The sequence below is a fragment of the Pinus tabuliformis genome, chromosome 1_1 (genome assembly GCF_031772625.1).
Source record: "Pinus tabuliformis cultivar Carrire ecotype Pingquan chromosome 1_1, CPIR1, whole genome shotgun sequence".
Taxonomy (NCBI): domain Eukaryota; kingdom Viridiplantae; phylum Streptophyta; class Pinopsida; order Pinales; family Pinaceae; genus Pinus; species Pinus tabuliformis.
In genome coordinates this window covers 460,773,498-460,845,586 of record NC_142297.1, presented here as the reverse complement: position 1 = coordinate 460,845,586, position 72,089 = coordinate 460,773,498, and positions in this window count along the sequence as shown.

The following is a 72,089-nucleotide window of genomic DNA, read 5'->3' as shown; positions in this document are numbered from 1 at the left end:
TGTTAGACCAAATATTGATTGGTATCAATAGTGGTAGCATGGCCCCTTGAGTCAACACCATCTTATCCTTATTCTCTAATAAGCATCACATGAATTAAAAAAAAACTTAGATGTTTGTTTTCATGCCTTCCTAAAAGAAGAAGCACTTAACTCATTCATAAGTTTTTTGAAAGCTAGAGTAACCTGCAATAGGACATGGATGCAACTCTTTTAAGACCCATTATTTTAAAGAAAAAATGTGCACTACAAAAATATGATCATCATCTCATCCAATCCATTCCAATTTTGGGGAATTATTTATTTCCTAGGTTGTGAGTGATTAAATTAGTTGGGATGTATTCCTTGAAGTAAAACATGTCCTCTCATATTTGAAGGGCTATTTTATGTCCATTAATGGATCATTTTGTTATTCAATGTTTTGTAGGCTTTCTTTTTTAGTGTTAGGCATTGAAACTTTATTCCTCTAAATATTTATATGCCTAGTTATCAAAGTATAGGGGAAAGATCAAAGAATAAAAATGTCATGTAAGAGGGCTTCCTTCTCCCATTTTGTGGAGGATGTATGACATCCTTTTCTGACTGGATATTTTGGTTAACATTGTATTGTTGTTGTGTGGAACTACATGTTCTTTGATTCAACATTTCAATATACATTTTCATCATTCCCAAATAAACACATCTAAAAATATAAAAAAACATATACATTGATTTCAATGTACATTTCTCATCATTTCTAAATCAACACAAGTTTATAAAAATATAAATTGACATATTCATTTATTTATGTGAAAAAAAAATAATTTCAATGTAAATTTTTCCATTCAACATTGTTACTTTATGCATATTCAACTAATTTCTTATGTAGTTCCTAAAAAAGTATATTTCTAAGACATATAGATAAACATAAGTTTTATCATGTACAAATTATGCCATTGTTCCAAAAACTTAATAACATAGATTAATATTAGATTGACATTAATCATGTTCACCAAATTCATTAGTAAGCATTTATAATTTATTATTATTTAGATTCAGAATCATGTAAATTTCAAAGGATCAAGTTAATGTCAAACATATACATATACATAATGATTACCTAGCAATTCGAACGAGATCAATCTTAACTTTAAATATTCAAATCAAGAAAGGTGAAACTTTTTCCAAACAAATTTTGTACTATAGAAGATGGTTTGTACTTCATGGATTTAATCCTTTTTAGATTATGATAAATAAATATACAATTAATATATATTCATTTCTAAAGTTAGTCACCCATATTAATTAATATACCTTCAACCATCTCAATAGAGTTCAAAAACCAATTGATATACATTCAACCCTTTCAATAGAGTTCAAAAACCAGAAATATTACCACCACATTCTGATTCAAAATACCACTCAAACTCACTCAATATTGGAAGTAATGTTGCTACAAGGTTCCACGGGTTCCTTGTATCCGGGGGTTGTTCAACTTAAAAAACGCGAGCAGATGGTTTTTATGTATGCAGTTGCTGTAGGGTTTGTCATGTTGTCTCTGTTTCATCTTTGGAAGAAAAATTACGGTGTAATTTTAGACAACAATATTTTCTATGGGATGGTTTTTATATTTGTTCCAGAAATCCTCCTCATAAATTTTGTTGTAATTTTAGACAACACTACCAAGAATAGGAAATCAACTCTGAATATTTTCTACCAGATGGTTTCTATATCTGCTCCAGAAATTCTGCTGGAAATTCCTCAAAGAAATTTTGTTTCCGAAGGTGAAATTTGCATATGACTTTGTCGATAGCGAAAGCCCGAGGAGATTTATTCTCTTTCCTCAGAGACATATTCCTGGTGCATCAAAAGAAGTGTTTTGGATGGCTTGGGAATGGAATTTCTGTAATACAGTGTTGATATTCTATTATCCAGCAATGATAAAAAAAAAAAGACGATGTGCTAGCCATCTGAGGCCCCATTACCACGGCCATAGGAAGAGCTCGTCGATCTCGTTGGCGTGGCTGCTTGGATTCAAGCCCAGGTCTCCACGGAGTCCACCATTGGGGATTATAGAACATGCATCCATCCCTACTGACGGTTTGATCTCTGTCAAGTTACTTCCCCATCTTCTACACAACATGCCTTTGCGTCCACCATTTTCTGGATTTCAACGTTGACTTGTTTCGGCAAGACCGGCTGCATTCCTTTTTTGGTCACGATGATGCTGGTTTGTTTTCTAACAAAGTCATTGTAATTTTGCCTGCCTCTGCTCCGTTCCACTCTCCAAAATAGTGAAGATCGATCCAGCTATCACCCTGTCCCTTCCAAAGCAGACCCGTGGGTTACAAATGTGAAGCCTACACTTTGCCCTGACGATATGAACTAGGTGCAATAAATCCAAAAATTTGGCCACAAAGCTATGAAAGGCCCTATGATGGCATTGCAGACACAGGCCAACACGACGCAAACTTGAAACTCAGTGGATGAAAGAGAGCATGTCGTCCGATAACAAGGTGCAACAAGAAATTTGAAAACAAAGCGGGAAATCAAATTTAAAATTCAAATGGCCTTCCCATGTGAGGAAGATAAATGGGAATCTGCGATAATAAATTAGACGTACTGTCATTGCGTGAAAACAATATCAAGGCACATCTCTTCGGTATTTCCCAGTGGAGAGTCGAGACCTTTCCTGGTAGGAGGGCTGTCATGTTAGGCTATGTATGTATGTATGGTGAAGCCGCTATCGGGTGCACTAAAGGTTCGATAGCTGGTTGGTTAGCTCTTGCCAAAATTTCTCCCCCTTCATAAGAAATTTCATCATTAAGGCTAAAGGTGTGGAACTTGTTGTAAAATCATTGTTTATTCAAAGGTGGCATATTTTGGTTACATATATTTTTATTGGATTAATAATTCTTAGACTATTCACTAGTATAGTCCATACTCTTTGGTGGCTAATACTAGTCCTAGTAATGGTTAAATGGATCTTTCTTCGTCAAGTTATTAGAAACTAGTTTATACCCTGCGATTCAATCAAACTATCTTCTTCAAACAAGACATGTGAAAGATTGGATTTATCTCTGTGTCACGGGATGGAACAACTAATTTGTAGTCAACTTGTCTGATGCACTAGAGGATCTAATAGGGGTCATAGAACTCCAATGCAAGCTTCTAATGGCGTTCTTGTTTAGATATGTATATTGAAAGGGTTGAATGCAAAGAAACACCTAATTCCTTTTTTCAAAACAATGTTTGCACAACGTTGGTTCACTTATTGCTTCATTTTATTTTGACCTAGAACCAATTGTTCCTCAAGTGCACGTAGAATGATTCTTTGGTATGAAGGGTTTTATATGCTTCATAAATCTTATATGTGCTAAGTAAATATGAAGCCACTAACTAGAATTTTTGGCCATAGAAAACTTTGTATGAGGTTCTTAGCCATAAACAAATTTATGTGGTGTCATTATGGTAGTTTCATGATAAGTGGTATTATACCACAACTCTATAAGAGTATCCATTATGTCCATTGGTGTTTCCTTTCTTAATTAAACCATCTCAAATAGGTTTCCAAGCACTTGCTAACCACCTTTTTTACCATCAGTTTGAGGATAGAAAATGGTAATCATTTCAATTCCGAACCTTGAATTTTATATAGCTCTTGCTAGAATTTTTTAGTGAATGTGGGACCTTGATTTGACACAACAGAAGTGAAAATTACATGTAACTTAAATATTTGATCCATTAAAACTTGGGTAAATGTAGAGGGTGTAAATGAGTGAGAGGGCACAAAAGTGAGCTACCATATAGGAAAAGGTGGATGACCACCACCATGATGATCGATTTTTTGCATGCTTTTGAGAAGCCTATAATAAAATTCATAGAAATGTTAGACCAAATATTGGTTGGTATCAATAGTGGTAGCATGGCCCCTTGAGTCACCGCCATCTTATCCTTATTCTCTAGTAAGCATCACATGAATAAATAAAAAAGACTTAGATGTTTGTTTTGCCTTCCTAAAAGAAGGAGCACTTAACTCATTCATAAGTTTTTTGAAAGCTAGAGTGACCTGCAATAGGAGATGAGTGCAGCTCTTTTAAGACCCATTATTTTAAAGCAAAAATATGGACTACAAAAATATGATCATCATACTTTAAGGTATCTTTCCATCATGTATAGCCCCTAGGGAGATTGGGATCCTCATAAATCCTTTGAATGAGTTGAACCATATCATCATTTCCCATTCATTCTTGATGGACCTCAGTGAACCAATTAGGTGTGGTAAGTATAATGAAAAGAGAGATGCTCCCTCCTCAGTTTTGTGATAAATAATAAAACACATCATTTTGTTTGTATTTCACATATATGTTATTACAATCATGCCTAATAATCTTAGTAACCTAGTTGTGCTTCTTCATAGATGATAACCTATGTCCAAGAATATTTTAAATTATGATAATTGGTCTTGATTTTAGAAGAAAATCCTAATGAGATATGTGCACCAAGTAATAATTGCATGAATGATGGTCATCGTCTCTTTGTCATAGGTGGATTTAACTGTAACCACCCCTCCCACATTTACCCACTTTCACTGGCCTGTCAGGTTAAACATGAGTTGAGGGCTACTATGACATGAATCAACCTCCTAAGTACAATTAAGGAAGTGGAATTGAAAAACTGAGACTTTACTGACCATCCACCACATCCTACAGATGTTATAGGACCCAAAGAGGTCTAGAAACCATCCCAGGAGGCCAAACCCTAAGCTTGACCCCTCCTTCTCTATGCTAGGCCCTAAACCACACCCACAACAATCCCTCCATGTGTTTGGGAGCTTCCAATAGTATGCACAAGATTGCATCCATGGTATTGCAACCCAAACTTTCTAGTTAGGAGCCAACGACCTAAGATTCTGAGCCTAAATTCTAGGTCACCCTCCAAACCATTACCCAAAACTTCATGTAAGTTCTCAGTTGCATACATGAAATAACAACAAAGCTAAACATTCAAACCTGACTCAGAGACTTGACCTAACCTAGCCTAACCATGACATTCATTTCGTCAAATACATCAAGAACATGTAATCTACTAGTCATGAATGCATATGTGAACATAAGGGTCTTGCACTTATCTGAGAATCATCAAGAAGGTATAATTCCCTCTCATAGTAGCTACAATAACATTTGTTAGGTCATGCATTCATTAACCATTCATAACCAAATCAAATACATCAAGACTTATAGCTAGAACTTGTTATGGAACAATGCTTATAAAGAGCATATAACCAAAATTATAACCATAATAGAATAACCATCAAAGCCACATAATAACAAGTAAAAATACTCATGAAATACAATAGGAAAATAACTCTTATTAACATATGCAAAAGCCAACCAAGTCAGGGACTTCCACGTACCACCTAACCATAGATTGGGTTGAACTAAATCTTTATTTCAACCAATCAACCCCATGCCATATTCCAAGCATGAACGTGGGACTAAAAAAAAAAACAACCAAGGATTCTCGGAGATTACACCATCTTCGCCCTCAGGCTTTGCCGCAATCCTGCCAAAACTGATCAAGGGATCATTAGTCCCAAAACAACAACATAAACCACTAGGCTTTACCACAATCCTCACAAAATCTATTAAGGGATTCCTAGGCCTAAAACAAGATTGGATGCCTCATAATTTCTTCACCAATACCTTGAGGAATTTTCGTGTCTCCACCCTTAGGCTTTACTTAAATCCCTCCAAAACTGATCAAGGGATCCCTATGCCCTCGGGAATTTTCCTAAGACCACCTCACCCGATTCCAAAACCATTTGGAAATCCAAATCTCAACCGAATGAAAGAACCCCATCACACCATAGTTATCCAGAAATGGAAAGGCAGGGCTAAAACCACTATCACACCTGGGAAAACCCATTCCCATGACAACAAAAGAAGAAAATTCATACATGCATGTACCATGCATTCACCAACCAACTAGGAAATCACACATGCAACATGTTACTTGTAAGTATTCATGCTGAAGCCACTTGATCCAACTTTTCCTTGCTTATTCCTTTGATTTCTTTATCCTTCCTCCCCCCAATGCTAGACTGCTCCAAGAATTCTCTAAGTGTGGAAGAGTATGAGATAATAGAGAGAATAGAGGGAAAGCTCCAAAACTAAACTAAAAAAAAGTTAAACTGACAAAAGTTGTGAACTGATCCTCAGAAGCCTTTTTATCATTGAGGCCTATATTTTCTTTAATTTCCTCTATTTTTCCTTAAATTTTTCTCTCATCCAATTATGCGACCTTTCACCTCCATTTTCTCCCAATTTCCTTTATTTTCATAAATAAAATACCAATAAATGCATCTTTGCCTTGCTAATGCCTTTTCCAGTTTGCTTAGCCATAATAAACCAATTGAACACCCATTAGGATGTTTTTCGCAACATTCAACTTGGAATGCATGTCCCATGACCTTGGTCTTATTTTTTCCTTTATTAACTTTATTACATGAAATTTTAACCCAAGGCTATTGCATACCCATCCCCCTTAGGGGAACACCATCCCAAATTTTCTATGACACCTATGACCAGCAAGACCGCTGAAAACAAAAACATACTACCCATGGAAATTTATAACTTAGCTCGATGTAGTATTTACAACGAACAACCTCTTGGAAAGAAAACCCAACATAACAAACATGACAACATAACAAACATACCGCTTATTAGAGATTTATAATACAACTCATTGTCATATTTACAACAACAACCATACATAAATATGTACATATTACAAAACTCCTTTGCCTCAACCAGTAAACAATGAAGGATAGATAGCTCGTATCTGATCAACCATTTTCCATGTAGTTTCTTTGGGCTAAAGTTCTTCCACTGAAATTTAACTTTCTCAATTTCTCAGTTCCGAGGCATGAGTTGTTTCCATTGCAATATGCATTAAGTTTCCAACTGGAATTCTCCTTCTGGATCCATCTGTAATACAAACTAGTCAATCACATGATCAACATCATTTACATATATTTTAAGCAATAAAACATGGAAAACATCATGGAATTTCACAATCGGTGACGATGCAAGTCTTTAGGCCCCTGGTCCAATCCTCCCAAGAATCTCAAAAGGCTTGCAATACCGAGGTTCCAACTTAGCACATGACCCAATCTGCAATGAGCTCCTCTTGCACTTGATGCGCAAGTACGCATGCTCCCCAACCTGAAACTCCTTAAATTCCCTATGATGATATGCATAACTATTTTGTCTATCCTTTGTTGCCTTTAGATTCTTATTGATAACCTGCATTTCATGTTCCATCTCTGTCAATATGTATGGTCCTATTATAACGATATTCACTGGATCACTCCAATTGATGGGAGAATAACAACTCTACCCATAAAGTGCCTCAAACAGACTCATCCTCAATGACTCCTGATACCCATTATTGTAAGAAAACAAAGCCAATGGAAGATACTCCTCCCACCTCCTCTGTTAGTGCATAACACATGTCCTCAACATGTCCTCCATAATCCTATTTACCCTCTCTGTCTGTCCATCTGTATGTAGATGATAACTTGTACTGAAGGCCAACTTTGTACCCAAACCTGCAAATAACTCCTTCCAAAACCTAGAAGTGAACTTTGTTGGAACCAGGATCACTACTGAGAAGGGGGGGTGAATCAATAGTGATAACAATCACATGATTTTACCATTCTTTCTTCAATATATTAATCCATTCATTTCTTAACAAGTATGCATTATATCTGAAACATGAAACTTCAACTAGATCAACACATGAGAGCCATAATCATAAGAAATAAACATGCAAAATGAGACACAAACATAACATCACATAAGGACACAAGATCTTTGGTGGAAAACCCCTCGTCGGGGCAAATAACACACTTTTTGTTGTTGCGCTGCTCAATATATATTATTATTTGTCAATGAAATCATTACATAGAGAGTACAATATGGAAAACATCTGAAACGAACTATTATCTCCATCTCACGACTCTACAGACTCCTATCTAATCAACAAGCGTTGCTAAACCACCATTGGACTCATGACTCTACAAACACCATCTGATTTACAAGCCTTGCCCAACCCCCATTAGACTCATGACTCTACAGAAACCTATTTGATTTACAAGCCTTTCCCAACATCCATTGGACTTATGAATAATTTCATTCTCAATCCTTGTATTATCAAAGCTCTAACCCCAATTCTCTATGTGGTTCACCTTTCTTACATTTTCAAACTGGAACACTATAGTTGCTCAACATGAACATCACAATAGAAATATCATCAAAGCACAAAGCCGAAATTATCAACACAAGACATCAATGACTAATACAGTTCAAATCACAACTCTCTCTCTCTCTCTCATCCTCAACTCACATGGACTTAATACATTTTCTGTAAACAAAATAGTTGCAGCAACTCAACAATGCAATACTTAACAGCCATATGAACTCAAACAATAATTTTTCTCATGAAATCACAAATTCATGAGCAAAACCATTGTATCATTGAAACATAAGCATACTCTTCAACCCCACATACTTCTATCTATGCTACAACTATGACTCCATGCACATTTTGCTTCAAACATAAAACACTCCTCACCAATGGCTCTCCAAAACTCTATGACACATTTCTCACTCAAGAAAACGAACCAAATGAACAACCTTTCTCCACATATTTGTAGTTTCTAAAAATGATTAAATCAATTAGTTTCACTCATGTAGTGGAGATTTGTTCATATACTGAAATCTCTTTGATTCAAAGCCACTTGACTCAATCAAGCCACTAACTTCATTTACTAATGAATATTCTCTTTTAACCATCATCTAGAAGCATAATTACCTTTTTCCGACATTTACATGAAGAGTCTCAAACAAGACATGTTGGAAAAACAATTAAACACCTAATGAGCACGAGAAATGCAAAGAAAAACTCGAGAAAATTCCATAGTGACTCCCACAACACATCATACTTGTGAATTTATCCTCCTTGAGCTACAGTCTCTCCCATAAGTATGTCTCCATGTGACTATAGACCTAAAACTGATCCCATGACTCAACAAGCATGTGACTGGGGTATAGGACACTAAAAAACATGCTTCCTCAACATAGAGCTGGACCAAACTTCTTCCAGAGCTTGATCAACAAGCAAAAACAACCATAATAATCCACATAGTGTGGGTAGCAGGAGACCATCATATACATCAGAAGATTATATCTGAATGCACCAATAGACAACACTCCTCATGAAATCATGACACCAAACAACAACAATAGTCTTTCTCTCTCTCTCTCTCACTCCCCCCTAAAGTAGCATCATCAATATCAAGGCCCAAACAGCAGCATTATATTGTGACTCTCATTGGCAACAACATATCATAAGCAACAAAAAAATAATAATAAATAACTCGATAATCACTACTCTCAACCAGCAACAAAAACATAGCATAAACATCAGCAACATCAATCTAATATGAGCATTAACACATCATAAGCATCAATGGCAGCAACATCACTCAATTCAACAACACCAGCTACATCATTCTCACTCTCTACCAAGGAAATTACAACATGAGCATCATCTCTCCATCAACATCACCAGTAGCAACAATTAAATCATTGAGCACCACCATATAGCAAGACTACACTACATCCATAACATATTGTAGATAATGGAAACAACATCCTCCCATGAAGCAACATATCATTATCGACAATAATAGTAGCAAAGCATATGATGGCCATCATCAACAATACAATTTGAGAAGAAACACATAATGTCCTCCATTTGGAAAGTAGGAGACTACTCCAAAATAACTAAGGACTATGACTGATAAATATTGCAATGAAAGTACTTGGCTTCATAATCGTACTACATGGCTACAAAAATGAGAGATTGTGACAATGCTTCATCAAAACTAAAATATGACTCCTCAAATGTACATGAACATCACTCATATGTCTCTACCAATGACCCAAGAGTGATACATGATGTTACATGGCTAAAAAATAATTATGAAATCCCACACATCACTGCAAAACATAACATATATCAGCTGATATAAGGATGAAATATATCTCATGATTCTCTCTCTCAAGGCAATCTTGACTCATGACGATACATACAGTCCATTTCATGGATCACTCAATCAACACTATGAAGATAAGAAGTGACAATACAAGGTTTTGATGCATGATAAAAAATGAATAACTGCATGTCAAAAAGAATGTGCACAACTCTCTCCTAAGATTTGCCTGAACATGTCATGAATTAGCAATCTAGACCACCAAAAGTTAGCAGCCCCAACAACACTAGCCCTCATAAATGAACTATTGAAGCAATGATCCATCAATATGTAGAAATAAGTAGCAAAGGACTATTGGCCATCCATATGAATCAATCAACACTATAAACTCCAATTGAATATCAAGCAGCAACATGCCTCTAATCATCAAGCAACTACCATATGACACAACAAGTTATGCCATCAACAAAACTAGATATATATAGATATATATAGATATATATATATATATATATATATATATATATATATATATATATAGATATATATATATATATATATATATATATATATATATGCAATACAAACTTCATCCATGCTCTCTTGATTTCATATGTGCACAAACAAGCACAATTCTTGTCATCATAAGGAAACATATGTGATAGTCTGCAACGTGATATCCTCACGACAATATGGTATGAAAATAGGATGCATGGCCTGATGATAATGCAATGTAAGATATATGACTCATGTGAATACACGTGCAATGGAATTGTTAGGACCTCATATTGTCTCTTGTTAACCATACATTTTTCCATGATGTCATCCTTTTTCAACTTATATTTAAAGTCCTTGTCATTGTTTTAACCCAATTATCCCAAAGGTACACAATATCTCTTCTCATCGTGCTATACGTTTAATTATTTTACATATAATTACGTTATCTTCATTATTAACCATTGAATTGATAGTTGTTGAACGGTTAAATAACAATGTGCAGTCCACATTGCTGAAATTGCCTGGAGATTGCAAGATTACTTCTACAGTTGCTGAAACAGTAGAAACGATGCACAAATCTCGTGGTTGAATAATTGTGATTTGCAGTCTAGATTTGATAGCAACAGAAGAAGATCACCGAAGGAACTACGACACTGGATGTAACGATCATGATCTAAAGACAGTATTTGTGTAATAGCATTTTGTTAAAGGGAAAACTTGTAGGTTTTAACCCTATACAGAAATTACTTGCATACGAATTCTTAAACAAAGAAAATAAACAATGCGAGAGCATAACCCATAAAACACATATGCACAGAGATTTTTTCCTGGATCCCAAAACCGAGACTACCAGCTTGATTTTTCATTATATTCCTTTCAATGTTACAATACATATTTATACATGCCGAAGCATCCAATACCATGGACCGAAAAACCATCGCGTCCAATACCATGTGCGAAAATCATGCACAAAACCATAGGTAGGTTCGCCCAACCTAATATAGGGTCCAAAAAAAAATTTCCCGGGGCGCTGCCCCGGACCCCGTAGAGGGGGGCTACCCGCCCCCCGCTGCGCAATCGGCGCAACAAAGGGGGGCTACTGCCCCCCTCTAACCCCTCGTTTAACTACGTAGGTTAGTCGTGGAAAGAATATAACACAACCCAACAAAACTGACTTCCCTATTTTTGTATAAAGGGTTAAAATAGGACTTACAATGTAATCTATTGTAATAGATGTCTCCTCTTTAAAAAGAGGAGACATCTACATTAGAGGGGGACGAATAGACTACGGGAGAAGGCTTAGTTGAAGGAACAGAACTGGAATCTTTTTCTGTAATATGACATATTGATGGATGAATAAAATCTTGTTCTGAACATTTCTTTCTAGTTCCTATTTCCTGGGGAATCTTGTGATAAGGACAGGGCCCACCTTCATCACAAGATTCACCCATTACATTTCTGCAGTGTGTTAAGTGTGTCTTTTATTCATGCTTTGTTAACAGTACTGTTTACTGAATATTGTTCTTGCATTATTGCTGAAACTCTATTTTCATTTCAATTGATTGCTACATTATTTATTTCATCCACAGTTAATTCATGAGTGTTGCATTGGCAATTGAGTTTACAGAGTGAGTTGGCAGCTTGATAATCAGAAACAGGTGCTGAAGATTCCTGCTCTGGGAATAGGGTCATGTTCTCTGTTACAGCATAGCCAGTGCTTTCCTTTGCAGATTGATTCTCTTTCATTAGATTACTCCCTTAATGAAGTTAAGCATTCTTTGGTAGCTGTCTGCAATAGATTGTTTTTGCTGTAACTCAGAGTGGAGCTTCAGTTTGCTTAAGCAAGGTGTGACTAGTTTTTACTACAACTTTTATTGCTTTTAAGATTGAGTACATATAGTACACAGTTGCCTTTGAAATAACCAGACTTCCCTAGGTTGACAATTTATGTATCACTTGGTTGTTTGAATTAATAAGCAATTAAAGTGACCAACATTTTGGCGCTGTTGCCGGGGAAGGCAATCATAGATTTTAAAAGCACTGATGATTTTCTTTTAGATGTATAGAATGCATGAGAGGACACAAGAAAACTAATCCTACAGGTGGCAAAGGCAAAGGAAGAGGAGGAAGAAAAACTTTTATTGATGAGATCATTTCAAAAGCTGAAACTTCTCAGAGGTTAAGCTCTCGAAGGCCACAGACTCAGTACTCTCTCCAAACAGACCACGAAACGGAGGAAGTAGTGGGACCTGAAAGGGTTGCAGAGACAATAGAACATACTGAGGAACTAGTAGAGGACATTGAAGAACCAATAGAAGATATTGAAGATATTGAAGTTGAAGAACCAGTTCAGGACATTGAGAGTCCAACAGAAAGCACTGAAGACCGGGCAAGTGCAACATGAGAACAACCAATGGAAGGAAACAATGAAGGACTCTTTGGCGGAGGACATGGAGGAGGAGAAGGAAGAGGCGAGAATTCTCTCTCCACCTTGGAATTCCCTATTGGGGATCTTCCCAGAGGAACAACTCCTATGAAGAACATCCCACTCTCAGCCTTACCTAACTTCCATGGTTTATCCTCTGAAGATCCAGATGAGTTTCTTTTTGAGTATGATATATTGTGTAGAAGTTATGATTATGTTACTAATGCTCAAAAATTGAAGTTATTTCCAGCAACATTAAAAGGAAATGCACCAAGATGGTTTATGAGCTTGGGAGGTCATGTGATCACAACATGGGATCAGATGAAGGAGAATGTTTTGGCCAAATACCTAGACTATTGCCGGACAAGAGAAAAAAGGGAGGAACTATTCAAGATGGTTCAAAAGGAGGACGAAAATATGGAGGACTTTGTGGAAAGACTCCAATACAATATGCAAAGATCCAATCACCCCAATGTAAGTAAAGATATTCTTAAGACAATATTATTGAAAGGGGTAAGGGATGATTGTTTATACATGCTAAATATGCTTGGTAAAGGGGACATATATAAAGAATCGTATGATGAAATCGTTAACCTCTGCAAGAGATGTTCAATAGGAGCTGCAAATAAATCAAAAAGCAGGGATAATACCTATTCAAGAGTCCAAAAATCAACCAGTGGAGGAGCAACAAGAGCTAAAATAGGTAATCTACTTGAAGAATTAAAAACTGAAATTTTTAGTTCTTTTGCTTCACAGATTGATACCTTGCAGGTTAAGAAGAAACAAGTAGAGGCAGAAGCCACTTTGGCTATCTTCTGTCCTAAGTGCAGAGAAAAACATCCGCTAAGGGAATGTCCATTGGACAAGGTACCAATCTGCACCATTTGTGAGAAGGACCATGAAACTCAAAAATGCCCTTCTTTACCAGGGATAAAAGTAGCATTGCAACCAGCTGAGGAGGAAGCTGAAGTAGTTTATCTGCTGACACAGATAAGGAAATGGAAACCACGAGGACAAGGTACGAACTCTAGTATGCCATTTAATCATTGGAATAATTATCCTTCTTTTAATCAAGAAAACTACCCACCCTTCAACCAAATGCAATACCCACCCTTTAATCAAATGAATTTCCCACCCATGCAACAAACAAACCCTCCCTTTGCAGATCCTACAATGTGGACTCCTTGGCCTCCACAGCAATCTTATTTTAATCAATGGAACCCAAACTGGAGAGCTCAACAAATTCCGTTCCCAAACCAATTGCCTCAGTATCAGCAACAACTCTCTCTCCCGTCGGGTGCTCCACCGAATAATCAGACAATGAGACCTCAACTGCCTGTACAACCGAACCCTAACCCTAATAATAATAAAGTTGTGCAAGTCATCGATATTCAAAACCTGCCTATATCGCCTATTTACCCTGTGCAGTGTAATGATATTCATTTACGATCCAGGAGAGTAGTTGAGCTGATTATTGATGATATTACCTCTTCTGACTCTAATAAAGAAGAGGCAAAAAAGAATAATTTATCTAATAAGGGTGCTGAAACAGTCAAGCCACCCTCTAATAAAACTGCTGAAACAGTAGAGCCACCATTCCCTGAACGTCTAGCTCTCACTAAGACACCTAAGCCACCTGCTTTTAATCTTCTAGGGGAATTGCAAAATATTTACGTTAAAATTCCACTTTTACAAGCGCTCATAGATGTGCCAATTTATGCTAGAACCATCAAAGACATATGTATCAAGAAACCTGGTAGGAAAGCTAAAGATCCCCTTACAGTTCATGTGATGGGTGATCTAGCTACCTTAATGTTGGGTAAAACTCCTCCTGTAAAATATGGTGATCCTGGCCATCCTACGGTCACAGTATAGGTTGGAAAAACTATTATTTCATGAGTTATGGTAGACTTAGGTGCTGCTATAAATATTATGACCCTTGAAACTGCACAGCTGTTACAGTTGAAAAATGTAATCAGAGAGACACCAACTATCCTGGAATTAGCTGATCATTCCACAATCAAACCAGAAGGGGTTATTGAAGACCTGATCATCTCAGTTGAATCTTGGAACTACCCAGCTGACTTTGTTGTATTACAGACTAAAGCAAAGTTGGGGGGGCACCCTCTGATTTTGGGGAGACCCTAGCTGGCTACAGCAGATGCCTTTATCATCTGTAGATCGGGATCAATGATAATTTCTAATGGATGTGAAACTAAGCAGCTTACTCTTTACCCTCATGCTACACCTATGATTAACAATGATGATTCAGTATGGTTAGACTATGAGGATAATGACACTCAACCCATTTTGACCATTGGACAAGCCTTAACACTTAAAGACACCGTGGAAGATGAACTGATTAGCAATTTTATTTCTGAACCTTCCTCGGTCATGTCTGAAACATATAATCAGTTAACTGCAATTCTGGAACCTGAAACACAGGAAAAGATTAAATCTGAAAATTTACCTCAAACATCAACTGCTATCTCCTCTAAAAGCATAATAGTAGAAATCGAACCTGGCAAAACATTGAACATAAACCCCAATTTATCAAATGCTGAAACACGACAGCTAATGAAGTTGCTCCATGAAAACAAGGAAGCATTCGCATGGGACTACATAGACATGAAAGGGATCTCTCCTGAATTATGTACTCATCATATCTATATTAAGGAGGGAGCCTGACCAGTCTGTCAACCCCAGCACTGAATGAATCCCAATTTGAGGGAAATTGTTAAGGAAGAACTTCAAAAGTTGCTTAATGCAGGGTTTATATACCCCATATTTGACAGTGAATGGGTTTCTCCATTGGTGATAGTACCTAAGAAAAACGGGAAATGGAGAGTGTGTGTAGATTATAGAGCCTTAAACAAAGCCACTCAAAAAGATCATTTCCCCTTGTCACTTATTGATCAGGTGTTGGACAGCTTGTTAGGAAAGAAATTCTTTTCCTTTCTAGATGGTTTTAGCGGATAAAACCAAATCATAATTGCACCCCAAGATCAAGACAAGACCACTTTTACTAGTCCTTGGGGAACTTTTACTTATAGAGTTCTCCCATTTGGACTATGTAATGCCCCAGCAACGTTTCAAAGAGCAGTGATAGGAATCTTTTCTGATATGCTTAATGACTCTATGGAGATATTTATGGATGACTTTACTCCTTATGGTGTGACTTTTGAAGATGCATTACAAAACCTTGAGAAAGTACTTAAGCGCTGCATACAAGCTCATCTTTCCTTGAGTACTGAAAATGTCATATGATGATGAACGAAGGAATTGTACTGGGACACTTCATTTCATTCCTTGGGATTCAAGTAGATCCATCCAAAGTACAGGTAATTCAGACCCTTCCTATCCCTAAAACACAAACTGATGTAAGAAGTTTTTTAGGACATGTTGGATATTACAGAAGATTTATCAATTTTTTTTCTAAAATAGCTTCTCCTTTGTTTGTGTTACTTATGAAAAATGTTGAATTTAAGTGGACTGATGCCTGTCAGAAAGCATTTGATGAACTTAAGCATCAGTTGTCTACAGCTCCTATTCTAAGGGGACCTGATTGGGCACTTCCCTTTCATATATCCTCTGATGCTTCGGATACTGGAATTGGAGCTGTCTTGGGACAAGAAGAAAATAATCTTCCTTATGCTATCTGTTTCATTAGTAAGAACATGACCCCTGCTGAGCTTAATTACACAGTTACTAAGAAAGAATTTTTAGTAGTCATTTATGCTATTAATAAATTTCGACATTACTGGTTATCCTAATTTTGTTCATACTGACCACTCGGCTATCAAGTATTTAATGAACAAATCCGTCACAAATGCTCGAGTTACTAGGTGGTTATTGTTATTACAAGAATTTGATATTAGAATTGTAGATTGACCAGGTAAAGAAAATGTAGTCGCTGATTTCCTTTCTCGGATAAAAACTGATGATAATACTCCAGTAGATGATTCCTTTCCTGATGAATACTTGTTTGCAGTCTCTGCTCACTCACCTTGGTATGCAGACATCGCCAATTATCTAGTTTTAGGGAAGTTACCATCACATCTATCACACCGGTAGAAAAGAAAGATCATTCAACAAAGTGCTCGGTATAGTTGGATAAGTGGGTGTCTTTTCCATACAGGACTTGATCAGGAAATCCGAAGATGCATTAGAGAAGATGAGGTTTATGATATATTGAAGGCTTGTCATGATGGCCCTTGTGGAGGGCATTTTGCTGATAAGATAACAGCACATAAAATTCTCAGGATGGGTTATTATTGGCCCTCGCTTTTCAAGGATGCAAAGAAATATGTCAGGGCCTGTGATAGTTGTCAGAGAATGGGTTAACCTAATCATAGAGATGAAATGCCACTGAACCCCCAGGTAATACTTGAACCCTTTGAAAGATGGACTCTAGACTTTATAGGACCCATCAATCCTCCATCCAATCAAAGAGTTTACATATTGGTTTGTATAGATTATATGACTAAATGGGTGGAAGCTAAGGCACTTATTAAAGCTAATGAAGAATCTGTTTTAACCTTTTTATTTGAAGAAATCTTTGTTAGGTTTGGAGTGCCTAGAGAACTAGTCACAGATGGAGGACCTCCTTTCAATTCTCATGGTTTTAAAGCTACGCTTCAAAAATATCATATTAATCATAAAATGACTACACCTTACCACCCCCAAGCTAATGGTCAAGTGGAAAGTACAAATAAAGTCATAGAAGCCATTTTAACAAAAACAGTGAAGGAGAATAGGAAGGATTGGTCTCAAAGGCTGCCTGAAGCATTATGGGCTTACAGAACTACCTGGAGGAACACTACAGGTTTTTCACCCTATGAATTGGTTTATGGAAAAAGTGTTGTTTTTCCTGTGGAATTTGAAATCAAAACATTAAGAACTGCTTTAGTTGTTAACCTTGATTTGACTGATGCACAGACAGCTAGGTTGCAGCAGCTTCAGGAATTGGATGAAAAGAGGTCGGATGCCATCTATCAAACAACTATGATTCAATAGCAAAGAACCAGGTGTCATGATAAAACTATTAAGCATAAGCAGTTCCAAAAAGGTAATTGGGCTCTATTGTACGATTCCCGGTTTGAAAATTTTCAGGGGAAACTACGAACAATGTGGTTGGGACCTTACGAGATAGATACTATTTTTTCCAATCGAACAATAAAGCTCCTAACAATTGATGATTCTAGAACACCATTTTCAATGAATGGGTATCAGCTATGTTCGTACCAGCAACCTATTTCTAAGGAGGATTTTAAGGCCACTTGCATGGCAGATTCACATTATATCTTTTTGGGGGAGCCTGCTGCCCCTCATTGCATTTAATCTCTGTATTATATATTCTTTTATTTATTAGATTAGATTACTTAACTAATAATCCCTATCAAGGGTTTCCATGTTATAATTTATTATCCTGCAGGTCTCGAATTAGGAGGCTGGTTGAAAAGAACAATTCTATTGCAAACAGGATCGAGTTTCATTTTGGGGAACATTCTCATCTCATCTCAATTCATAGCTCATTCCCCCACATTACCTCTCAGCAACATTTTCTTATTTTCCTTTATAGCAACATCTCCATGTTCTCGTTGCTAAAACACCAACATTTCCCACTTTCCCCGTTGCTGAAACACCAACTTTTCCTATTTTCCACGTTGCTGAAACACCATTCTTCCCGTTGCTGAAACACCATCTTTTCCCATTTTTCCCGTAATTGAAACATCAATTCTTCTCAAAAGACTGAATACATATTACTTTCCATTGTGAGAACTATCTATTGATCCTTATAACTTTGTTCTTTCACTACCTCCTCCTATGTTTATAAAAGCCTTTCATATAAATACCCCCATCTTACAAAACCATTTTTCATAACCATTGGTGATCTATTTATATTTTCAGAACATCGATCAAAGGTAAAACATGAGGTACGCATTTGTTATGTGTAAATATTATTAAGCTATAGTTAATGAGAATATTGTGACATGACTACTGCAATCCCCGTACATTCAAACTTATCATTTTAGGCTCAGTTGGGGGGGAATACAAAATTTTTGCAATCATTTCATGATACGCCAATCACCATTGTTTTTTTACCACGATCATGTCTTGTCACCCCATCTTTGTCTTATTATGTCGCAACCTCATTTGCAAAACTTACTTTGTTTCTGGTGCGGTAACTCGGCTCTCTACTGTGAATTTTACTGAAGCAAGTAACTATGGGAGGTAACGCTATTCGAAATGAACCCGGCTCAATAGTTCTGTTGGAATTGCACCCAGAAGTATATCAGATTTTTTAGCAGGTAGGCTGGGTAGATTATTTTCGGAGACTCCAAGGATTCGATCCTCAGCAAGTCCTTGAGTTTGCAAGGAATTTACGGGAAGGTTACTCTACTGTTCAAGGAGTCAGAATTCCAGTTTCAGAAGATGATATAGCAATGGTTTTAGGCCTACCAGCTGCTGGCATTCGATGGTTCAGTCACAAACACATCATTTTGAATGCACAACAGGACTTCCTTCTACCAAGAGAGCAGGTCGAGCCTAAAGGCAAGGGTGTTGCACTTCATTCATTACCACTCCCATGGCCGACAATTGCCGAATTTGTCAAGCACTATCTCAGCTGTGAAGTATGTTACCAAGTAGTTTATCAACATGATTTTGTCCTGTTGAATCATTTGAGACATGGTCAACTGTTAAATATGTCGTTTTATCTACTTGGGTGTCTAAAGAATATGTCACATTATTGTTTGAATGTAAAGTACCCGCACCTTTCCCTTACCCATCATCGTCTCGTCCAGCTTTTAATTCAGAGAGGTTTTTCCTAGCAGAATACCCCTCCCCTTAACACCCCACCCCCAGAACCCCAAGAAGCTGCTAAAATTCCTCAAGCAGTAGCCGAAAACCCTCAAGAAACTACTGAAATTCCTCAAACAGCAGCCCAAACTCCCCAATTGGATGCTCAAAATCCTCAGCAGACCCCTGGAATCCCTCAGCAAATTGAAAATCCTTCTGCACAACAACCAGGGAGCGTCGTTGATTCCCCACCACCCGCAGCAGTTAATCCAATTGACCCCTCCACTGCATGGACCCCACCCCATAATTTAGCTGAATCATCCATTCCCACTGTCCATATCCCTAGTGATGATTCTGATGACAACATTCCCATTGCTAAGTTAAAAATAAAAAGGCAAGAAAAGGTTGCACCCCTACCAAAAAGACGAACTAGGGCCTCAATCAAAGAAGATATCACTCCTGATGACCCTCCTACCCCGCAGAAAGCTACTCATAAAAGAAAAACCACTGTTCTTCCTGCCTTTTTACCTCGAAGATGAACAAGGACGTCTTCTGTGGCAGCAACAGAAACCACCACCCCAAATTCCACACTGATTATCCTAAAACCCCACAGCCCACCACAGTCCCAAGGCCCTGAATCTTTACCTACCTCACCCTCGGGTACTAAAATGAAAAATGCCATGATTTTGTGACATCATTCCTTTCAGGAAACATAGTTGTCCCACAAGAACCAGCTACTAACTCAGCAATTGCCACACAAGAACCACCTGCTGATGTCCATAAATCAGTTGACTAGGATGTAGCTGCCCCACAAGAACCAGCTACTGACTCAGCAGTTGCCACACAAGAACCACATGCTGATGCCCATCAATCAGTTGACCAAGAAGTAGCTGCCCCACAAGAACTAGCTACTGACTCAGCAGTTGCCACACAAGAACCACTTGTTGATGTCCATAAATTAGGTGACCAGGACATAACTGCCCCAAAAGAACCGGCTACTAATTCAGCAAGTGGTACACAAGAACCACCTGATGATGAGAAAAATATAGATAATCAGGAATCAGCTACGCAGTCAGCAAATGTCACATGAGAAAATCTGCTGATATGCAAAATTGGGATGCTCAAGATGATACGGAAGTTACAGAGCCAGCTGATGATTCAGCAAATGTTACACAAAAACTACCTGTTGAGGCCGCAAATAATGAAGCTGCCACTGAACAACAACCCTTCCATCCATTGGAATCAGCTACTGAGACTATGACTGCTACACAAAGCCCAGACACCTTGGCTTCCCTTCTATAGGAAAACGAGTTTCTCAAATAAGAGCTCGAGGTTTATAAGCAGGAAGTAATAAGGGCAAGGGAAGCCTATGAGAGAGAGCTTAATTTGTATACTTTAGCTCATGCAACATCCGTAGTTGAGAAAAGTATAGACAAAGATCAATATAAGGAATACATGTGTAGCCAATGTGGTAATATTTACCATCAAGCTGGTTATAAGATAGTTGAAGTTCCATTTCCTAGAACCGCTCCTGCACCTACTTCTGTTACAACTAAAATGGAATGCCTTGCTGTTACACAAAAACTAGCAGGGCCTTCAAAGATTTTTGAAAAGGAGGTTAAACCACAAATATCTCGGCCCACTCTGGTCATTAAAACTAGGAGTCCTGCACCAAGGCTTATAAAGACTGCATTTACTCAAACTGAACCTCGGTGTTCAAAGACTGTTTTCACTCAGACCAACAACATTCAAGCACAAATGGATAAATGGAAGAGGGAATATGTTGTGTCACAAGAAAAGATCTTGCAAGACCACAAATTATCATGGAAAAATCATATATATGCAAATTGGGAAATCCTGGAACAGTTTCATGCACAGAACATGGAAAATAAGCAGTTCAAAACCAGATTGCTCCTCATGTTTAATTTGGTTCAAAGACTACTGGCCACCAAGAAACCATCCTTTAATTATTATGTGTTTCTTATAGACCACCTAGCGTTCTTCCAAGAAAAGGCAATCAGAGATGGATGACCTCATGAGGTATCTACAGCTCAGGAGTTTATCAAAACATTCACAGAGGCATCAGTCAATGAACAAAACTTACTCTGTGAACTATACCTCCATAATGAAGCCATGCCTGAGGATAGAAAGCTTAATCTGATCCCTATGGTTGGGGACATCCAGATTAGAGCCTTTGTTTCTTTCATAGCCAATCATCTCACGTGGCAAAATGCCTTCCTCTCAGCAAAACAGAATGAAGAGAATCGCCTTCTGTGGATTCGATCCGAGCCACAGAATGCTGTTGTTTTCATCGCTGAACATCATTGGGTTTTAAGGGAACCAGGAATGACTGAGCATATCAGAGAGTTATAGGAAGTAGTGTTAAAAGATTGCCAACATTATGTTAAAACTAAGGCAGCTCTTGCCTTACAGGCAAATAATCTATTTTGGGAACATTGTCCTAAGGAGAGAAAGGAATATCATCCCTTTAACCCTCTTAATATTCAACCAACAATTTTACATCTACCTAACTATGTCAAATGCATTCAACAGTGTGCTGAAAAATGGTTAGGATACCATTTTCACTTCCCTCTTCTATGGCTGCCAGTACAACAATATAAGGCTTATTTTAGCTTGTCCAAAAAGGAGGAGCTTGCAGCATGGCAAATATTACAGAATGTCCAAGGTTTCAGAGACTTGGTTGATATAACCTTTTATACCTACTATCTAAGTAATTTGCACTGTACAGCCCAATACTCGGACTTAGACTTAGAGTAAAAGTTCCATGAGGACATGCAACCCTTTCAGTTGGGGGGGATGTTAGGACCTCATATTGTCTCTTTTTGACCATACATTTTGCCATGATGTCATCCTTTTTCAACTTATATTTAAAGTCCTTGTCATTGTTTTAACCCAATTATCCCAAAGGTGCACAATATCTCTTCTCATCACTATATGTTTAATTATTTTACATATAATTACGGTATCTTCACTATTAACCATTGAATTGATAGTTGTTGAACGGTTAAAGAAAAACGTGCAGTCCACGTTGCTGAAACTACTTGGAGATTGCAAGATTACTTCTACAGTTGCTGAAACAGTAGAAACGACACGCAAATCTCGTGGCTGAACAATTGTGATTTGCGGTCTAGATTTGATAGCAACAAAAGAAGATCACCGAAGGAGCTGCTACAATGGATGTAACGATCATGATCTAAAGATAGTATTTTTCTAACAACATTTTGTTAAATGGAAAAGTGACTTCACTATTTTTGTATAAAGGGTTAAAATAGGACTTACAATGTAATCTATTGTAATAGATGTCTCCTCTTTAAAAAGAGGAGACATCTACATTATATGGGGACAAATAGACTATGGGAGAAGGCTTAGTTGAAGGAATAGAACTGGAATCATTTTCTGTAATATGACATATTGATGGATGAATAAAATCTTGTTCTGAACATGTCTTTCTAGATCCTGTTTCCTGGGGAATCTTGTGATAAGGACAGGGCCCACCTTCATCACAAGATTCACCCATTACATTTCTGCAGTGTGTTAAGTGTGTCTTTTACTCATGCTTTGTTAACCATACTGTTTATTGAATATTGTTCTTGCATTATTGCTGAAACTCTGTTTTCATTTCAATTGATTGCTGCATTATTTATTTCATCCACAGTTAATTCATGAGTGTTGCATTGGCAATTGAGTTTACAGAGTGAGTTGGCAGCTTGATAATCAGAAACAGGTGCTGAAGATTCCTGCTATGGGAATAGGATCATGTTCTCTGTTACACATAGCCAGTGCTTTCACTTGTAGATTGATTCTCTTTCATTAGATTACTCCCTTAATGAAGTTAAGTATTCTTTGGTAGCTGTCTGCAATAGATTGTTTTTGTTGTAACTCAGAGTGGAGCTTCAATTTGCTTAAGTAAGGTGTGACTAGTTTTTAATACAACTTTTATTGCTTTTAAAATTGAGTACATATAGTACGCAGCTGCCTTTGAAATAACCAGACTTCCCTGGGTTAACAATTTATGTATCACTTGGTTATTTGAATTAATAAGCAATTAAAGTGACCAACAGGAATCTGAACTGCTACAACTATACTAAATGATGTAACAACTTTCTTCAAATAGCTCACATAAATCGACCAGCAACTTCCTAGTACACATGCATGTATAAATGATTCTTCCTCATGTGAAAAATGACTCTCTAATGAAATACAAGAGTGAGGGTTCGAATGAGAGTGAGATCATTCTCACGTACTATCACCAATTTTCCATAAAAGACATGGCATAAGTGTCATATATGCAAAACATAAAGCCATATCAAACTTCCCCTAGACGGCTCCAAAAGTCATGGATCAAGCCAAATATAATCATAGCCACTAATTAGAGATTTAATCTTAGCCATTGATGGACCAACTCGAAAAGTGTAAGAGGAGGCTTAAGGGTTAGTTGGAGAATGCACGAGAGTGATCAGTCATTCATTTTGCTAGAGCAGGGTTGCTAAGAAAAGTTGAATTAGTGATCAACAATGAGGGGCAGTGAGTACAAGGTATAGAGGTAGAGACAGTATTGGGAGACCAGTGTGGAAGTAGAGAGAGTGAGAGCAGCAGCCAGTCTAGACTACGCAGAGGCCAGAGGGACTGCGTCATCCACACAGAGGCTGTTGGAGTGACGCAAAGGATCCGAGAGGATGCGCAGTGCCTCATAGGGCTGACGTGGAGGGTCATAGGGTTGATGCCATTTGGTAGGAGGCTGACGCAGAGGCCAAAAGGTCCAACACTGAGCTTCAATTATGTTGGAGAGGGTTTCGAGGGACAGGTTTTCTGAATACCTATTTCTGAATATAGAGGTATTGTTGTCGTGTATTTTTCTCTGTCGAGTGAGCTGGTTAGGCACCGAGTTGTACTCAGAAAGACTGTATAATAATATAACCCTCAGAATAGTTGCACTAGTTTTCCCACATTGTGTTTTTCTAAGGACATTTGTCCAAAAATAACGGTGTCACTTGTGTGCTTGTTTTCTTTCAGTTGTTGATCTGTAGATGTTGTGACTGTATTGTGTTTATTTCAGTATTTAAATGTATTAAATAACTTGTTCGAATTTTAACAAGTAGAAGAAATAAAGTAGCAGAATACAGATTAATTTTCTAATGAATAGACTTAAAAACTTCAACATTGTTGTGGTTAATAGAATGTTAAGAATGCATGTATAATATCATGAAGAAAACTTCTTCACCACCACTCTAGATCCATTATCTCTTGTTGTTCTGGCACCCCTCAGGTGAGACGCTCCTTTTCCCTAACGAGGAGTGAAAATGTCTATGATAAGCTAGACTATGACGACATTTTTTGCTAGTAACCTAAGGTTTAACCCTAGGTCTCTGATACTTAAAATTTTACACAAAAAAATGGTTCTGTTGCTGTGACCCATGAAAATTTCATAAGGGATCTAGATCATGATGTTGAGGATTCTTAGTGGAGACATTCAAGATTGGTTTCATGAGAACATTGATCACTTTATTTTGCAACAAGTTTAACTACTGCAGAAGAACCTATATTGGGCTAAGGAAGATATTTTACATGCAGAACATGTTTGAGATCAACATGAAATCTTTTGGTGTAAGTTCCTTGAAGAACTGCATAATTAGTTATAGAGGCTACAAGTTAAATCTAGAGAAGGGAATTTCCTTAGGCTTTTCGGAGATTGGGCCATGGATGATTTGGCTGAGTCGCACTGGTTAGACACTGAACTAGCAAGAGATGTTCATTTTTGGGTTAGTGCAACCCTAGAAGGGTATATTATTGATTTTGCAGTTGAGAACCATCAATACTTTTCTAAGGCTGAATCATTTAAATATGGGTTGCGAGGAAGATTGTTGAAAGAGATTCCGCTATGGATCAAAAATTTATTAGTTGAAGAAAAATTGTTGTCGTTCCAAGAAAATAGAATGGCCTCTTAAAAACCTTAGTGTTGGGGGTCAGATCTAGGGGGTGGAATGTTGCACAATTGCGGAAGATGAGGAGTTGTTGCATTGGATTCAGAGGATTTGCAGAAAGCTTGAAACTTTAGAGCAATACAAAGGGCATGAATAGATGACAAGTGGAGGGAGAGAAAGTTGTAGGAAATTAGGTTTAGAAGAAGAGAATTATAAAGGATAAGAGAATCAGTGATGAGTATAGCATTCTGAAAAGAATGAATGTATAGTCTGGGGTTGGGAGGGATAGGAGAAAGTGGAGGATCTCCTTCTAGCGGATTAAGCGGCGCCATCAGAAGTTTTTTGGGAACTTCAAATGGAAGAGATGGACTCCACTTAGAGTTAGGAGGATTTCATATGCCCGAACTAGTCAGACAAATGATTACGATGAATGGTGAACATACTCCAGCAATTGAGACATGCACTTTGTAATGAGGAGGTTATTCTTTGAGGATGACTCGGCCGGTGTCAATACAAGTCTGTAACCTGGTGGAACAACTACTACTCTTCCTAACCTTTCCCTGGTAATATATCAAGATCTTAGTAATTTATTTTCTAAATTGTCTAAAACTCTAAAATTTCAACAATTTCACTTTAGATATGTAATAAGAAGTTCTACTGGAGCAAATAGTTATGATAATAGTTTTCATCTAAGTTCAGGTTTTTATTCTTAGTCGGGTTCCCAAGGATTTGTAATAACTCCACAAAGGAAAACAACAATGACCAAAAATACTGCAAGTTCACTTACCCGTTATCTCGATTTTTAAGAATGGGGTGATGAACATGTTGAGTAGCATTGGTACTTATGTGTTTCGAGGGTAAGACAAACTCCTCATGCCACTAAGCTTATTGAGTTCCAAGTGACTTTGCGAAACCAAGCATTGCGTTGGTTGATTAAATTGTCTTATCTGAATTCAATTCCCACCATGGATTAAGTTAAATAATATTTTCTTCAAGAATTTAAACTTCCTCAGTCAAATCAGAAAGGTTTGGAAGAATTTTTGGATATTACGCAAAGAGAAGGAGAATCTGCTTGGAAATACATATAATGATTTAAATATGCCATCAGTATATTGTCTTATCTAATCGACCCACATCATTGAAGATATTGCATTATTAAGAATTTGTTACGCATTACCAGGATTCCCTTATCACAACAAAAGATTGACACTTTGTCAGATTCTTTAGAGAAGGTAATGCATATTGAGGTAATGGCGAGATATATGTAGGAATATAGACTAGGCAGTACTTCTATTGACCCTGCTATTATTGGACTCCAAAATCAAATTGATTTGATAGAAGGATTGAAGGATATTACCCTGCGCGACCAATGAGGTCTCACGTCTGTTGTAGCAATTGTTAGGTTGAGGGACATCATGCCACAGAATGTCCATGATTGAGGGGTATGGGACCAAATACTATGCCTATGTGACCCCTTTTGCCACCGCACCATGGTGGGGTTGCACATATCTCTTCAACCATGCCATTCCAATGGCACATTCAATAGAAGGCATTTCCTAATCAACAATGTATGTCTATGAATGAGTACTGTGAAATTTGTAGATCTTATGGTCATTCAACACGTATGTGTCCTATTTTGCATAATTATTCAAATGTGCCAAACAATTTGTTTTTCAAATTTTGTGGATCTCCACGTAGTCACGAAACCAATTTATAATTAACATATAAATATAAACTTATTTTGAATCTTAATAGATATAAATAAATCAATTTTATTTTTTTATATTTAATTTAATATAGAAAATAGAATGAAACACAAGGGAAAGAAAGATTAGGCATATTCAACTCGAGGAGTGTGGGGAACCCTTTGAAGGGATTTTAAATCAAAGAGATGAAGAATTCCACAAATGGATTCCCATAGTACCGAGTAGTGGGCAGTGGTAGTTTTAGCGAGATATACATTGACAAACTTGAGGATGGGACAACCTTATACATGAAGGTTGTGACCGTGGGAAATACAAGGGGATTTGACCAAGTCATGAGCTAGTTTTGAGTTATGTACGAGATAAATCATTGAAGTCTCATACCCCTACGAGGATCTACCTTGGAATCCAGTCCCAATGGGACCCCGTATAATTAGCTCCACCAGGATGTGTTTCTCGATTAGAGAATTCACTGAAGTATTTCTTTCTAGATAACATAATGCCTTGCATATCTCCATTCCTTGGTCTGCACACCAATATATCACCAAGATGTGATTTCCTCCAATATTCTCCATGCAATAAATTGAACACTAAGGTCACATACTTTTGCCTCTACAAGTTTGTAGAGATGGACTTTGGGCTACATAAATTTCGAATGCCACCATAACTATCAACTCACTAATAAAAGCAGTTTTTAAAACTTGTCACTCAAATTTGTGAGGTATCATAAGGCCATACATTTTTCTTGAGGACCATATGGTGTGAACATGGTGGTTTATATGCCAGAGAAATAGTTCAAGGGGGAGATTATGGGGTCTATGGATCCTCTTGAATGCAGATTCATATCAGGAAGTTTAGGATACAATGAATGCATTTACCTATTAGACATTTATTTACCAACAAGATAATAAATTGGACATGTAAACCATTAAGAAATAGACAAGACAAGCCAACTTTGAAGGAAGTTGCAGAGGAGTAAACATATAATTAATCCATGTATGTTTACTCCCCTAAAAGAAACTGAGCACTACTCCACTAGGTCAAGATAACTATAAACTTTGAAGTTGTTTAGTCATTCATTCTCTCCATAACTACAAATAATTAAATCGGCATTACCTAGTATGCTTAGATCGAGCTCACTGAGATTTAATGTTGTGATTGTGACTGTTCAAAAAAAAATGAAAATTGAGATATCATGGTATGCCACGATATGTCACACAAAAACAAAAACTCGAAGCTTTGATTCCATGTGCCCCACTATATTCTATTAAATAGACTCTCCATAACATTAAAAACTTGATTTTATTACAAATATAAATTATAAATAAATCTAATTCTTAACCTTCATAATAAATGAAAAAAAAATTATTCACACATTACATGTTTTGTTCATATCACATGTGCTATATTAAGAATGAAAACTACATAATATCAAAATATTATATGCTAGAGATTAAATTCAACTACACATAACATTAAGCCTACAACATCAAATATATCATATGCAAGAAATTAAATGCAATTACATGCAACATTAAGCATAAAACATTTAAAAATATCTTATTGATACATGAAACGTAGCATAGGGCATGACATTACACACAAACCATTACAAATGATTTGATTCACCCTTGACACATATTGTAATAATACTTAAGACAGTAAATTAAACACACTATAATAGGCCACACACAACAATGAATTATTTCCCAAAACATTCCATGATGTCCCTGCTTCCATGATACACATTATGGTCATCCTTTACGTATGCCTTGCTAGATCTTTTCAAATTTTGATAAAGCAACATATCTCAATGAATTATTTCCCAAAACATTCCATGATGTCCCTGCTTCCATGATACACATTATGGTCATCCTTTACGTATGCCTTGCTAGATCTTTTCAAATTTTGATAAAGCAACATATCTCATTAGTTACCATAGTGTAATATCTCTTCTCTTAATATTAAATAATAAATATTAAATAATGATAAATAATAAATAATAAATAATAAATAATAAATAATAAATCACTTAATAAAAATAATAAATCATAAATTTTAAATAATAAATGATATTAAAAATATATACAAGAAAATAAAAAAATAATAATAAAAATAGTAATAACCAAATTAAATCTTTAAATAAGAATAAATAGAAATAAAACAAAAAAAACTATAAAAAAAGAAAATAAAACAAGAAAGCTAAAAATCAAAAGAAAGTGGCATGTAGACACATGGAGTGTGTACATGTGGTTTCCATCCAATGTTTGTTATGGTGAGGAGGATGAGAGGCATTCCATCATTCTAAGATTTTACTTCATTCTCTTGGGAGAATGGTGCTCTAAGACATAGGAGTCACTCGTGTAGGAATTTACAGGGTAAGTTCCACAGAAAGAATACCAAAAGGACACCGCTCACAACCAGATCTCAAATCAATACACCAGTATTTTTGACGTGGTTAAAACCCTCAGAGTGCAAGGAGGGAAACAGTCCACGGCCTGTCCCAACGTGGGTACTACAGGCAATTTATTAATCAAAGAATGAAAATTTACATAAGCTTCTCTCATGCACGGATTACCCGAACAATGACCCTCCATGCGCTTTAAATAGAACTCATGGACCAATCGGGTGTCAAGCCACGGATCAAGTGTCGGTAATACCGAGGTGAGAGTGAACCGTCGGATCACTACATATCGTGACCGTCGGATGTAAGTTACAAAATGTACAACAGTAAAGAAACACACTTTACCTAACTCTAACCTAACTCTATACTAGACCAAGTTGAACTTAACTATATCCTATGTGTCGGAATATCCTAACATCCCCCCTTAAGAACAACTTGGGATAGGATTGAAGGATTTACAAATATGACACAATAGGAGAAGGAAGGAGGCACTAGAGCCTATCCCTCCTTAGTGACAACTTCCTGAACTCCAAGCATATATCGAAGTTTAGTGAACTTCGCCTCTGTGAGAGCCTTTGTGAAGATGTCTGCAACCTGATCATCCGTTGGACAATATTGCACTTCAAGAACATGGTCATGAATGAGCTTTCTGATGAAGTGCATGTGTAGTTCAATGTGTTTGCTGCGCTGATGCTGGACTGGATCTTTGCATAGCTGAATGGCACTTTGATTATCACACCAAAGTGTGGTTGGATGCTGCTGCTCAAAGCCAAACTCTGATAGGATCTGACGAAGCCACAAGGCTTCCTTACTAGCTTCCACGGCACCACGATACTCTGCTTCTGCTGACGAAAGAGAAATGGCAGCCTGTTTCTTACAAGCCCATGTAATAGGTCCTGAACCAAGAGTGAAGACATAACCGGCAGTAGACTTCCGATCATCAAGGTCACCAGCCCAATCAGAATCAGTGAAACCAACTAACAGAGGAGCTGCTTTGGCACTGTAATGAATCCCAAACTGTACTGTACCTCGAACATAACGAAGTATTCTTTTAGCTGCTTTCCAATGACTTTCACGGGGTTTTGCATAAAACGAGCAACAAGGCCAACAGCAAAGGAAAGATCAGGACGAGTATGGGTTAAATACAAGAGTTTTCCGACAAGTTGACGGTATAAGGTAGCATCAACTTCAGGAGAAGTACAAGAGACTGAAAGTTTGACTCCACACTGAAAGGGAGAAGGGGCTGGCTTACAGTCTTCCATGTGAAAATGACGAAGAATATCACAAGCATACTTGGACTGGGAAAGGAAAATACCTTCTTGGAATTGCAAGACTTGAAGACCGAGAAAATAGTGTAAGTGTCCTAAGTCTGTCATTTCAAATTTCTTTTTAAGGCTGGACTTCACATGGTTTATAAGGTTGGGATCACTACCAGTAAGAATAAGATCATCAACATAAAGAACAAGGATGATAAGAGAGTTGCCCACTTTCTTGGTGTAGACAGTATTGTCAGAATGACACCTAGAAAAGCCAGATTCTAAAAGAAAGCTATCCATTTTGGCATACCAAGCCCGAGGAGCTTGCTTGAGGCCATAAAGGGATTTCTTAAGGCGACAAACGAGGCTGGAGTTTGTTTGTATGAAGCCAATGGGTTGTTCCATATAGATTTCTTCCTGCAAGTCCCCATGCAAGAAGGCAGATTTAACATCCATTTGATGGACTTCCCATTTTAAAGAGGCAGCAAGGGAAAGAACAAGGCGGATAGAGTTCATTTTGGCAACTGGAGAGAAGGTTTCAGTGTAGTCAATGCCTTCAACCTGTGAAAAGCCCTTAGCAACTAGACGAGCTTTATGTTTATCAACTTTCCCATCTGGTCCATACTTGGTTCTGTAAACCCATTTGCATCTAACAAGTTTGCGTCCCTTTGGTAGAGGAACAAGATCCCATGTATCATTTGTCATCAATGAATGATATTCTTCATTCATAGCTGCTTCCCAATGTGGATGGCCTGAAGCTTCTGCAAAAGTGTCAGGATCATGATTTACTGGAGCTTGAGCCAGTAAAGAAGAGGCTCTTTCAAACTGAGAACGTGTACGTCGCTGATCTGTAGGATCATCGGCAAGATCACCTGCTGCATCCCGAGTAGCACGGACCCATCTTGGAAGTTGAGGATCCTGAGAAGGTGGGGGAGGATTATCATCCTCGCTTTCATCATCAGAAGAAGAAATGTTTTCAAAGATAGAAGAGATAGGAAGAGGTGGCACATCCGCCGGACTAGGCTCGCAGGCCGATTTATTTTCATCAAATTTTACATCTCTTCTAATGATAACATTTTTGGACTTAAATGGAATAAGTCTATAACCTTTTACATCTTCAGAATATCCAACAAAAGTACATTTCTCACTCTTAGGTTCTAAAGCTTTATGCTTTTCATCTGGAATATGGGCCCATGCTTCACTTCCAAACACACGAAAGTGACTTACATCTGGTTTAATGGAACTCCAAGCTTCTTCTGGAGTGATATTCTCTAGAACCTTAGTAGGAGTGCGATTGATTATATAATTTGCACAATTAATTGCTTCGGCCCAAAAACTAAGACTGAGTCCTTTAGATTGCAGCATACAATTAGCCATTTCCTTTAAGGTGCGATTTTTCCTTTCAGCTACACCGTTTTGTTGTGGAGTGTATGGAACAGTATGTTGCATTTGAATTCCATTTTCGGTGCAAAAGTTGATGAATGCGTTTTTAACATATTCTCCACCATTATCAGTTCTTAGCTTAAGAATTTGATGTCCAGATTGTTTTTCAACAAATGCTTTGAAGGCCAAAAAAGTGCTAAATACTTCGCTCTTGAGTTTTAAGAAGTATACCCAAGTGCGTCTAGAGAAATCATCAATGAAAGTTAAGAAGTACTTGCAGTCAGAGAATGAAGCAACAGGAAGAGGACCACATAAATCACTGTGCACAAGCTGTAAAGGGGCTGAGGCGTGCCAAGAGGCACGTTTGTCAAAACTGTCCCGATGATGTTTTCCGAGTACACATCCGGAACAAACACCATCTTTGCAAGATACCATAGGAAGACCTGTCACCATATTTTCTTTGCATAGATGCTGAAGGGAGCGATAGTTTAAGTGACCAAACCGCTCATGCCAAAGTTTGCTCACTTCATCATTATGAGCAACAAACACTGAGGGAAGATGGGATGACCCAAAGTTGTGAAACTTATACAACCTTTTGGAATCATCAGCAAGACCAGTAGCTAGAATCTGTTTAGGATCTTTTAGATCCTTGATTACAACATCATGAGGTGAAAATTCAACAATTTTACCTTCACCTGAATGAGTTATCTGATAGACAGATAGAAGGTTGCAGGATAAGTTTGGAACACATAATACATCATTGAACTGACCATTGTCTAGATGAACAGTTCCAGTCCCTACAACATTAAGAGATCTATCATCACCAACATATATATTTTTGGTGTTACAATCATTTAAAGAAGAAAACATGGCTTGGTTTTTGGCCATGTGACAAGAGGCTCCAGAATCAATGAGCCACTCATGAGAATGAGAAGAAGAAGAAGATACATTTAATGCATAACCAGACTGAGATGATTGACGATGACATGCAGAAAATGCCGTTCCGGAAGTTGAAGTTGAAGTAGGCTCCAGATGGATGTTATGTTTCTTCATTGCGGCTTCCAAGGCTTCCATCTTCTTAAAGCATTTAGATTCTAAGTGGCCATCTCGATTACAAAAGTTACAATGTCTATCAGTCTTCTTCCATTTGTTTTTATTGGGCTTATCATTTTGCTGAAATGATCTTTCATTTTGAGGCTGAGATGGTTTAGGACCATTCTTTTGAGGATATGACTTCTTAGGATTCTTTGAATTTGGGTGCTGCTGGGCGGCTAACGCTTTTGTGGAAGAGTTTCCAAGATTAAGAAGACCAAGGTGTAAGAGTTTTTCTTGTTCTCTTATTAAGGAATCACAAAAGGAGTCAAAGGAAGGGGCCTTGTATTCTTGTCCTTGACAAATGAAAGCTTCTCTTGTAGAATGGAAAGTGGAAACAAATACAGAGTAGGCTGGTCCTAACTTAGTAAGGATGGAATAAATAAGGTTACCATCATCTTTCTTAACTTTAACACCTTCCAAGAGATATCTAAGGGTCTTGAATTTTGACAAGAAATCTTCAATGCAAGAAAAATTATTTGGATCCAAAGTAAGCAGCTCATTTTCAAGTTGATGGGATCTAATTTCATTTTTAATCCCAAAAACTTTAGCAAGTTTTTCTAATGCTTCATGAGGAGTCTCAAGTCCTGCAATGTGGAATCTAAGATCAGGAGAAATAGACATCCCTATCAAACCACATGCTTGATCTTGTCTATTTTCCCATTTTGCCGCCTTGTCTTCATCTTTGGGTTTCTTCTCTTGGTTTGTGGCTATTCTGAAGAGACCTTTACTTCTAAGTAAATCTTCCATGTATTCTACCCATTGGAAGTAGTTAGTGCTGTCAAGAATGACTTGGCATGGACTTTCCATTTTTTTTAAAAAATTGAAGCTGAAGATGCTGAAAGTAAGTGTACCAACGGATAGATCTCGAAAAAATAGGCGGTTTTAAAAAAAACGGCTCTGAAAAAGGCTTCCGGATGAAGAAGTTATGGCTTTTTGAAAAAAACTTGTTGACGTTGCCGGCAAAGTGCGCGAATGTGCGGGAAGAAAAAATCCGTCCCCACAAAATGGAGACTTGAACCCAAGACCTCTACTCTCTAAAAATAGCTTTGAACCAATTGATCTATACAAAAAATTTGAGAGAGAGAGAGAGAGAGAGAGAGAGAGGGGGGGGGGCCTCGATTTGCGTGCTTGCCTTGAGAAACCTCTTTTTCCCTACAAAACACAAAACACAAAACCCAACACGAATATGCAAAGAAAAACGAACCTTGCGGCTCGAAGTTAGCTTTAGCCAAAAAACTAGAAATTTAAAAAAAAAAAAAAATCTCAAGGTTAGCTTTAGCCGAAAAACTAAATATTTTTCTCAATGTTTCTGATTTTCCGAGATCACACTAAGGTGCAGGGAAAAGAGCATACGCATGAGAAAAATCCTTCCTTTCTGTTTCTGATTTGCCCAGATCGCACAGAGTCGCAGGGCAAAGAGCATACGCAGAAATGAAAGGTATAGATCCGGTTAAAAAAAAGGCTAAATAAACTGAGACCGAAATAAGCAGAGAGAAATTAACAGTAAACTGCAAAAAAACACTGTATACCTCCCGATCTAAAAAATGACGCAGCTAAGGCTACCGGAAACCTTTTCGCATGAAACGAAAGGGGTTCCTCACTGGTACAGATGCTCCGAACGCAACAGAGCAGTCCTCTCGGCCCGAAAGCAGTCAGAAACAACAGATCTAGGAAACGACAGCCGCATGCAGTTCTACCGGCTTCAGATTTGGATCACCAACGGACGCGGCCCTCAAATAGCTCTGATACCATGTAGGAATTTACAGGGTAAGTTCCACATAAAGAATACCAAAAGGACACCGCTCACAACCAGATCTCAAATCAATACACCAGTATTTTTGACGTGGTTAAAACCCTCAGAGTGCAAGGAGGGAAACAGTCCACGGCCTGTCCCAACGTGGGTACTACAGACAATTTATTAATCAAAGAATGAAAATTTACATAAGCTTCTCTCATGCACGGATTACCCGAACAATGACCCTCCATGCGCTTTAAATAGAACTCATGGACCAATCGGGTGTCAAGCCACGGATCAAGTGTCGGTAATACCGAGGTGAGAGTGAACCGTCGGATCACTACATATCGTGACCGTCGGATGTAAGTTACAAAATGTACAACGGTAAAGAAACACACTTTACCTAACTCTAACCTAACTCTATACTAGACCAAGTTGAACTTAACTATATCCTATGTGTCGGAATATCCTAACAACTCGCAGTAGTACGTTGATTGAGGTGTCAGGGGTGGCTAGTTGTAGCAAATCCTTGCGCAACTGAGCGTACAGTTGGGTGGAGAGTCGTCCCCAAAACCTTGTTGCGGTAAGCATACTTCAATCACAGGCAATAAAGGTAAGTGCTGATTTGATTGAATCTGATATTAATTAGAAAATCTTTTTTTGGGCTATTACATATGGTATCAGAGCAGGGTTCGACCCTTAGAGCCTATGGGCATCTAAAAAAAAATATTTTGTGGGGATTTTTAACTTGACTTGTTTTATAGGTAATACAAGATGCTTGAGGCCGCATATTATTTACGTTTTTAACGTTTACGACTTCTGTTGATTTATTTTTTTCTGTGAAGTTTTGATAGAATTAACCTAATTTGTTTCTGCAACCATGTCGACATCAGACATTCCATTAGTACTAGTTGTAGTTTTGGATGAATTTTTGACTGTATTCATGGTAACTTTTAGATAGTCTTCCTTTGGACGGGGAAATTCCTCACTGTTCTCAGTTGTGCAAATCTTTTTGTCCATTTCATCTGTAAACTTGGACTCTTCTATTCCATTATTCCATCTTTCTAGATGGAAGGGTTTAGAAGCAATAATATCTGCTATTAATCGTTGCTTTTAATTTGATATTAATTTGATATTTTTCTTTAACCCAAACTCATCATTCGCTTTAGCAACTAGCATTTGGGCTGTTGGTTTCACTATTGTCTTCCTCGTCTCTTTAGATTGTACATTATCATTGCTATCAATTATCTTGATGGTTTCCTCACTATTTTTAGAATTTGATAAACAACAACGGATATCACTTTTATTCTCTTCCAAATCCTTGATCTTAGATTTGTAATTTCTGGCTCCATTAGAAGAAGACTTTCGTTTTTTCTCCAGGTTCTCTTGCTTCATCTTTCTTCTCTTTGTCATATGCAGAGCCAACAACATCACCTGATTTTAAATCAAGCCCTAACCCTCGAGTAAGAAAGTAGCAGTGTTGATTTATGTGGCTAATCTCTCAGGTTTTTTGGCTTGAAGCTCGTCGTTGCACCAGGAGGAAACTGTGAGTCGCTCGGCGAGCACATTCATTTCACAGGTATGCTTCTATGGGCTTTTGTTTCCATTAAATTAAGCAATTGTATGTTCCTTAAACTTTCCCCTTTCCTTTTGGTTTTTGGTCGCTTACTGTTGTTTGCCTTGTGACCAGTTGCTCTCTTATGTGGCTAATGCGCACCATTGGTCAAGCACTTGAGGATTGCCACAAGCATATAGGCCCGCATTATTACCTTCATGTGTTCACTGAAAATTTCGAGGTTTTCTTGAATTTTCAATTTTCTTTTCACCAATTTCTTTTGTTTTTTCGCCATTTTGATGTATCGGCCGACGACAAGGAATGCTTCAGTTCTCCTGAAGCTCTGATCATTTTTTTTTTTTGTGACGATCCGTAGAAAATATACTGTAGAGGACTCCAATTTTGGAAGTTACAACGTTTCAGAGATAGACTTAGCACATTGGCGCTTCTTTGGCAGAGGATTTATCTGGATTCTCGGACTTTGACTTAAGATCAGCAGTTCGAGAATACATGGAAAGCCCTTTGTTTTAGCCCCGAAGCCCAGTGACCATTTGCAACTATATTTACCACAGGAGAGACCTGCAGCTATTCGATCGATAACCAGGCTAAGGCTTTCAATTAAGGTTGGCAGATTTCAGAAAAAATCGAGTATTGAAACCCCTGTTTTGTTATGGATACGTTTATAGTTAAATTTTCATTTGTCAACGACATTAGTTTAAGTTCTTTGTTTTCTATACTTTATATATATCTATGATTTTGTATACCAAAACAAAAAACTTGGAGCAAGATCTTACTTCTTCTCCACCATTGTTATAATTCCAGGTCAAAGAAAGACCAAAATTTGTGTGGAAGATTATATTATTAATAGGGTTATTAGGAAAGTAGGGTATGGCAGAGTTCAAAAAGAGTAAATTCAAAAAGGTTTTATTTTACTCTTGATTTCTGATTTTAACATTGAATATTATCCTTTCAACAAGTTAGCTTTATTTTACTCTTGCATTCTGATTTTCGCATTGAATATCACCATTTCAACTTCATAGATGTGATATGAGATACCGGTTTACAAAAGTTGATTTTAAATGGATAATGGCATGTGAACTTTTCCGTTCCTTAATTCTTTATTTATCAAATCAAATGTGAACTTAAACTTTTACGTTCCTTATTCTTTATCCTGAAAGTTTCTTGCTGACATACCAATGTCTTAATTATATCGATACTTTTAATTAGTTACTACTACAGTAATTAAGTTACGCCACTGCTTCTTGCAGCCCTGAAGGTTTTCTTATCTCTTATCACATCCTTAAATTGCATATCTAACCATATGATTTTACATGATGTTGAGCCTGCGTGATCATTTTTTTTCTAATCTGTCCCTTCATTAAACCATATTGTATGGGATGGAAAAGTAACTTCTTTCTAGTATCATTCCTTTGGTTCTTCTTCCAAAATTGAAATTTTCACACCAAAACAAATTACGGATCATATTGCAGGGCTGCAGCAATTAATATTTAAATGAAAATTAAATTAAAATTTCAGCTTCTAGTTTCTCATTCTTGGTGCCATTCATAGCTAATATATGCCTGCGGATGTAACGTTGATGGGTTCTATGAAAAGGTTGTTTGCTAAAAACTTGTTGCAGAATTGTGTGCTTTTCTTTATTCTGCATTTTTAGCAATGGGCGTGGAGTAGAGGTGACCAACTAGCTTGGTTCATAATATCTTCTGTTGTTTGATCAAACCCTACAGATTTTATGCTGATTCTGCATTTCCTAGAGAGGTTGTTCTGCAGGTTCTTCGTGCTTCACGAATTATTTTGGAGAACTGTGCAAACAAACATTTCTAATGTTCATATGAAACGAAGGGGAAGGGACAGGTAGGCACCTTCGTCTAATTCTCTACATGATCTCTCTAGATAGCTTGCCATGCCTCACCTTGCTCTCTGTCAATCAAAGCAACAGCATCGCTCACATTGAAGCCGATGAATTTCAGAGGCTCAGTTGTCTCCATTACAGAGGCTCAAAGTGCTAAAAACATTATAGCTAAAATGTATTGTAGCCAATACGTTTCTTCAGAGTTTCTTGGTTTTGTTTTCGATCATTATGTTGTAAATAATGAATGTAAAACCTAGTAGCTATTAAAGCTTTGTTAAGGGTTTGATATGATGTGCCTTCCCTGGTGCGCTTGCAGGCAGGCCATATAATTAATAAAATGATTTTATTTTGTGTTTGGGGAGGGATAACCTTCCGAGTCATCCGATCGAGTTCTGGGTCGGGTGGCAGTGTCTCTTCTAGTTTATGGTATGGAATATTTCTTTGGTGGTTTGATTTCTTAAATTCCCTTAGAGTAATCATTAAATAGCCATAAGAATCTCAAGATACATTTGTTAAACAATTTATTTTGTTAAAGGCAGTGCATTTAATTTTCTTCTAACATAAGTTATGATTGCTTGAACAAATACTCAAAATATTTCTCTCTATAGCACAAAATTTCAATTTATCCTAGCACATAAGGTCATGAATCTGTATATTAGTGTGACATATAATTTCAAAAGTCATGGTGAATAAATTTTCTTTTAGAATTCAAGTACCTTCTTAAAACAATAATGCCACCAACATTCTTAAGCTTTACTCATTTGAATTTTGATTTTATGTGTCTTGGCGAGGACCAACTGTAAGTGTTTGGCTGGTATAAGTTAAAGTCTGGTGCATTCATTAGTTCCTCATTGGTTTTCTCATGCATCATTATAAATAGTAGATTGATATTTGCATTAGTATTGGAATGAGATTTTTTTTATTTCTTCTTTGGTTTGGATACCGGTGCTTCACTAATCTAAAAATTTTATTAATCCAAGATGTTCTCTCCATTACAACCATATAACAAAGAAGAATTCTAAATGAGTCACATAATTAAAGGTATATAGTTTTGTTATGACTCATTAATTCATTGGAAAAGTATATAATCTAGTAATCTTGGATGGTGATAATCTACCCATAATTGACGATGTATAATTCTTTGAAAGATTGCTTGATTGATATGGTATACTGGCATGCTTTTGTGGAGGAACAAATCTTTAATGCTGGTGTAACTATGCACCACTCGTTCATTTTAGTTTACATAGCACTTGAAGTATTTGCATAATTTATCACCAATTAAAGTGCTCTTAAATAATGAAATCTGTCCCAATTCATAATGGATAAAATTTGATATATTATTACCTTTAGATGATCGTTGTTCACTTGCATCTGTTCATTATTCAATCTGATCTAACAGTCCTTGAATGTTGAACATATTATTCACTAATTATTTGGGTTGGATTGTTGTTCTCATTGTCCTTTAGCGATAGCAGTTGCTTGGCATTTCTCTGGTCTATTATTGCAAGAACACAACTCTCTCAATATGATCTCCTAATAAATTTAATTTTGAATTACAATTGCGAGTGAGATTACATGTATCTGTTCATTTACTACTCATATCATTTGTATATTAAACATCAGCAAGCTACCATTGAAGTTCCCTTCATTCTTGAGTGAATCAGTTGGGTTCGCAGTAAATATATATATATAAACCACAGGATGGTATATTTTAGTCTCAGTGGCAAATCATATAGATTTGGATTTCAGTGTAAATGTTGAGTATAATTTTGCATGAGCTTTCGTGATTCAAGGTTAATTGCATATAGTGGATAAAGTTGTCTAAGGAGAAATGGAAAGGAGAAACTTGCAATTTTTTTTAAAGGATGATAGCTAATGATAGTCCATATGATTATGGCCAACTTGGGTTAGATGTTTAAGGTGGTAGAGAAGAAGTATCACAACAAAGATAATAAATCAGTAAGAAGAGACAACCTATTTTGTAACCTAATGGAAGATTTTGGTATAAACATAACTTGGTACTCTAAAGGTATCACTATAAGGTCTATCTAAGGATGATGCACATAAAGAAGAAAATATTGGAAATCAACCAATGAAGTTGAATAATCATGGTAATAATGAAGGACATTTTTGCGGAACTTGGACGGTATGATAACATAAAATGATTGGAGAAGATAAGTTGTGTGCGTGACAACATCTATAACAATTTTCCCTCTAATAGGAGAGCCACATTGTAAAGTTTTCCATAGGTGATTAATTATATGAATGAATTATGGATAACAAGACGTATGATCAGGTAATTTTATTATGTTGATAAGTGGATTACATTTGGTAGCTATCTTAATAAATTTATATTTCAGATATTACCCAAGTTGGGAAAGAGTAATGTGAAGGTATGAAGTTGCATGATGACCAAGTAATGATAAACGAGGAAGATATAGGAAGGAATGTTTCTAGGAATTTTATAAGGATACCGTGAGAAGGATTGTGTACATAGTAAAAGTTAATTAATAGAGGTTGTATTGACTAACTTTCACTCATTGTTTCATGAGTAGGACTTCCCATAACGTTAAAAGAGGTTGTTTCCACATAACACCTCACATTTAAATTTTTCATGGACAATGATGGTAGTAGTGTTTTCAACTGTTTCAAAATCTCACATAATGATACTATTTAATAAGAAAAAGTCTTTTGCCCAACTTGTGAAAGGGGTGAATTTATGATAAAGCAATCAAGTAGTATCGAGATATGAACTTGACGAACTCGACGAGATAATAAAATATTTCTGTGGATGAAGTGCTAATTGTTAAATAAGTCAACATGGATCAACAAATCCTCGTGCAAGTAAATTAAGCATGATATAAAATTAAATCATGATGAAATAATGTTTATATGCAATTGCATATAGCGGTATTGGAATCAGTAAGCCAAAGGGTAAATGGATGTAAATCAAGGAATTTTAATTTTGAGATAGATGATGATGGAATAACTAGTAATATCTTAAACAATGAATTTCACCAGAATTTCCTTGGGGAAGGAAGAATATATAATGAGAGATTAAGACCCAAGATGATGAGGCTCATGTGAAATTTAACGATGTACTTAGATGATTATACCGTTGGTGTAAATGATCAACTACCTAGTAGAAAGAAGTGGAAATGATTATTGAAAAGTAATTGACAACTTGATGAAAACATATTGACGATGTTTCATGATATCATGGTAGCAGGATAAAGATGTACATATGGTTCTTATAGTGTTAATGTATCCATACGATGATAGTGATATGCATAAGTATTATCACATTATGTCAAGGTATATTGACATATTCATTTACTACGTGATGATAAATATTTGATGTTGAATACTCATGATGGATATGATATGCATAACATGGCATAATGGTTATGATGTTGTAATATGAGGTTTACTGACATGTGGTTCATTTATGTGAAGTCATGATATGTCTCTCATATAATTATGTTGATGGTATAACTGAAGCATGTGATAGCTACGTACAAATTTATGACATGCATAAGCATGCAATGCGTTATTACTCCTAATGTTGTGACTAACAATAATTAATGTTTTCTTGATGACATGCACGACTTGGCATGTGGATTATTTTATATGATACTAAGATGGTATGGTTAATGCATTGGATGCATGTTGAGGTGTGATGATTCACAGGACTCCACAAATGGGCCAAGAGGGCCGGTTTATTTGATGATCTCATGCGAGCCCATATGCACAAGGGAGAATAAGTAACACCATATGGGTTGGGGACAAAACTCAATCAACACTACATATGCCAGTGGTTCCTTTATCTTGTGTATGGCTCTTGATGGATAGCTCTTAAAGGGCTGTGGGACCATCATGAGGAGGCCAAGTGCCAAATGTTCTAGGCTAGGTGCCTGTTATTGGATTGGGATGCCGAAGTCTGGTGGGGGTGTAAGGACTTCGATGCCTGGGGATGTGTGCCTTAGTAGTTGTGGAGGGAGTGGGCCAGCCTTATGAGATGCCCAGAGTCATTGAGTACCGTACCGAATGCCTGCCTTGGGGCAGATGAGGTCTGAGTCAGGCGCGAGCCTTGGACTAGGATACAGACAGGGTCAGGCTTATGCCTGGTGCCAAAAGTGGGAAATCGGACAGAGATTCCTTGAGATTTCCTGGGTGTTGTGGAACTTTCAATCCCTGCTGGTTATACTAGTTCAGCAGAGGGTGTTGGCAACATGAAGTAAATAAAATAATAAATAATAAAAATAATAAATAATTCAACTTAACTTCGGGACGAAGTTCCTTAAAGTGGGAGAGTATGTAATATCCCTTCCCTTAATAATAAATAATAAATAATAATAAATAAATCACTTAATAATGAATAATATAAATAATAAATGATATTAAAAATATATACAAGAAAATAAAAATAAAAATAAAAAAAAATAGTAATAACCATACTAAAGCTCTAAATAAGAATAAATAGAAATAAAACAAGAAAACTATCAAAAAGAAGAAAATAAAACAAGAAAGCTAAAAATAAAAAGAAAAATAAATAAATAAAACAAGAAAGCTAAAAATCAAAAGAATGTCGCATGTAGACACATGGAGTGTGTACATGTGGTTTCCCATCCAATGTTTGTTCTATTTATTAGATGGTGAGGAGGATGGGAGGCATTCCATCATTCCAAGATTCTATCTTTCATTCTCTTGGGAGAATGGTGTTCTATGACATAGGAGTCACTGGCAATAGTACATTGATTGAGGACTCGGGGGTGGCCAGTTGTAGCACATCCTTGCGCAACTAAGCCTACGATTGGGTGGAGAGTCGTCCCCAAAACCTTGTTGCGGTAAGAATACTTCAATCATAGGTAATATAGATAAGTGATGATTTGATTGAATCTGATATTAATTAGAAAATTAACTACATATTTATTTTGGGCTGTTACACATAGGTTCATGCAAAACATTGCATTTGCTTCTCCACTAAGGTTATACGTTTCTCCTTCTTTAGGCCAATTTTCATTCAAGATCGTTTTTCCTGGAAGCATTTCTAAATGTATCTTGTTATTGGAAAAGAAGGACTTCACTTCAGCATATGTTCTCAATATTCCACATTTTTTTCTTGTTTCGAGTGCTTCAATATTGCACAATGCTCGCTCTAGATGGAATGTCTATTGTTTTAACTACTCTTTTCTCTTTGATTTGTATTTTTTCCATTTCAAATATAGTCTTTGAATGATAGAGGATCATCACTAAGGCTTCATGAGCACATTGCTAGACGAGCAGATCAGATGACTCAAGATCCCTCTCAAAGTTTTCTGGATCCATGATGAACTCCATCATCTTTTTCATTATCACTTCTCTTCCTTTTTCTAATTACATATGAAGAATACACTGATCTTAAAATATCAGTATTTTTCGACAGAGTGTATAAAAAAAACCCTCATTGATGACAGATGAATAATGGATTATCGTAGATAGAAAGATGATTCCAATAATCCATCAATATCTATCAAAGAATGTGTATTTCAATGTGGCCACAGAAAAGACGACGGAAGGATGATAGAAATAACTTCATGATCTATATCAAAATAACACGGTATCAAACAAATTTTTCTTGATGACGAAGCTTTATAATCTCAAGATGAAGGAGGGTGCTTCAGTTGTTGAGTGCTTGAATGAATTCAATATTATTACTAGTCAACTTATCTCGATTGAAATCATTTGAGATGATGAAATTAGAGCTATCTTGTTAATGTGTTCTATGCTAGACAACTAGGAAAATTTGATTTTAGTTATGAGCACTTCAACACTTACAGGGACAGTGAAGTTTAATGATGTCACTAGAAATTAAATGAATGAGGAGTTTTGATGCAAGTCAATTGCAGAAAACTAGGGAAAATAAGCTCTAGCTCTAACTGATAGTGGTAGGAGAATTGATTGAGGCTACCATGGGCGTTCAATATTGAGAGGGTGATTGAAATAAAGGAGGGGTAAACCCATTCGTTGTCATTATGGTAAAATAGGGCACATGAAGAAAGGGTTCTAAGTTTGGAAGAAACGGCAAAAGGATTAGAAATCAACCTGTACAAATCACAAGTCATGAAGCACAACTAAAGGTGAGACTATTTTTGTAGTCACAATTGGTGATGTGTTATTACTATTTTAGTATGCATGTCTACAGACATATAACAATAGCTTTGATTGGATCTTTGACTATGGGGCATCTCACCATGAAATCCCATTCAAAGATAGTTTTGTTGCATATAATCCTGGTGATTATGATAGAGTGATTTTGGGAATATCATTTTTGTAGTATTTTTGGAGTGGGAGATGTCCATATAAAGATGAAGGATGGACAAAATATATTGTTGAAACAATTCATGCATGTACCATAAATGTGCGTTATCTTGATCTATGTGGGATGGCTTAATGATGAAATTTATTTCACAAGCTTTGGAAAAGGGGGCTGGAAAATCAACAAAACAACATTGGTCATGGCCAAAGGACCCAAGACACAAAAATTATATACATTGAAGGCAATGATAGGAAAATCATATTTGGTTGTTGTCACGAAAGAAGGAAATTCAACAGATTTGTGTCATAAGCACTTGGGTCAAATGAGTGAGAAGGGCTTAAAAATTGTCATTGGTAAAAATTTACTGTCGGATTTGAAATCCTATAATCTTGATATTTGTGAGCATTGTATATATGGTATACAAAGAAGGTTTTCCTTCCTTAGAGGTGGCCATGATATAAAACATTGTTAGAATTGATACACTCATATGTATTTGGCCCTATTAACATTAATTTTTTAGGAGGAGCATCGTATTTTGTAACATTTATAGATGTTGCATCCATGAAGGTTTGTGCCTGCCCTATGAAAAGTAGAAGTGAAATGTTTGAAATATTTCAAAAATCCATTTTTGTTCTTAAAAGAGAAACTAAAAAATGATCAAGTGCTTGAGAATAAATAACAATGGATAATATTCCTCAAATGCATTCAAGGAATAATATAATAGGTTTGGCATAAAGCATGAGAACATTGTTCCTAGTTCTCCTCAACATAATGGTGTTGCAGAAAGGATGAGTAACACTATTGTGGATAAAGTGAGGAGGATTCTATCAAATTCTCTTTTGGAGAAGCATTTTTTGGTAGAAGCAATAAGGAAAACTTGTTATCTTATAAATTGGTGTCCTATTATGACCTTAGATAGTGTCATTCCTTAAGAAGATTGGATAGGTAAGAAGTTGAATTATTTTCATTTGAAAATCTTTGGATGTGAAGCATCTGTACATATCCAAAGAAAAGAGAACTATTTACTCGAAATAAAACTTGGGAATTGGTAAGGCACCCAAAAGGTTGGAAGGCCTTGCAAAACAAATGGGTATCAAATATTAAACTTGAAGGTGACAAAAAAAAGGAAAGGTATAACGTAAGGTTGGTGGTGCAAATATTTTCCCAAAATGAAGGTAATGACTTCAGTAAAAAAAAATCACCTATTGTTGAAATTTCATCCATCAATGCCACTCTTGGTCTTAATGTTACTCTAGACTTAAATGTGAACAATTAGATGTAAAGGCTACTTTACTTCATGGTGAATTGGAGGAGGAAATTTATATGAAGCAACCAAAAGGATTCAAAGAAAAGGGCAAAGAAGACCTAGTTTGCAAGTTGATGAAGAGACCATATGGGTTGAAACAGGCACCTTGGCAATGGTTTAAGGAATTTGATTCATTCATGTTGGAACATCGTTTTCATGGGTTGTAGGTTGACCACTGTATCTATATCAAGAGGTATAATCAAGGAAAGTATATCATGTTACTGTTATATGTCTTTGACATGCTGATTGTTGAGCATGATAAGAATATTATCAATAGGTTGAAGAAATATTTGGGCAACAAATTTGAAATAAAGGATTTGGGTCCCACACAACAGATTTTGGGCATGAGGATTATGTGTGACAGAAAAATAAAATGTTGTGCTTCTCACAAGAAAAATATATCAAAAAGGTGTTTGACAGGTTTAATATGAAGGATGTGAAGCTAATTGGTACACCCCTTGTAGCCCAATTCAAGCTAAGTACTGAGTTATGTCTGTAGGGGTGATAAAAAGGAGAGGGAAGAAATGAGAAAGATTCCTTGTGCTTCAGTGGTAGGCAGCTTGATGTATGCCATGGTATGTACACTACCAAATATTGTATATTTAGTGGGAGTAGTGAGAAGGTTCCTTGCCAGTCCAGACAAACAACATTGGAAAGTAGTAAAATGGATTTTGAGGTATCTCAAGGGTATTAGTACTTATTGTTTATGTTTTTTTCATAATGATACTATGCTTGAAATATTTATAGATGCAGATATGGATAGAGATATGGACACCAAAAATTCCACTACAGGTTATTTGTATATATTTGCAAATGTTGCGGTATCTTGGGTGTCAGGGCTACAAAGAATAGTAGCTCTCTCTACAACAGAGGAAAAGTACATAGCTACAACAGATGCTTGCAAAGAGATGTCATTGATACAACAACTCCTAGGAGAGATATGAATGAAGCAGGACAAGTATGTACTATATTGTGATAGTGAGAGTGTTATTCACTTAGTGAAAAAACCAACATTTCACTAAAAAACCAAGCACATTGACTTAAGGTGCCATTGGAACGAGCACGTGTTGGAAGAAGGGCATTTATCCTTCGAAAATATCCATACACATAAGAACCTCGCTGATATGCTTACTAAGTTTCTTGCAAGAAATAATCATGAGTTATGTATAAGCATGGCAGGATTGAGAGCGACTTGATTCAAGACTCTTCATTTGGCTTCAAGTGGGAGAATGTTAGCTATGAAGCCAAAATTTCATAAACTTAACAAACACATCCAGAAGATTTGTTGATGTTGACCTTTTGGAAACCCCCCGCAATCTGCAACCTACCATGCTAACCATTCCACCACCAATTGACTTCTATACGTTGTTGATTTGAGCACTGAAAAGATGCAGAAAACTATAAAGCCTTGGATCATTTATAAATATGTAATTTAGCCTCAGCCCGAGAAATCAAAGCTAAGGAAAGACTTGTAATGTAATAGAAAAAACCCTAATTTTCTCCATTTGTCAATGTGTTCTAGTTTCTAAGTTTTATGTTGTGCTATCTTTGAATTTTGATCTTTTATTCTTTCGGTTTCCCATCAACAGAATCTTCTAAAAACCAACATGACGATCAACACAAGACTACTCTTCACAGAAACTTGAACATAATCATTTCATCATCACTTCTCATGATTTAGGTCTCAAAAGGATTTCAAATCCAGATTAAAAACATAACATAACTTTTTCAGGTGAGTGTTTAAAAGGAAATGAAGAGAATAATGGTAATAATATAATGTAATCAAGAGTTTAATTAAAAGGGTTTTTTATGTAGCGCATTAGTTTTTTTTTAATTGAAGATTGTTAAAAATGTGTTTAAACAAAATATTTGAGCAATTGTTAAAAAAATTCTTAAGGCAGATAAAGGAGGAGCAATTGTTGTTTTAGATAGAGATGATTACATATGAAAATTGAATGATCATCTCGGTTGCAATAGTTATAGAAGAATTAACGCCAATCCCATTCCTAAGGTTATTAAAGAAGTTAAGAAGGCAATCTTGGAGTCCGACATTGATGACAAAATAACAAAGAAAAAATAAGTTGTTGCCTTCCTGTGAGGTTATCCCTAGGATTTATAGGTTACCAAAAATTCACAAATAAGGGATCCCTCTAAGACAAATAGTTAATACCATTGGATCCCCCACCTATGAATTAGCTAAATATGTTGCGAAGATTCTGAAACCTCTAGTTGGGAACATAGACTCTTTTATAAAAGACTAATGATTTCGTAAAACTGATAAAAAATGAGAGGGTTGATAAGGATGACATTTTGGTTAGTTTTGACGTAGTATCCCTATTTACCAAGATCCCCTTGGATGAGGTTGTTCATGTTATAAAATAAGTTACTAATCCAGAAACATCGAAACTTGTGGAAATATGTTTGTGTTCCACTTTCTTCAGTTTCCAAGGCAGTTATTATGAGCAGATATCTGGGGTCGCAATGGGTTCCCCCCTCTCACCAATAGTTGCCAATTTATACATGGAGTATTTTGAGAAAAAGGCTCTTGACTCTTACCCCTTGAAACTAGCATGGTGGAAAATATTTGCTGACGACACTAGCTTAAAATGGACCCATGGTAGGATAGAGCTTGAGAATTATTTTAATCACCTTAACTCGATCTCTTCAGAAATCAAGTTTACCATGGAGCTTGAAGAAAAATGTGAAATTCCTTTCTTATGTGTCCTCGTGATCAGAAAGGAGGATGGTACTTTGGGACATTAGGTCTTTAGGAAGAAAATCCACATTGAGAGCTACCTTCATGTCAATTCATACCATCACCCACCCCAAAAATTTGGGATCCTTAACACTCTTTTTGTTAGAGCCCTTAGAATCTCCAACACCGATCACCTTGATGAGGAGATTAAGAACTTAACTTCTATCTTTAAAGATATAGAATACAAGGAAAATGATATTAAGAAGGCTATAAAAAGTGCTAAAGGAAAGGTCCTCCCTAAGGGCCCTGAAAAAATTGCAAGATAGTTTACCTTCCATTCATTCAAGGGGTTACGGATAAAATCGCTAAGTTTTTAAGAAAGGAGGACATATTCACTTAGTTTACGACTTGTGGAACAATTAAGCAAAGGATGATATATGTCAAGGATAGCATCGATCAACAGCAGCTCAAGGGAGTTTATAAGATTGATTATTCTTGCGGCAGAAGTTATATTGGGACATGGTGTTCCTTTAAAACTAGACTTAGAGAAAATGGAGCAGATATCAAGAATGGGAGATCACACACTTCAGCATTTGCAGAGCACTTCTCAAAAACTAAACATCATGTTTGTTTGAGAACACCAAAATTATCACTAGGGAAGATCATTATCAAAAAAGGAAAATCATAGAGGCACTTGAGATTACAAAATGTCTGAATAAGCTCAATAGGGATGGTGGGAATGAGATCAATGGAAATTGGCTTCCTGTGATTAGGCATATGAGCACTTCCAGGTCTTCTAAGGTGTAGTACTCCAGATATGAACCCTCTTTTCCAACCTTATTCTCTATATATCTATGAAATATAAATAAATAAATACTTATAAACATTAATAAGTTGATTTAATTAATAATTAAAAATTGCCTCTTATAAGAAATTTAAATTTTTTAAGGAACTCCCATCAAGAATTAAGTATTAATTATTAATAAATAAATAATTTATTATTAATAAGTATTTATTAATAATAATTATTTATTTTTTCATTATGAATAAAATATTTAATCATTGAGAAGAAATTTTCGGCGAACATCACATCATAATTCATTTGTCCTGACAATGAACCACACTTGTTGGTTCGAAAGGCGTCGACAAATGAATTACGATGTGATGTTCGCTGAAATTTTCTTCTCAATACTGATATGGATCACAAAAGCCTCAACTCTATAATTAATCATTTTTTTTTTCACTTACTGGTTCACGGATACCCGGGTCAGTGGGTAGCCGCTACGTCCAGGGTTTTAAACACTGAGTGGACGCCACCCGAAGGGCATCAACACCCCTCGGCCTATTTACTGACCTAACCCCAAGAGCTTTCGGGATTCGACCCTGTGACCTCCCATTGGCGAGGCACTTGATTTGACCGATTGAGCTAACTCTTGGGTCTTCTATAATTAATCATTATTAACAAACTAAATAAATTATTATTATTAGTTAATAATAATTATAAATAGAATTTTATTAATTCTATTTATCAAAAAGACTAGTAAATATTAATATTAATTTAACATAAAAAATTAAAAATAGAGAAATAATTATATATTTCATTATAAAATAATATAAATTATTGTTAGTCATTTATTAATATTACTTATAAATTAATTAATTTCTCATTTCAAAATAAAAAAGTTTATCAATATTAATTTACTAATAATTAATTCTTTTTATTATTAATTTAGCGTTCCTTATTAAAAAGATATTAATTTATTACATATTAAATAAAAAGTTTATAAAATAAATTTAATAGTAAATTTTATAAAATAAATTAATTTGAGGATGTAACTTTGGTTTAAATTAGCAATTTTAAGGAAATAAATTAAAAATATTGGATATTTATAATAAAATTAAAAGTAATGATTAATAATAAAACAACTACATTTAATATAATAAATTAAATATTTTTATCTATTAATTTTTATTATTATTTTGAAGTAAATTTAGATTTAGTTTTTAAAGATTAGTCAGTTTTCTGTTTTTCTGCATTAAGTATTTATTTGTATTCTAGTTAGTAAACTCTTCCTTCAATTTATCACTTCTGTTCTGAAAATGGATACAGTGGAAATTCCAAACATCCACAAGAAAATAAATAATCAAATCACAAACCTCTACAGAAACTTAAAATCTAATATAACTATATTAATGTTTACCACACTGCAATAGATTTTACCACGTTGAAAAGAAAATATGTTTTCCATGCAGTAACGTGGCTTTTGGGGAGAAATGTCTATCTTCTACGGACGTCAGCACCCCCGCTACGTGAGCATGGCCAAGCATCCTAGTACTTACACGCATGTGAAAGAGTTGTTTTATCTGAGTTATTTTTCTACATAGTTGATATTCTTTTAGGCAGGGGTGCCCTGATGGTCAAAAGTGGCCGGAATTTTGGCAAAATTTTTTGTAGAGGTATCGTATTTTTACGGTGGACACCATCAAAAATTATCTAGGACACCTAAAATTTTGAAGTTTAACAACTATAACTTGGATTTTTAAAAATCCTTACCAGATTTTCTTTAGATATAACCCGAATTTCCAAAACTTTCCGAGCAATTCCTTCATCTAGTTAGAAAATTGTGTTTTAATTCATGAGAGTTATTTTCCTACAAAATTGATATTCAAAAAGTGATGTTTCACATAGTTTGCCAATATGAAAGTTTTTGTTAAATTGTTTCAAATTGTTTTTTATATAATAATATTTTGAACATTTAATAAGAAATTTTTAAAAAAGTTTTTAATGATGAATTTAAAGAGTAATATATATGCAAATGCTCAAACAATCTAGGAGAATAGATATTTATGTAAAATGTTTAATAATCTACACACCCAAAATCAAGCTCATAACTTCTCAACTGCCTTGTTGGGTTCATTAACTTAAATTTTAAGAAATATTAATTTGAGATTAAGCCAATCATATTTTAAGACTAAGCCAATCATATATTGAAAAATATATGTATTTCATAATCTGATCATATTGCCATGATTTTAGATAGGACCATAATTTTATTTTAATAATAATAAGTCAATGTATTCAAAGATAAATAATTATTAATTATTATTATCAATTATATTTATTGCAAATTAATAAAGAACAATCTAATTATACTATTTCATAATTTTTTAATTATAATAATCTTTATTATTAAAAAAAATATTTATGAATTACATCATTTTCTTAAATTTTATGATAATTTGAAAACGATTTTTATAATTTTTTTGACATAGTATTTAAATTAAAAAACAAATAAAATGGTTTATTTTTTATTATTTTTAAATTTTAATATAATTTTATTATTTTTAAATTTTAATATAATTTTAAACTTAAATTTAGAAAATTATTAATTAATTTTTATATATTTAATATTATTTTTAATTAATAAATAAAATATTAATAAAAACAAGTAAATCATTATTTTATCTATATAAAAAGGAAATCATTTGTTCTCTCATGTTAGTGAGGTTGAGGTTGCTAGCACTAGACAATTCACAGTTATATTTATTGCTTTTTCCAAGTTTGAAGCCGTTATAAAACACATCAAAACTATATTATATAAAACTATATTATATAATTAGTAGGGATTTTAATTTGAGTGAGAAGGATAATAATAATTTCACCAAACCACTATTTATTTTCAAATATAATTTTTTTTAATAATTATAGTGAACAATCACAATTTATTTTTATATTTTTATTTTTTAAATAAATTTATTTTTTCGATTATATTTTTAACTTATTTTTTTTTAAGAAAAAAGAACTAATCTTTATATTTTGCGTAAATAAACAAGAAAATAAATTTATATATATATAGAGTCCTAAGGGATAGTCCAATTGGTCAAGACGGGGCCTCGCCAGATGGAAGGTCACAGGGTCAATTCCAGAAAGCTCTTGGGGTCAGGTCTTGCAATAGGCCGTGGGGCGTCAAGCCCAGATTTTTCCAGTGGACGTAGCGCCACGCATTGACCGAAAGTGTTCATGAACCACGCGCAAATATATATATATATATATGAAAAAAAAAAACAAAACAAAAAACTCTTATAAAAGTGTTTCTATCCTAACCCATTAGGTAGGGGAGTAGGTATAATAAACAAAATAAATTAAGAAATATCTAATTATTTATATTTATAAATTAATATTTGGAGTAGGTATAATAAACAAAATAAATTAAGAAATATCTAATTATTTATATTTATAAATTAATATTTTTAAAATAATTTCTTTATTAGTAGAAAATAAATTACAATATATGTTTAATTAAATATATTATAATATATATTTTATTATTTATATTATATAAATCTCTACATGTACATGTTGTCTTATATTTAGAAGTAGAAAACTCTCGCTTCCTCTCTCTGGAATTACAAATCTAAACAATTTCATGTTAGTTCAATAAAAAATTAATGCAATTCAATTTTTTATATCGTAATTTTGTTTTTATTAATAAAATTACCAATATTTTTTTTTAGATAAAAGAAAATCATAATATACATAATTAAGATCCATTTGACCATACAAATTAAAATAAAGATTTTGTAAACATATTTAAATTTAATTAAAAAAAAAAGATTGAAGTTATTTTATAGTGATTCACTTTTATATTACAAGTAAAATACACTTTGTGACATTGCAGAATGGATGGGAGCAACAAAAGTATGGATGTGCCCCAATTGTTCTCGGATCCTTTCATAGCAGGTCACATAGAATTTCCATGTACAATTTGGGAAAACTGCCCAAGGTTTTCCATACAACAATGTTGTGTCCCAAGGCCAAGTTAAAGCCATGGCAATGGATTTTAGATCCTCAGAGGACCCTCACTACGAGTGCATGACAACATATGCTACACATCTCAACTGATCTAACATGACAGATCTTCTATAATGGATAGACCTTGAAAACATAACCACTTTCAAAGAACTCACAGCAAACAATTCTAATTAGTTCCTTTTTAGGGTGGCGCTATAGATTCCCTCGTCTATAACAAGTTTGATGGTCATGTTTTCTCATAAGTATGATCTCGTGTTCATATCTATCATAGGCTCTATCACGGTGGATGACATCAAGGCCATACACTTATTTCTCTAGTTTTCACAACAAACCCTCAGATTAAGTAGATCGGACTGAGGGTAAATTCAATTTAAAGTCATTGTCTCAGATTGCAATCATTTCGACCTCTGATTTGGAAAATCAACGGAAATATTTTATGTTGAAAGGCTCTCCCTGTATCCAAGATGAGGTCATTACCCTTGATCTGTGGAATTTTAATGCTTTTGTGAGACCATTCTCTAGGGGTTCTTTCAATTTGCACGTCAAAGATATTGATCTCATATCTTCACTCACACGCAAAACTTAGGATCATATATGAATCCTTTTTTGTTATTTTTGGCTCCTACATGTAGGTGTGAAAATTTGAAATTGAATGTCATTCAATGAGTATCATGCATTGCTAGGATGCCTCAATTTATCTAGTCTCTTGATTACTCGGGGGAGCCCTAAGGTTGGGCTGGGTCCTCTTATTCCTAGCCCAAATCCTTTAAGGGTTCCCTAAAGTTAGGGCTTTCACCTCAAAATCCTAAAGGTCTCTCGTGGCCATTATTTTTTGTCAATCAAGTGGTAGACACTCTATTGTTTTATATGGATGATCTTGTAGCCAACTTAAATTCTATAGATTATGCACGCCAAGCACTTATTTGTCGATTGAATGGATTTTGGCCTTCAACATTTATGCTTCAAGAATGGGTCCATCAAAACTGGTTCCCACATATGAAGTTGTACTTTTGTTCGAAAGGATTTTTTGTGGCACTTTTTAGAAATTTAGAGGACCATCAGATGGTGTTTGATTAGGGACCCTGGTTTTCGGGCCGATTTGGGCTTTCTCTAGCCACTCTAGTCTAGGTAAGGCTTTTGAAAATCCCCATTCATTTGCTACAACTGGACATCTTAGTAGATAGAGGGGATTTAGTATGCCACATCATTAAGAAGAACATTAAAATCCTTGAGAAAGGGTGTTGAGGGTGTTGTTATGCCACCAGGAGAGTGGGAGGATGGATCAGGAATGTGATCCATGACCGTGGGATCAAATAGGGAATCGTATGATGCGAATGTGTTATATCTAATAGAGTCAACTGCTAATAAGGAGATGGAAGGTGTGCTTTGACTTCCTTCATCCGTGCCCATATTTGGAAACCCTCATATGGATCCTCCAAGAAATCAAATTGTTTGACATCCATCTTGAGAAAACAATGTCGAAAAATAACAAAACAAGGATTGTGGTTAAGGAGCCCACCAAGGCAAGCCCAAAATCTAAGTTTAGAAGCCATTTATCACTAGCATATATATTGGCATATGTATCTTAGCATATATATCAACATATTTATAAGTAGGGGTTCCCTATCGAATTTTCATTTATTTTCAGGATTTCTCTTGATCTGCATTTTGTTTGAAATATTTGAGTGCTTTCCCTCTTTCATAGGATTACTTCTCTTGGTAATTGACACTAGTCTCTGATAGGTAGAGCCTTTTTTGTTTCAATATGTGGTGTCTCTTCCATGTCATGTGTAGTGTGTTTCTCTAGCTTCCTTAGGGCACTAGTTTCCTTTACCCTCATTCATTTTACATTCCTCTTTATTAAACTCCAACATATAATTTTTATTTTCCTAATGGGGTAACTACAAAGAAATGGTTTACTTCATTAACACAATGATTAAACAACGATAGAGGAGAACCACTTTCCAATAATATACACCCTTACGGGAAATTCAAACCAACTAAAAAGAGCATATGTTTTATAGCCCAATACACACATAGTGATGTGGATTCCTCCCATTTCCTCCAAAACTAGCTTGAGCATCACTTAGTTCGATCAAACTTAAACTTTTATATAATTTTACATTTAAATTTAAAAGATTATTTAACTAAAATTTATATATTTAATGTTATTTTTAATTAATAAATAAAATATTAATGATAACAAGTAAAGCATATATGTATATATATATAAAATCATTTTTTCTCTCAGGATTAATAGAAAAGTGAGGTTGCTAGCACTAGAACAATTCACAGTTATATTTATTGCTTTTCCAAGTTTGAAGCCATTATAAAACACATCAAAACTTTATTATATAATTAGTAGAGATTTTAATTTGAGTGAGAAGGATAATAATAATTTCACCAAACAACCATTTATTCTTAAAGATAGATTTTTTAATAAGTATAATGGACGACTACCATTTATTTTTAAATTTTTTTAAATAAATTTATTTTTTCAATTATATTTTTTACTTATTTCTTCGAGAAAAAATAACTAATCTTTATATTTTAGATAAATAAACATAAAACTAAATTAAAAATACACTCGATATATATATATATAGATATAATTTGAAATTTTTATAAATCCAAGAAACAATAAAAAAAATTAAAATTAAATTGAAAAAAAAAAAAACAAAACAAAACAAAAAACAAAAACTCTCATAAAGTGTTTCTATTGTAAGCTATTAAGGTAGGGGAGTAGGTATGATAAAACAAAATAAATTAAGATATATCTAATTATTTATATTTATAAATTAATATTTTTAAAATAATTTTTTATATTAATAGAAAATAAATTATAATATATGTTTAATTAAATATATTATAATGGGATGGAGCGGCTCGCGGGTAGACCTTCGGTGCGGTCAGGGTTTGGGTAGGGTTTTCAGAACTCTACGGTCCCTGTACTCATTCTACACCTACCATAGCTATACTTCGATGCTGGTCGCTCTCCGTTACAGCTGCCTGCACTTCCGCCGTTCGATGCTGCCGTTCGATGCTGCCGTCTTGCTGCCGTTTGGTTCCTACCTTCAGGGCTATCGATTACCATGAGGTCGTTCGTAGTCAGGTAACCTTCTGACGTTATCTGCACTAGCATCTTGATTTACCCTGGGGTTTTTACTGTGCCGTGTTACTACTGGGAACTCTCCACCGCTAGACTCGCTCACCGTTTCGAGAAGCCGTTACCATGGATGACTTGGAAAGCGTAGACTACTCCGCGAATCCCTTGGAAGGGGTCTCCATCTGGAGAACCCCCAATGCCAGCTCAGACGGAATGTTGTATGGTGATTTATCTGGGATATATTCACAGTATGTGCATGGTGAATCCTCCAGAACTTTGCCCGTGATTCTTCCGGAGGACCCCCCCACCTGGCCGGCCCTCTCGACGCCTTCTCATTCCCCGGCGACCCTAGGGTTTGTGGCTGGTTCGACATCCCCATCCCTCGGGTTAACTCCACCGTCTATTGGTTTATCACACCCGCCGCATTACCCTAACCCTGTTTTGAATACCTCTGATTCTGCAAGGTTATTTGGTCCCTCACCTGGTTGTTTCTCATCCGTACCTCCCCTCTCGGACCCCCTATCTGGCATATCACTCGCCCCCTTCGCTGGTATCCCCGCAACCTTACCTTCTTCCATACCTTCACTTTCGTCTCCTTCGGCTCCTTGCACACACCGGACCCCTTCTCAATCAGGAGGCCCTAGAAAGAAAACTAAATGCTTTAAATCTCGGGAGGCTGATTACTTTCTCAGGCTGGAAGAGGACATTAAGTGGGGCGAGGCCATGGATTTTGCGGACCGGGTCTTAGTCGGTCGAATTAGGGGACGGAACTACACGGCGGCACGTTTGAAGGCATGGGTTACTGAGGTCTGGGGTCACCACTTGGTCGAGCTTCCGTTTGTACAGACTTTTGTGAGGGGATGGTTTGCATTCCGTTTCGCGCGTGCCGATCACACAAACTGGGTTTTGTCTTCTCACTGGCATTTTGACCACGCACCTGTGTTACTCAAGCGGTGGACTCCATTATTTGATCCTGAGACGGAGCAAATTGGGATTGGCCCTATTTGGATTAGGCTTCCTGGACTCCTCCTACAATATTGGTCGGAGGAAATTTTCAAGCGCATTGGCAACGCTCTGGGATCCTATATGGGGTATGACAATTCATACCTCCAGACTGGTATGATGGCCTACGCCAGGATTCTTATTTATATGGATACTCGGGGAGGACTATATGAATACATTACCATCCAATGGAGGGATTCTGCGCGAAGACAGATCATCGACTACGAAGGCATACCATATCGTTGTCGCAGATGCCACAAAGTGGGGCACCTTTACAGAGATTGCCCACTACTTCGGAAATCCCCTCGGCATGCACAGGAACCGACCACGGAGATTGATAATCCTGCTATGACGCAGCCTGATCAGCCAGAACAGCCCTCTGCCGACCCTCATTGCAGCTCTGGAGAAGCTGAGAAAGCCGAAGGAATTGACCACATTCAGACAGCTCAGGATTCTCCGCCCCCGGTACCGCCTTCGTCCACAGAGGCTCAGGAGCACTCACTGAACCCTCCAAAGGACACTGCGGTTACGGGTATGTGTTTAATTTCTTCTCCCATCTCTTTGAATTTACATGCATCCTGCACTTCATCAGACATCTCACTGGCTGATCCGCATGTTTCTCACCTTCCTCATCAGATGACTCATATATCTCTCTCCTGCTCGATCCCCCCTCCCCCCTCCCTTAGCTCCCCCTCCCCTGATCTCATCGACCTCTTCTGATCCTAAGCTATCACCTCGGTACACCCTTCGTCCCCGGAACAGAGATAGGGGACCTGATGTGATCGGCCTTGATTCTATTAACCCTCCCTCGCATTTCAAATTAGGCCGTGGTCGTCCATCCCGTATTACTAAAGCCAGGAAGACTACTGATGAGGAAGTCGCCCTCGGGCGACAGCATACCATTATTGGGGCCCTTAGAGCAAAGGATGGCCCTCCCCCGCCTTCTTTATGAAGATCCTCTCCTACAATTGTAGGGGGTTTGCTAGTTCCGCTAAAAAACTAGCGCTCAGGAGGCTTATTACCTCGGACCATCTGGACATCATTTTCTTGCAAGAAACCCTCTGCCCTTTGGATATACTTGTCCGTACCCTATCTTCATGGCTTCCGCATTGGACATTTTATGCTCTTGATGCTGCTGGCCGTTCGGGGGGCCTGGCCGTCGGTGTCTGTAACAAAACCATAGATATCAGAAATTACTGGGGCGGCAAGGGGTACATCGGTATTGACATTCATATCCATACTCTGGATCGGGAGCTTCGCCTGATTAACGTCTATGGCCCCTGCACTGATAGACTATCATTCTGGAGATCCTTATTTGAGAGGCAGCTGCTACAAGATAACAATATTATACTGGGAGGTGATCTTAACTTCTCACTGGGACACAGTGAATCATGGGGGCATATGGCACAAGTGGACTCCCTCTCAGAATCTCTATCCTCTCTCTTGGAAGACCACCACTGGGTCGACATTCCGACAGCCAGACTTCAGTATACCTGGACAAACAATAGAAGTGGAGAACAGAGTTTGGCTAGGAGACTGGATCGCTTCCTTATTAAAGAACAATTATATAGTGATCTTCCCAGGACCAGACAATGGGTTGGATCGGGGGGTCTATCAGATCACAGGCCCATCTATCTCGAGCTAGATGGTCTCACTCACAAGATAAAAAGTCCCTTCAAATTCAATGCAGCATGGCTTCGAGACCCAGCATATATACAACTGGTACAAGATTACTGGCATAATAATCCTATTAGGGAGGATGAAGACTTACCTACGGGTTTTGTCAGGAAGTTATCCGAGCTCAAGCTGGCTTCTAAGAAATGGGCTCATCAGAAGCGGTTACAAGACAACCACACTCTAGCGGAGGCAGAGAGAATCATATCTGAATTTGAAACCTCTACTTCAGGGAACTTTAACTCGCCAGAGGACAAGGAGCAGTTTAATCTCCTGATAGCCCAACGCTCAAAAATTCTGAAGGATAGAGAAGAAAGTATGAGATTGAGAAGCAGGGCTATATGGCTCACTGAAGGTGATGACAACACTAAATTCTATCATAAATTTGCAAATGGGCGCAAGGCTATCAACACAATCTGGGAACTTAAAGATGATCGGGGACACATTATATCAGAACAGCGTGAATTGGCTAGACTGGCATCTGATCATTTCCGAGGCATTTACAAGGCCCCAAGGAATGCAAATATACTGGAGATCATGCGAATTGCAGAGCTCTTTCCCAGATTTGTGGACCAAGAAGACTCGGAAGAAATTCTCAAGGAGGTGACCATGGAGGAACTTGAGGCTACTCTGAAATGGTTCAAGAAGGACAAAAGTCCTGGGCCAGATGGATGGACAATTGAATTTTATATCTCCTTCTTTGACATTTTGGGCCAGGACTTGCTAGGTATTGTAGAGGATAGCAGGAAAAGAGGTAGAATATCATCTGCTATAAAATCTACCTTCATTGCACTCATACCTAAGACGGATAACCCTGCCACTTTTGACGAGTTCAGACCAATATCATTATGTAACTGCCTTTATAAGATTATTGCTAAGATTATTGCCAATCGTATCAAGCCCATACTCTCACAGCATATTTCTTCTGAACAGTTTGCATTCTTACATCACAGGCAGATACATGAGGCCATTGCTACAGCCCAGGAGCTCTTGCATACTCTGCACACCAAGAAACAGAAGGGAATGATCCTCAAAGTCGACCTCACGAAGGCATTCGACCGAACCAATTGGTTGTACCTAAGGCTTCTGCTCACTCATATCGGCTTCCATTTTGAATTTATCAAATGGATTATGAGCTGCATTCTGGATGTTCCTTACAGTGTGCTCCTCAATGGAGAAGCGACACCTTTCTTTACATCTGAGAGAGGGCTACGACAGGGTTGCCCTCTATCTCCTTTACTGTTCCTGCTGATCATGGAGGGACTGAGTAGGATCATCTCATCCACCAAAGCTCGTCGACAACTCACTGGCATCAAAATTGCGGAAGATCTCTTCCTTACTCACCTTCTATTTGTGGATGACATCCTTATCTTTCTTAATGGCAGCATTGGTGACTCTACCTCCCTTCATAACTCCTTCCGACTCTTCCAACAGGCTACAGGTATGCAAATTAATCATAACAAATCTTCTATCACCTCTGTTGGATGCTCGGCACATGAAGGTATCTATGCCTCACAGCGCTTCCCATTTGCTAATCTGGAGCTGTCGGATGGTATTAAGTATTTGGGCTTCAGACTGAAGCCAGCAGGTTACAAGATTGCAGATTGGTTATGGCTCATCGCCAAGGTGGAGAAAAGACTACAAGTTTGGTTTCACAAATACCTCTCGAGAGCTGGTAGACTTGTTCTCATTAAGGCAGTTATAGAAGCAACTCCAGTGTATTGGATGGCCTTGGCCTGGATACCCAGAGGTATACTGAACCGTTTACAGAACATATGCTGTCGTTTCCTATGGAAAGGACACCAAACAGGCCGTATTTTTGCATGGGTCAAATGGGAAACTATCACTAAACCTAAGAGATGGGGAGGCTGGGGAGTCAAGAGATTGGCCATATTCTCCAAAGCACTGGCAGCCAAGCTTGGTTGGAGCCTAATAACAGCGGACAGCCTCTGGACCAGGGTGGCACATTCTAAATATATAAAGCCATTGTCTACTCTCGATTGGCTTTGCACCAGACCTGGACATAACACGCAATATTCAAATATTTGGAAAGCTGTTATTGATTCTATCCCTTTGATAAGAGAAGGCATTACATGGCGCATAAAAGAAGGGAATGCTGTTAGGATAGGGGTGGATCCCTGGGTAGGCTGTGGGAATGCACACAGACTCCCGGTGGATCTGGTGTGCTATCTTAATGTCAGAGGCATAGTATATATTAAACATATTGGGGACCAAGACAACACCACATTTCTTCAGCAGGCTTGGTTGACAGACAGAGCTTTGAACTTGCCACACCAGTGGATTGATGATTGGAAGGATTTCACCTCTGCGCTCAGTCAGGCCAATATCAGACTCCTGGACGGGCCAGATGAGCTTATATGGGCACATGCCAAACATGGTGCATACACTCCTAAGTTAGGATATCTTAAACTTATGGAGACCTTCATGCCACCTGACATTCACAGTGCATGGAAGTCGATCTGGAAATTAAAGGCTGCTCCAAGAACTAGACTCTTAATGTGGAATATTATATTTGACAAAGTCCCGACTGGTTCCAATCTCATCAAACGATCTTTCTACGGGCCATTTCTTTGTCACCTCTGTTTAGCTGCTGAAGAAACTACGGAGCACCTTTTTCTCTCCTGCACTGTGACCACACACATTTGGCAAGACATCACCTCACATTTCCCTCATCTGAATCCATGGCGCGGGGCATCCCTTCAGGAGGCGTGGTCATCCTGGTGCACTGAACATCCTGGCAAAGCCAAAAACCTCCCTTTGCTGATCTGCTGGGCTATATGGATAGCTCGCAACTTATCGATTTTTCAATTGAAGAGAACCCACTGGCCCTCGGTCATCCTTTCCACGGTTGCTGATTACAATCTTATACCTGATGATATTACCATAACTACCCCTCGAACTCTCTCCCCGATTCCCATTGATCACACCAAACCTTGGGCATTTTTTGATGGATCGGCCCAACCTGAAGGATGTGGGGGGGGTGCTACTCTTCATTTATCTGACAGGCATAGTTTTAAGATTCAAATATATCTTGGCAGAGGCACTAACAATTACTCTGAGCTCCTTACAGCTAAACATATTATCCATTTTGCTATTCATAAACGATGCCGTCACCTGCAGCTATTTGGAGACTCAAAAGTTGTTTGCAATTGGCTTAACAATGCATCTCATTGTCATGCTTATGCTTTAAGACATATTTTGGAGGAAGCCAAGAGACTGACTATGTCCTTTGAATCTTTTACCTGTCATCATATATACAGGGAGCAGAACACCATTGCAGATCAACTCTCCAAAGAGGCTGCGCACAGAATAGGAGAAGACTGGTGGATACAGGAGGACACAGATGGCACCTATTACCAGTTCTATCACCGCCCTTTTGAAGAACCACATGTGTGATGGGCTATATTGCCCATTTATATGATGATAGGTTATGATAGTTTTTTGTTTATTTACAGTTTACTGTAGATAAAGACTTTTCTGTACATCTTCAGATATATATAGGATATATATGCTCTCTGCGAAGAGCAGGACATCAATATTGTGATACTTTTCTCAGATACAACATGCTCCCTGCGTGGAGATATAACAGAAATAGTGATCTCGACAGGCATACTGCCTGCATTTGAATATGCCTCGGCATCTGCAGAATGTAATTTTCTTAAACACTAATGGAAATTACAACTTTTTCCCAGGGGAAAAAAAAAAATATATTATAATATATAATTTATTATTTAAATTAATAATAATTTTTTAATAATAATTTTATTAATGTTTGGATTTGATTTTCGCGAAGCTAAGACACCAATGTCCCAAGAACCAAAAGAGATGAAGGAGATGCAAGATAAAGGAAGTTGGAATACCGTAGAGAAAAAAAAGAAAGCTACAACACCAATCTTGCCAAGAAAGACGAGGAGCCAAATAAGTAAAAATTAAGAAAATTGTAGGTCTGATAGACCAATTTGGTCTCAGTGGACGTTAACCATCATCCTCATCATCATCATCATCATTAATTAATTTTAACGAATATAGATTCATCTTAATTTTTTATGAGTATTTTGAAATCTAGAGTTAAAATTTAAAATAAATCTATGTTGGTTTTGAGCAACATATTAATAAAATGTTTTAACTATAAGTAATTTTTTATTTTCACTTGTTTTATATAATATATAATATACATGGTTGATGATTCTCCACATGTACATGCCACCTTATAATTAGAAGTAGAAAACTCTCTCTCTATATATATATATATGTGTGTGTGTGTGTGTGTGTGTGTGAGTGTGTGTGGAATTACAAATCTAAACAATTTCATGTTGGCTCAATAAAAACATAATGAAATTCAATTTTTTATATTGTAATTTTGTTTTTATTAATAAAATTACCAATAATTTTTTTTAGATAAAAGAAAATCATAATAGACATAATAAAGATCCATTTGATCATATAAATTAAAATAAAGATTTTGTAACCATATTTAAATTTAATTAAAAAAAAGATTGAAGTTATTTTATAGTGATTCACTTTTATATTACAAGTAAATTACACTTTGTGACATTGCAAAGTGGATGTGAGCAACAAAACTATGGATGTGCCCCGATTGTTGTGAGATTCTTTCATGGCAGGTCACATAGAATTTCCATGTACAATTTGGGAAAATTGCACAAGGTTTTCCACAGCACAATGTTGTGTCCCAAGGCCAAGTTAAAGCCATGACAATGGATTTTACATTTTGAGACGTCCCTCCCTACGAATCCATGAAAACATATGATACACATCTTAGTCGATTTGACATGAAATAGATTTTATAATGGAAAGACCTTGAGAACATAACCACTTTCAAAGAAATCACACCATACAACCCTAATTAGTTCTTTGTTAGGGCGGCAATATATATTCCCTCATCTATAACAAGTTTGATGATGATGTTTTCTCATAAGTCTGATCGCGTGTTCAGATTTGTCATCGGCTCTATCATGGTGGATGACATCAGGGCCATACATTTTTATTTCTATGGTTTTCACAACAAACCCTCAGATCAAGTAGATCGGATTGAGGGGAAATTCAATCTAAAACCATTGTCTCAAATTGCAATCATTTTGACCTCTAATTTGGAAAATCAACGGAAATATTTTCTACTACAAGGTTCTCTCTGTATCCAAGATGAGGTCATTACCCTTGATTTGGGAATTTTATAGTTTTTGTGAGACCATTCTCCAGGGGTTCTTTCAATTTTCAGGTCAAAGCTATTGATCTCATCTCTTCACTCACAGCCAAAACTCAGGATCATATAGGAATCCTTGTTGGTTATTTTCGGCTCCTACATGGAGGTGTGAAGATTTGAAATTGAATATCATTCAATGAGTATGGCATTGCCAAGATGCCTCAATTTATCTAGTCTCTTGATTACTCGGGGGAGCCTTGAGGCTGGGTTGTGTCCTCTTCTTCCTAGCCCAAATACTTTAAGGGTTCCCTAAAGCTACGGCTTTCACCTCAAAATCCAAAAGATCTCTCATGGCCATCATTTGTTGTCAATTAGGTGGTAGACACTCTATATTTTTATATGAATGATCTTGTAGCCAACTTGAATTCTACAGATTATGCACACCAAGCACTTATTTGTCGATTGAATGGATTTCGGCCTTCAACATTTATGTTTCAGGAATGGGTCCATCAAAACTAGTTCCCGCATATGAAGTTGTACTTTTATTTGAAATGATTTTTTGTGGCACTTTTTAGGAATTTAGAGGACCATTAGAAGGTGTTTGATTAGGGACCCTAGTTTTCGGGTTGATTTGGGCTTTCTTTGGCCACTCTAGTCTAGGTAAGGCTTTTGAAACTCCCCATGCATTTGCTACAACTCAACATCTTAGCCGATATAAGTGTTTAGTATGCCACATCATTAAAATGAACATTGAAAGCTTGAGAAGGGGTGTTGAGGGTGTTGTTATGCCAACAAGAGAGTGGGAGGATGGATCGGGAATGTGACCCATGGACGTGGGATCAAATAGGGAATCGTATGGGGATAATGTGATATATCTAATAGAGTCAATTGTTGATAAGGATATGGAAGGTGTGATTTGAATTCCTTCATCTGTGCCCATATTTGCAAACCCTCATATGGGTCCTCCAATAAATCAATTTGTTCAACATCCATCTTGAGAAAAAAATGTCCAAAACCAACAAAACAAGGACTATGGTTGAGGAGCCCACCAAGGCAAGCCCAAAATCTAAGTTGAGAAGCCATTTATCACTAGCATATATATTGGCATATGTATCTTAGCATATACACCAACATATTTACAAGTAGGGATTCTATATCGGGCTTTCATTTATTTTCAGGATTTCTCTTGATTTGGATTTTGTTTGAAACATTTGAGTGCTTTCCCTCTTCCGTAGGATTACTTCTCTTGGTAATTGACACTAGTCTCTGATAGGTAGAGCCTTTTTTGTTTCAAAATGTGGTGTCTCTTCCATGTCATGTGTAGTGTGTTTCTCTAGCTTCCTTAGGGCAATAGTTTCCTTTACCCTTATTCATGCTACATTCCTCTTTAATAAACTCCAACATATAATTTTTCTTATCCTATGTAGGTTTTAACCCTATACAGAAATTACTTGCATATGAATTCTAAAACACAGAAAATAAACAATGCAAGAGCATAACACATAAAACACATATACATAGAGATTTTCCCCTAGATCCCAAAACTAGGACTACTAGCTTGATTTTTCATTATGTTCATTTCAATGTTACAATACATATTTATACATGCCGAAGCATCCAATACCACAGACCGAAAACCATCGCATCCAAAACCATGGACCAAAAAACCATTGCATCCAAAACCATTTGCGAAAAACATGCACAAAACCATAGGTAGGTCCGCCCAACCTAATATAGGGTCCAAAAACAAAATTTTCCGGGGTACTACCCTGGACCCAATAGAGTGGGGTTACCTGCACCCATCAAACCCCATGTGACTCCCCTCGCTACACAATTGGTGCAACGAAGAGGGGGCTCTTTCCCCCTTCTAACCTCCCAGTTAACTTCGTGGGCTAGTCGTGGAAAGAATATAACACAACCCAACATTCTCCCACTTGTTGTTTTCTTTCCATAGGGGGTCACAAGAGAGCTTAGTCATTTATCTAGCCTTGCAACGGCCATTGTTTCTCTACACCAAGAGAACTTCTCAAAGCTCACATATTTTTTCAATGCATCGGCAGTATTCTTCAAAGTGTCCACCTTTACCAGTGACACCTTTTTGTCTTCTATCATATCCCTCACAAAGTGATATTGAACATCAATGTCATTTGTCTTTGAATGATATGCAGGGTTCTTTGCCAATAAAATTGCACTTTGGCTGTCACATTCTATCCTTATAGCTCCCTGTACTAACCCCATATTTGAACACAATCTCTGCAACCAAACTGCTTCCTTGCTTGCATGAGTGGCTGCCATGTATTCTGCCTCTGTAGTTGATAGTGCCACTACAGATTTTTTCTTACTCATCCAACTGACTGCACCTCCAAATAGGTTAAACACATACCCACTTGTAGATATTCTCTGATCCAGATCTCTAGCCCAGTCTGCATCAACAAAGCCATGAATATCCAATACTCTGTTCAATCCTGGTCTTCCTTGGTAGCACAAACCATAATCACTAGTGCCGCGCAAATACCTAAAAACCCACTTGACTACTGTCCAGTGCTCCTTCCCTACTTTTGACATAAACCTGCTCAATACTCCCATAGCATGTGCAATGTCTGGTCTAGTACAGACCATCGCATACATCAGGCTTCCGACTGCACTTGCATATGGAACACGAGACATGTCCTCTTCCTCTTCTTGTGTCTTGGGACACTTCTCAGTAGATAACTTTACACCTACAAGAATAGGAACCCTCACCGGTTTACTATCCTGCATATTAAACCTCTGCAGTATTGTCTCGACATAATTCCTCTGATTTAACCAGAGCTTCCTCTTTTCCAGATCTCTTTTAATTTCCATGCCCAAAATATAGTTTGCAACACCAAGATCTTTCATTTCAAATTTGGAGTACAATTGGGTCTTCAAATCCTGGATAATTTTTTTGTCATTTCCAACCAGCAACATATCATCCACATACAAGACCAGATAAATAAGATGGTCACCAATTAATTTAAAATACACATAGTGATCTACTTTACTTCTGGTGAAGCCAAGTCCCTGTATAAATGTATCAAATTTATGATACCACATCCTTGGTGACTGTTTTAACCCATACAAAGACTTCTTTAACTTGCATACTAGTTCTTTCTTACCCTTCACCACAAAGCCTTTAGGTTGCTTCATGTAGATTTCCTCTTCCAAATCCTCGTGAAGAAATATTGTCTTTACATCCATCTGTTCTACCTCAAAATCAAAAGTAGTAGCAACAGATAAATGTAATCTAATAGAAGTTACCTTGGCAATAGGAGAAAAATATCACCAAAATCAATTCCCGGCACCTGGGAATAACCTTTTGCTACCAACTGAGCTTTGTATTTCTCCACCTTTCCTTCTACATTTGTCTTCTTCGTGAACACCCATTTGTTGCCAATGGGTTTCCTTCCAGCCGGCAACTCCACCAGATCCCAAGCCTCATTTTTGTGCAAAGATGCCATTTCATCAACCATGGCCTCTTTCCAGAGTTTTCCATCCTTTGAATCTACTGCTTCCTTCACAGTTCTGGGATCATCATCAATAACAAATAAAGCAAAATTTGAATAGAAAGTAGATGGACTATACCTTTCTGGCTGCCTTCTTTCTCGAACTGATCTTCTCACACACAGAGTTTGTGGCTCATCATCTTCTGATTCCTCCTCTGCTATAGAGTTTGATTCTTCCTTCTTAAGTTCAAACTCTATATTCTTAGGTTCTTTTGGTTGGACTTCTTGTTTAATAACATCTTTCGCCTCTCTGAACAACACATCTCGGTTGTACACAACTTTCCTTGTTACTGGGTTCCAAAGCTTATAACCCTTTAAACCATCCTTATACCCAATAAAGATGCACTTTTCATATTAACTATCCAGCTTGGTTCATTTCTCCTTTGGAACAGGTAGATATGCATCACATCTAAATACCCTCAGATGTGAAAGAGAGGGTTTCTTACCAGTTCATACCTCTTGTGGAGTCTTATCCTCCAACATTGATGAAGGCGATCTATTGGCTAGGTAACATGCTGTCTCCATCGCCTCTGCCCATAATTCTTGTCCTAACCTAGCACCACTGAGCATGCTTCTTTCCCTTTCCATCAACGTCTTGTTCATTCTTTCTGCAACTCCATTTTGCTAAGGTGTATATGGATTCATCTTCTACCGTGCTATACCACACTTCTTATATAATTCTTCAAATTCCTTATTGCAAAACTCTCCATTGTTATCTGTCCTCAGCACCTTTATCTTCTTCTCTGTCTGGTTTTCCACCAGAGCCTTAAATTATTTAAACATGTCAAAGACTTTAGATTTCTTCTTAAGGAAATATATCCATGTATTCCTTGAGAAGTCACCTATAAATGATACATAGTACACAAACTTACCCAGTGACGGAAACTTCACATGTCCAAACACATCACTATGCACAAGCTCTAATATCTATTTCACCCTCTTACCACCAAAGGGGAAACTCACCGGATTCTTCTTCCCATATATACAATTTTCACATAATCAAAATCTAGAGAGCTATTACTCATACCTTCTACCATACCTTTACCATGAAGTATTCGAAGGCCCTTCTCTCCAATATGTCCAAGCCTTTGATGCCACAGCATGGTCTTCTCTCCAGAGACCACTAGATTTTCTGCTCCACTTTCAAGAACCACAGAACTATTGCACCCATGAAGAATAGTGCTACCTTGCAGCTTGTACAGAGTTCCAATCTGAACTCCCTGCATCAATACCAGTGCTTCCCAAACCATCTTGCAGGTATCCTTCTTGAACATTGTTTTTACACCTGCATCATCCAGCTTGCTTAAAGAAATCATATTTCTAGCTAATGCAGGAATATGCAGAACACACAGAAGTGTTCTAACCCTTCCACCTTGCAACTTCAACTTTAATTTTCCATGACCAATGATTCTAGCCTTCCTTTCATCCCCCAAGAAGACATCACCACCATCATATTTCTCGTACTCGCAGAACCACTCTCTATGAGGAGTGAAGTGAAAGGATGCACCTGAGTCAATCAATCATGCCTCATGATCTACATGTGTACTTGAAGAATCCAAGTACACATCCCCACCTTCATCTGAGGTGGTTTTTGCCTCTGTAGAAGGAGCATCATCAGATTCCTTTCCTTTGTCAGGAGCTTTAGATTTATAGTCCATTTTGTAGTGCTCTTCCTTTCTACATTTCCAGCACACCACCTTTACAGGTTTTCCTGGAGATTTAGATCTCCCACTTGATGACTTATTTTTGTTTCTGTTCTGGGGCCGTCCTCGTACAGACAAGGCATCACCATTCTGGCTCTTCATATTTTTCCATCTCATCTCCTCCATCAGCAAGGATGAGACTATTTCATCAAACTGCAAGGCAGTTGTATTGCTACCTATTGCAATAAATAGACTATCCAACAAATCTGGTATAGAACACAACAAACTAATGCACTTATCTTCATCTAAACTTTTAATATCAATAGATAATAACTGACTTACCACAGTATTAAATGCGTTCAAATGCTCTATCCCCGAGTCTCCATCATTCATCCTCAGGTTAAACAACTTTTTCCATAGGAACAGTTTATTCACCAGAGACTTAGATTGGTACAAAGTCCCTAACTTGTACCACAAAGCCTTCGCCGTAGCTTCCCTTGATACATTCATCAATATTGAATCTGAGACATGCAATTATATTGTGCTCTTTGCCTTCTGATCCAACTTCTTCCATTCTTCATCGAAAACTCCCCTTGGTTTAGTACCTGGATCTACCGCGATCCACTAATCTTTATCCACCAACAGATCCTCCATCTTGAGTTTCCATAACTCAAAACTCTGACCATTAAATTTATCGATCTCTATGTTTCCACTACTCGCCATCTTCTTTCACCACCAGGATCGATCCTGTAGATCTGCCACTGAATAGGATCTACCACAGGTCCGAGCGAAACCCCTCAGTAATAAAGGCATCCCCTTCAAGCCAAAACAGCTCTGATACCAAATGTAGGTTTTAACCCCGTACATAAATTACCTGCATATGAATTCTAAAACACAAAAAATAAACAATGCGAGAGCATAACACATAAAACACATATACACAGATATTTTCCCCTGGATCCCAAAATCGGGACTACCACCTTGATTTTTCATTATGTTCCTTTCAATGTTACAATACATATTTATACATGCCGAATCATCCAATACCATGGACTGAAAACCATCGCGTCCAAAACCATGGACTGAAAAACCATCGCGTCCAAAACCATGTGCGAAAAACATGCACAAAACCATAGGTAGGTCCGCCCAACCTAATATAGGGTCCAAAACCAAAATTTTTTAGGGCGTTGCCCCAGACCCCATAGAGTGGGGTTACCTGCACCCCTCAAACCCCTTATGACCCCCCCCCCCGCTACGCCATCGGTGCAACAAAGGAGGGGCTCTGCCCCCCTTCGAACCCCCCGATTAACTACGTGGGCTAGTTGTGGAAAGAATATAACACAACCCAACAAATTAATGGGGTAAATACAAAGGAATGGTTTTATTCATTAATAAAATGATTAAAAAATGATAGAGGAGAACCACCTTCCAATAATATACACCCTTATGGGAAATTCAAAACAACTAAAAAAAGTATATGTTTTATAGCCTAATGCATACCTAGTGATGTGGATTCCTCCCATTTCCTGCAAAACTAGCTTTGGCATCACTTAGTTCCATCAAACTTAAACGATGAGAGACAATATAACTAAAACACATAAGTCCCAAGTATCTAATAAAAATGAAATCAAGGATAGGGTGATGATTTCTTACCTTCAATTAAACCATCCTTTACACTAAATAAATAGAGCATTTTGTGTAAATAACATAATTGTGATACTATAACACATGATTGTTGAAAAAAAAAATGCACACAAAGGCCACACTAATAAGCCTCCAAATTCTAAAACTTTTCCCACATAAGAAAATGTCATACATGGGATCTACAAGGACCCCATACTCAATCATGACCTTTGAATTCTATCGAGAGTAATAAGACTTCCTCCAAAATCAAATGTGATTATTTTGAGGAAGTAGACTCAAGAGATTTCTTCAAAATATCCCAAGAAGAAGGAGAAAGAATTTGATGACCCTCTAAAGTCTCCTCTTAAGGTTTCCAAAAGGATTTCTATCATTGAAGGTGCCCTAGGAACTACTGGATATTAAGTTAGGATTTTTCTCTCTCCCACTCCAAAATGGAGTTATGTTTGACTAATTCTCTTCTTGACCTCAATATCCTAAATATCATCCTTCATAAACACTG